Consider the following 72,089-nt stretch of genomic DNA (forward strand, 5'->3'; position numbering starts at 1 on the left):
TAATGTTTCTAGTGAAAATACCGGTAGATTTGCTGGTACTGCCTTATCGCTTTGATATTCCTTTATGACTGTTAATGAGATGATAATTCATAGCCACGCGACCGTATTAGCGTACATACGTCATCGAGTTTACCTCCACTTCCTGAACTGATCGTTACAATAGCCTAACAAACCCCATGCTAATTGCAGCGCGTGCCCCCTTCACCACACCCATGCACCCCTACAGCCACTGACTGACTGGTATACGTCCACTATTTGCACCCCTCCTGGCTCCGGAAGTCGTCTTTAACCTAATGACTTGACTGATTGAACTTGTCAGAGGTCCGTATTTGCACCCCTTATCACCACTTAAGGGTCGCTTACGAAAAATTGAGATGATTGTTAAGTTATTAGGATGGAAAAGGGAACGAAGGACTTCTATATGTAATTCATCATTATCTTTATCTGCATTTTGTGTTCTTCGCAAAATTTATTCATTGGGGAGATAGCGAAGGAAATAATAAAAAGTGATCTGATCTGAGAATAATGCCCATCTTATTATGATGGTGATGATTGTGACAATAATTATAAAGATGATAATAATGAAACATGTAGTAATAACGAAAATGACAATAATTATACCATGGAAAACAATGCCATTATGTTAATGTCCCCTGAAATAGCTATTCATCGTATAATATATCTTTTGTTAATTTTGATTACTAGTATGTGGTTTCGGTATGATATCTACATGGAAATGAATACAAAGAAAAACAATGCTAAGATTGTTAAAAATGATATTTATCTAATTATCATTACCACTCGTACATGATACCTTCCTTTATTTTGACTTTTCCCATATCGAGATATCATGCTTTTTAATCGGTTATAATCATTTAGAACAACTAGGCATTCATAGGCCTTCACAGAATCACTGATGTCTCTGATGATACTTCTAAAGTTTGTTTCACCATTTTTCATACTTCAAATCCATACTGTGTTATATGCGCCTATAAGAACTGGTTACAATAATCATCATTATGATTGTTAATTATTAATAGCTCTCATTCAGAAATAGAGTAATAAAAATGACATTAAGTACAGGAGAAGAGTATTTAATACTGCGCAAATACAGAGATAGGTATTATGAACACTCCCCCCCCAAAAAAAAAAAAAAAAAAAAAAAAAAACTGCCATCCGGTGATCTGGTCATTGCAAACCATTTTCAAAATGTGGCACAAGAGGGCGGCATTTATGCTGTACACCTGTGCTGGAGCAATGTACAACGCGCTAACCTAAATCTCTTGATGTTGTATTGTGACTGCCCTCTCTCTCTCTCTTGATAAACACTAATTAAAGAATAAAAAGTCAAGCGTAGGGAATGATTAAAAAATGAACAAGCAGGCAAAAATATAAACGTATATCAATGAAAGGAATATTGAAAACAATTCCGGCTTAGTTTGACATCGATTTCAAGAGGTAACACATGAATAAGGTGTAACGATAAATGAAATAAAATGACATCAACAATTCCTATCAAAGTAAAGATTACCACCCCTTTTTTGCTCACTGTGTAGTGGGTATGCCCTTCCAAACTAATATAAATTGAAAGAACTTAAAACTTTCTCCCCTCCATTTTGTGAAACCTAGCATAAAGACTTTTTTCTGGTGAAAATTCACCCTTCGGTAAGATACTAATTTTTAAATGCCATTTCTGGCTCTTCAGTATTCTGAAAACCACACTGCCTGTTTTTAAACATGTTATAGAGCAGACTATTGAAAAAGGTGAAATGTCTTACAAAGACTGTAACTAAGTTTTATATCTGCAGATATAGCTGGGCAATTACGTAATAGGTTTGACAGATTTTCGTCACTTATGCCCAGCTTTGATTTCTATATCTCATTATCCCCCCCCCCCGTTTTTCACGCTGTAGGGGCATTGCAAAATAAGAGAAATTGACGTATTTTACTATGGAGCTATAGGCCCGTATTCTGAAGTCGGGTTTAACTTAAACTCAGGTTTAAAGTTGTGGTCTAAGTATGGATAGCAAATTGTTACATAAATCACTAACAGTAGAGATATCATATTTCAGCTCATTTGGCTCTCAAATCATTCATAATTGTCTAGGAAGTGTAAATAGATTATTGTCTTTGCCTTCGATGATTCAGGAAAGAGCACACTAAACATAAGAAACATACAACTTAATAAAAAATGTTGACACTTTTGGCTTCCCATAATTTAAGCACAGAGTTAGACCATGGTCTAAGTTAAACCTGACTTCAGAATACGGACCATTGTGTTTAATGGCTCCATGATTTTACAGTTAATCTTTTCTTCGTATGTTTGGTCCAATTGATTCAAACATTTTTTTTTTCTCTCTCTCCGACGCGAACGCCACCATAGATCACGGAGGGCAAATGGCTTGGGCAAAGTGATCGCTCATTTCACTCACCGCCCTTGCATAATCTCATGTTTATGATAAGATGTCTCACTCAGCGGGCGTATCCATGTTACCCCTTCGAAAAATACAGGAAACGAAAGGTGTGAAGGCGATAAATAGAAGACCTTGTAGTGTGAATGAGAGATGAAGCTTTCCCCTTCCACCTTGATGATGCTGGCGATGATGAGGATGGGGAGAGCAAGGGGAAGAATGAGAGAAAGAGAGAGAGGGGGAGGGAGGGTGGGAGGGACAGGGGGGGGGGGAGGTGTGGCCCCAAATTCTGAAACCATACCCTTAAGAACTGAAGTTGTTATGAAAAAAAGGGGCCTCTTCAAATATGGGTATTGGGAACATTAATTTGTCAGGGGTCTCCAAGAACTGACACCTGAAACGAGGTGGGTGGGAACGGGGGAGAACGGGGTGGTCAATGAAAAAGGGTGAACTTTATAGCCTTGGGAGCTCTGCGCATATCCGTGCTGCTGTAGAGTGCGCGAGGGGGGGGGGGCGCTTACCCATCCATTTACCTAAAACTGCTTAATAAGGTGGACACTTTGGAGTGTCCGAGTTTCCTCGCAGCTTCTTCTCGGCGCTTTAAAATGTTTAAGATGTAAACATATGTCAAATTATGGGACATAATTATGTTGTTGAAGGCTGAAATAAGGGGGAGGGGTCAATAATTTTAATTTAAGACTTTTATATCTTTTGTACTGTCAAGAATTTATTGAAATCACATTTGGTATCTAAATGGCTATACCTTTTTTTTCTAAAGAAAAATTATTGTGGCTATATAGCCCAGGTTTTTAACTTATTTTTATTGTCCACCAACATGATGACTGGGATCTATTTTTAAAGGAACGTCTCATTTCGCGATTTGTTCACACAGACAACAATAGAATTAATTGGAGTTGTGTTTATAATGACAAAACATCCAGACAGATTTCGACGTAAAGGGGAAACGTTGTGAGGACAAAGATCGGTCACTGTACCAATAACATGGCAGGTGATTTTCCATGGGAAATGGACATGTAATTTAGCCTAATATTCTGTCAGAATTAAACTGAATCACCTCTTCTCATGTCCCTCCCTCTCTCGATAAAAAGAAGGTATAAAAAAGCTAGCACTACAATCACTGACAACAACAGAGAACATATTACCTACATACATGTATTAGAGATGTCTACATGTTTTGAAAGTAGACTTAAATTGATACAACACTGCAATTATGCTTTTGTTTAATTGCTTTGTATATTGTTATTCATCAATGTAATTTGTAAATTGACCATTTCAGCAAATGCTGCATGACAAAATGATGTATTTACCAATAAAAAAAATGCTAAAGTAGTGAAATTGAATAAAATTGTAATAATGTCACTAGCATCATGATCATATGGATTTGTCCACGTCTGTTTATTGCTACATTCCATTAAAAATTATTTGTATTTTATAATTATGTTATACGTTGTTTTACCTTGTGTGTTATTTTCTTTTTCCTAAGATGTTTCTCAGATTATATGTCTTGTATTGTATAAGTTCGTATTTTTGTTTCGAACAGAATATTAGAAAAGATCAATGATGTTCCAGTAAATTCAACATAACTCAATTCATATCATATATCATACAGCAACAACAAAAACCTCAACACCTGAGAAATATGACAACTAACCTTAAAGGCATATGCTAACGTTGTAGACATGTAATTTAAAAAATATCACAGGAGAGATGAAGTATGTACATGAATGCCTTTCTGTCAACCTAAAAACTCTAAAACAACAAAAAAATCGAAAGAAATCCTTTCGATATACGTTATAATTGATGGTTTTGTGTAATTTCTATCGTGCCGATAATAATAGAACACATAAGTGTATGGATGAAATTAAGATGGTATTTCCGGTCACTTTATATTTCACTTTTTTGAAGCACTTAATAATGATTTGCCGGACGCGATTTTTTCTGGGCTTCATTTTTGTAACATATCACAGGTGCAGGTGACAAGTGGGACCTCGCAGCTCAGATTTTTTAAAAGTCAGATCAATGTTAGCAAATACCTTTAAGCTCGGTTAAAGCATCGGTAGCTGACATAAACTGCTGATAAACATGATGAATAAGTTCAATAATGCAATATTATACTCAAATCAGAACCATGCAACCGTGAAGTGTTCTTTGAATCCATTTTCCAAACGTTGAAAAGCTTTTTTTGAGGTGTTTCTGCATTTATTAATAATTCGAAAAATGAAATAACAGTAATCATAAGACATAAGTGTATATGAAAATGAAAAAAACATCAAATTTTAAATTGTAACATTTACATAATGACAATAGATAATATATATAATTCACATAAATACAAACAAGTACAAATAATAAAAATGCAAGCGCCAGCAAAAGCAAAATGCTTGAAAGCATAACATTTTGCTACTTTATATCATTATAATCAGAACCCGTGTAAGATGAATCCACAATGCCCCACAAAACGTGAGTGTACTACCCGCCATGCCTGGGAAGATTTCAGATAGGAAATAAACCATCTGATAACAACATCCTAGTTCATTGACTTGATACTGGGGCGGATCCAGGATTTTCGAGGGGGGGGGGGCATTTTTGTACGGAAAAAATGAACAATGTCAGCAGATTGACAAACACAAATACACACACAAAAAGGGTCCCCACTTGCATATGCAAGTTTCAAGGCTATTTTATTGATTTCAAATCCAAACATAAAGGATTACAATAAAAATAAAATGAAAAATTTTACATAAAGACAACAGATATATATGCACGACATATTGCCCAAATAAATATTTGTTAAGGGGAAGATTGATTCTGATGTGGAGTGTTGCCATGGTTGCGGACAAATGCTTATGCAACGTCATTATTGATTGGTAATTACCTTTTATCGCAGTACTGGGTCTCGTCACACAAAGGTTGACGATTAATCGTACGCTTGACTTTTATGATTAATTGTACATTGTAGTCAATGCAATCAATCTTAGAAAAATGTTGTACGATCATTACTAAGCTTTGTGTTACGGGTCCCCGGTCATGGATTAGGCAACAGCAAGGAGGCCGAGTCAACATTTCCAAACGAGAAAAAAAATACGAAAATAGGAAAATGGGAAAAATGCAAGAGAAGAAAAAATACGAATGAGAATCAGGGTTAGTATACATTATTTTTGGATATTTTTTTTTTATGAAAAAAGATATTTACAAATTCGATTTTAATTATAAGAAGAAGACTTTTTTTGCTCGATCGCTTCGCCATCTGACCATTATATTCCAACCCCCTCAGTATGTTTGACAAAAAGAATATGCCACTGACAATTGTTGGACAAGTCCACCACAGCAAAAAGTTGGATTGAATAAAAAGAGGAAAATCCAACAAGCTTAACACTAAAAATTTTATCAAAATTATTTATTTATTTATTCATGTTTTATTTATAACAAATTATAAAATAAGATGGAGGGTAATTCGATTCAGTTATAAAACTGCTTTACAACGAAGCCCTCCCCCTTTACAAACATAAAATAGACCATAAACATTATATACATAAATACAAGTGAAAATTTACATAGAAAGTTATAATCTATAAAATGAACAAAAAAAAAAGGAAGGAATACTAGAAGATACTTTGTAATAATAAATGTTTGGCCAATTGGTAACCTCGTTTAAAAGAATTTATAGAATTGGTGGATTGAAATGAAAATGGGAGTTTATTGAATAGGGAGCTTGCTTTATAAGAGATTGACTTTCTTTTAAATTCAGTTTTGGGGAATGGAATGTCGAGGAGAGAATTTAGTGCATAGCGGGTGCAATATTTAAAGGTGCGATAACTAATAAGCGATTTTAAATAATTAGGGGCTTTTATATTAATTATTTTGAATACTAATAAACAATAATGATATTTTAGTCTTTGTTCAACGGATTGCCAATTTAGGGTTGTAAGAAGTGTACACTGCGGTGCGTTATAATCCTTATTTAATATTAATCTCGCATATCTTTTTTGTAATTTTTGTAGTTTGGATAGATGCAAAACATTAAGAAATTTATTAAATCTTATATCTGGTTAGTATGCAAATGAGGGGACCGATGATATCACCCACTTCTCCTCATTGTCCTGAACAGTTGGAATAACTATATTTTAAAATTCTAAAATTCTAGAACATATAACATGCTGAAAACTCTCTTTAGATTTGTTGCCCCCCTGGTTGGCAACTGGTCTAGAGACTCCTGAAAATCGGAAGCAACGGCTTAATAATGTATTGGTTTAGAATCCACAGACACTGACTCATCAAATATCACATGTCTTTTCTTTTTGTTTTTATCACGTGAAAGACACCTTAATATCACTCGTCGCCCTATCCTGATCCATTGCAAGGGAATTCGCTTGCAGTGGATATTCATGACGTTTGGATTACAGAAATGTTCCAACATTTTAACAAAAATACTTCTGTTCAGCTGCTCTTTGCTTTAAAATTAGTTTCTCTCAAATTATTATTTTTTGTCTTTTTCTTCTTCTCCTTCTTTTTCTTCATTTCTTTCTCTCTTTCTTCTTCTTCTTCTCCTCCTCTTCCTTCTTTTCCTTCATTTCTTTCTTTTTATTCTTCTTCTCCTCCTCCTTCCTTTTCTTCCTTTTTTCCCTTCTTCTTCTTCCTTTTCATCATCTTCTTCTTCTCTCCTTTTACTTGTTTAAGGTGGCAGGGACGATTTTTTCTATTTTATTTTTTAAATCTACACTCTAAAAATGACATATAAAATAACCAATTGCAAGTTTGGATGAGTAATAGCCTTTCCAAATGTTATATACAACCTTGCCCAAAGCTAAATCCTACGGTTTAAGTGTTGGGTTGAACGATCTAAGGTGGTAAAAGCAACATTTAGAAAAAAAAGTAGTCACTCCTCCAACCTTGCAATTGTTGATTTTGTTAAGATTTCTTTTTTAAAGGTCAAGTCCACCCCAGAAAATTGTTGATTTGAATCGATAGAGAAAAATCAAACAAACATAACACTGCAAATTTCATCAAAATCGGATGTAAAATAAGAAAGTTATGACATTTTTAAGTTTCGCTTATTTTTCACAAAACAGTTAAATGCACAACTAAGCGATATGCAAATGAGAGAGTCGATGATGTCCATCACTCACTATTTCTTTTGTTTTTTATTGTTTGAATAATACAATATGTCAATTTTTACAAATTGGACAAAAAGGACCAACTTAACTTAACCTTAAACTGTTAAAATAATGACAATTCCACATGTTCAGGGAGAAATAAAACTTTGTTTTACTTGACAAGGAGGAGAAAATCAGAATATTTCATATTTCATATAATAAAATACAAAAGAAATAGTGAGTGGGTGACGTCATCAGTCTGCCAATTTGCATACCGACCAGGATGTGCATATAACTGTTTTGTGAAATTAAGCGAAACTTTAAAATGTCATAACTTTCTTATTTTGCATCCGATTTTGATGAAATTTTCAGTGTTTTGCTTGTTGGATTTTTCTCTTTATTTATTCAAATCAACTTTTTGTTGGGGTGGACTTGTCCTTTAAGGTGTTGGCCTACGTAAACAATATACGAAGGAATACAACAGAAACCAATGTTCAGGATTTGTTAAGAGAAATGCTAGCTGTGGTAACGATTTCAAAATGAGTAATTCTTACAGAATCCAATTAAATGACCGCCTAAGTGTATGAATGTATCCATAGGAACATATATTAATAATAATATGCAACATTTATATAGCGCTTAATACGTAATATGCGCAGCATACCCCGGCTTTTGCACGGCCACCCTGATCGGGTGCATTGAGCATTCAAGGAATTCCTTCCTACCGGGTATCCATTTACTAAACATGGGTGGAGAGTGGCAGATAAACCCCTTGCCAAAGGACGCATGTGATGCGGTGGGATTTGAACCACTGACTAACTGATTCTGGAAAATTAACAAAGCAAGCATGAAAACTCAGCCCGATATCGGGCCGTTTTTCCAAGCAAAATTAGGGCCTACATGGTCCCATAATAAGTGTTTATCTCAGTACAGTTACAGTTAATAAAACCGTACCAGATCTTGATCTACGTTGATTTAGTGGCACTTAATTACGGATTTACAGACTTTCTCATAAAAAAATCAATGTTTTACTGCAAGTACTTTAATCTAATGTTCTCTACCTCAATAATTACAGTACACATGCATATTTGCTTGCCTGGACTTTGATTTGAAAAGAACGGGTAAGTAAAGACAACAAAGCGAGAATTGATGCAAATTTTTGAACGACCCCTCCAATTTTGAAAATGAAGTTCAATTGGCCGGTGAATGCATAGTGAGACTAAATAGATTTCTTCTGGTCAGCGATTGAGCGTAAATTAGTGTGATTGTTTATTTATTTCTTTTTCTTTTAAGGTTAGCATAATGAGGCATTTAATTATTTCAGAATAATGCAGAGGAGACAGGCGTAAAGAAAATTCGAGAAGGGAAGCATTAATGAAAGAGGGGGAGGGGATGGGGAGAGGGAGGAGGAGGAGAGAGAGAGAAGGGGGGGGAGGAGGAGGAGGAGAAATCATATTTGAAGGGATTGCTGCATTTTAGGATTTTAACCCCCCCCCCCATCATACGCACACACAACCACAAAATAAAAAAACTTATTCAGAGAGAGAGAGAGAGAGAGGGGGGGGGGGGGAGGGGGGGAGAAACATAATTCTGTCTGTCATGGTTTCTTAACACATCATATATAATATTTTTGGGCTCTTTTTTGGAACTCATGTAAAGTCGCAAAATGGTTCCCGGTTGTAAGTTATATATAATTCAAGAAAATGTTTGGAAAAGTTCGATTATTCTCGCCGATTAGGCTCTTATGGAAACCACTGAGAAGGAAAGAAAGACAACGTGAGAAATAAAAAAAAGAAATCGATAGCTTTATATCGATCATGATGATTGTTGAAGTAGAAAAAAATACATGATTACATCTGGATGACTGGTGGCGTCGGACGGCTTTCTCGTGCCTTGTTGCAGATTGGGAGGGGAGGGGGTGGATCAAAAGATAATTTTTTTTTTAAATTTGTGAAAATATTCCATGTTTATAATTGCCTTTTTATGCCAAGTGTAATGAATTTACAATGCTTTCCAGTGCTTTTTACTTTTTGATCAACCCTTCTGATTCGGTCAATACCATCTTGTATACAATTTGTGAAATTATGAAAAAATCTATCTGGAAATCGTCGACAAAGAAAGAAATGTGGGACGGTTTAACGAGGGACATTCAACTGACCCCCTTTCAATTTTTTTTTCTTTTTACCTTAACAACACTTTTATTACCTTTAATGCATTTAATCTTAAAGCGCGGAGGGATAACCGAGATTTTAAACTTTAGAGCGCTAGAGTGTATTGTTAATCAGGACAATAAATGAAAAGATGATATCATGAATAGTGTGATAGTGATGATGATAACAGCAATAGCGTGTAAAGAGAAATTCTATAAAAAAGGTTAGTTCTTCGGGTTTGTTTTTGTCATGGAGAGTGATTAGGGTTTTACCTAAAAGTAAAAGTGGATAAAAAAAACCCCTAAAACGTAGCCCCAGTATTCAAGAAGAAAGAAAAGACCTTTCCTATTTTCTCTCATTTTTTTAAGTAAAAGTTTTGACAAACAAGATATTTAAAGAAATGACTTAATAAGATTTAGATTTACGTCTTACGTTAAGCAGAGAAGGAGATAATGTACAAAACAATGATATCATACAGCACTGGATTCGACTGATAACCATCTTTGGTCCGTCTGTACTTTTGTAGAATATTAGAGTTCTGTGAACCCCGGCAAATTACACCGATGAAGGGTTATCACTTAAGAAACATAAAAGCGAGGCGGTATTGAAATTAATTCATTGATTTGCATACTTGTCTTGCTAAGGTGGGGAGGGTCAGTTGAAATAACGATTTTTGCGTTCGTTTTGGTACGTGCGAGCGACCAGCGTTACGCCGCGTTACCTCGCGGACCTGGCTTGGCATGCTTGGCGTTGATGTGATATTGAGGTGCAATTCAAAGAGAGGAGAAATAGAGTTAGGGGTGCATTATATTCTTCGGGGAAAAGTTTATTGACACGTGAGTAGTAGAATGATGAATATGGAGAAAGGGGAAAGAAGTGAGCGAAAGGATACAAATAAATAGAAATGGGAGGTAAGTATGAGGGAAGGAGAGGAGAGAAGGAGATAGATATATAGATCGATGGATAGATTGATTGATGGATGGATGGATAGATGGATAGATAGATAGATACACTGTAAAAACGCTGTTTAAAATTCTAAGCACGTTGTTTAAGCCCGTCACTGTAACATCTATTGTTTAAACCTTTAAAAAACGTTTTAAACAACTTTTTAAACGTTTTAAACAACTTTTAAAACTTTTTAAACAAGTTGTTTAAAACAAGTTTAAACAATTACAAAGAAAGTTTAAACAATTACACAAAAGTTTAAACAACTTGTTGTTAGAGTGGCTTAAACTACGTGCTATTTTTTGTACTGTGTAGATAGATAGATAGATGCATACACTGTAAAAAAATAGGTAAAATTGTAACCAGCACGAGGGTAAATTATGTGTCCAACCAATTTGGGGCAATATTTTACCCGAGCATATTGTCCAGTAAGGTAAAAAAAAAAATAAGCAGCAATTACTAAGAATGGGCAAAATTTTCATCACACTGAGAATGGGCAAAATTTTCATCACACTGGATGAATAAAAATGCCCAAAAGAAATGCCCCATGTTGGTCAGACACATAATTACCCTCATGGAGCATTTTTACCCAATATTTTTTTATAGTGGAGATAGAGAGAGAAAGATGGAGGGGGGGGGGTACACACTAAGAAATAGGGGTTGAAATTTGAACAGCAGGGATTAGTACAATAAAACAGTATTCCAAGGGTGCTAAGGAGTGCAATTATGCTTATTTCTGCACCTTTAAGGGTGCAATTAGCTATATTAATCAACCTAAATAGGGTGCAGAAATGTACCATGTATTAAAGGATCGAATTTGAACCTCTTTTTATTGTATTATTTAAAGTATTATGCCCCTTAAGGTTCAGATTTGTATTTTTTAGGGTGCAAACGTGCTTCTTGGTGCATTTTTGTACATTTTGCCACTTTAGGGTGCAAAATTACACCCCCAACGATTGGTACAATGTTTCATTTAGGGTTAAACAGATTCTTTATGTGTAAAAATAATGGGGAAGAGTGGAACATAATGTGAAATCCCTTTCACATTTAAAGGTCAAGTTCAACACAGGAAAATGCTGATTTGAATAGATAGAGAAAAATTTCATCAAAATCGGATGTAAAATAAGAAAGTTATGTCATTTTAAAGTTTCGCTTATTTTTCACAAAACAGTGATACGCACAACTAGGTGAGTCAGTCAGTGATTTCCATCACTCACTATTTCTTTTGTTTTTTATTGTTTGAATTACACAATATTTCATTTTTTAAATACAGATTTGACAATAAGGACCAACTTGACTGAACAATATAATATTAAAGAATGCTAATTCCACATGTTCAGGGAGGAATTAATCGTTGTATCACTTGACAATGAGGAGAAATTTAGAATATTTCATATTTCATAGAATGTAATACAAAAGAAATAGTGAGCGGATGACGTCATAGTCTCCTCATTTGCATACCAGCCAGGATGTGCATAATTATACCTATTTTGTGAAATTAGGCGAAACATTAAAATGTCATAACTTTCTTATTTTACATCCGATTATGATGAAATTTTCAGTGTTATGCTTGTTGGATTTTTCTCTTTTTATTCAAATAAACTTTTTGTTGGGGTGGACTTGTCCTGTAAATATGAACATTTCAACTCTGGTGCATCACATTTCGGCCATGAGAGTTTCAACAGTGGTTGACAATGTGAACAGGGTATATGAACATTCGCACTGTTGAGTTGTCTGCATTGTGGAAACATCCTCACACTCCTGAATTGGAGCATTTTAACAATGTGAATAATATTTACAGATAGTCCACTATATGAGAACACTGGGATCACACAGTGAGACACTGTGTATGGTGATGGGAATGAATAAGGAGTTGTGTTTCGGAGCAAGCAAGAAAGGGAAGGCGGGATATAGACAGGAGAATGGATTTAAGGACGTTCCACAGTTAAAATGAAGTCCATGTCATTTTCACCAAATTTTGCAGAGAGTTACTTTGGTATCTATACATTATGAAAATGCAAAAAATAATATAGGTTCATGTGCTTATTTTTTTTCTACGGGTCTTCAAAGACGGCGTATTTGAATGATATGAAATGTTGCACAATCAAGAGAATTATGCCTCTCTTAGACCTCACGAATTCACCAAATGAGTTTAAGTCATCTTTACTCAGTGGATAACGCATCATACTTTCAGAATATGTAACTTAGTAGATACCAAAGTAAGAGAAAGTCTTTTAATTGGTAAAACTATATCTAATTGGAGCCAGCAGCGCCCTCAATTGGCAAAAATGGTGCAAAAACTCGGAAAAAACAAATTTTCAAAGACGTGAATCTATTAAAAAATTAAAAAAAGTATTTTGTAAGCTGCACTTTTTTTCAAAATCCATGTCATTTTCATCAAATTCTGCTAAATTGTAGAGGAATGCATATCGAAGGTGTAGGGAAGTTAAAAATATGGGGTCCATGTGCTCGTTTTTTAACTATGAGTGTCCAAAGTGATGCGAGTTGGCTTGAAAATCGCCTAAAATGCGCCGAAAACGTGCAGAAGTCTAATAATACCGTCTAAAATGCGAATGGTTCCGTAGTTCGCTCCCAAACATTCAAAATCCATGTCATTTTCATCATAATCTCTAAATTTGTAGAGGAATATATTCTAAAGCCGTTAAAATATTTAAAATATAGAGTCCATGTGCTCGTTTTTTAATTATTAGGGTCCAAACTGTTGCGAGTTGGCTTGAAAATCGCCTAAAGTGCGCCGAATTCGCCGAAAACGTGCAAAAGTCTAATAATACCGTCTAAAATGCGAATGGTCCCGTATTTCGCTCCCAAACATTCAAAATCCATGTCATTTTCATCATACTCTCTAAATCTGTAGAGGAATATATTCTAAAGCCGTTAAAATATAAAAAATATAGGGTCCATGTGCTCGTTTTTAAACTATCAGTGTCCAAAATGTTGCGAGTTGGCTTGAAAATATTGAAATCCACCTAAAATGCGCCGAAAACGTGCAAAAGTCTAGTAATAGTACCGTCTAAAATGCGAATAGTTCCGTAGTTTTGCTCCAAAACATTCAAAATCCATGTCATTTTCATCATACTCTCTAGATTTACAGAATAATATATTCTGATGACGTTAAAATATTAAAAACATGGGGTTCATGTGCTCGTTTTTAAGCTATTAGTGTCTAAACTGTTGCGAGTTGGCTTGAAACAGCCCAAAATGCGCCGAAAACGTGCAAAAGTCTAGTAATAGTACCGTCTAAAATGCGAATAGTTCCGTAGTTTTGCTCCAAAACATTCAAAATCCATGTCATTTTCATCATACTCTCTAGATTTACAGAATAATATATTCTGATGACGTTAAAATATTAAAAACATGGGGTTCATGCGCTCGTTTTTAAGCTATTAGTGTCTAAACTGTTGCGAGTTGGCTTGAAACAGCCCAAAATGCGCCGAAAACAAGTAAAAGTCTGATAATACCGTCCAAAATGTCTAAAATACGAATGGTTCCGTAGTTCTGCTCCCAAACATTCAAAATCCATGTCATTTTCATCATACTCTCTAGATTTGTAGAGGAATATATTCTGAAGACGTTTAAATATTAAAAATATGAGGTCCATGTGCTCGTTTTTAAACTATCAGTGTCCAAAATGTTGCGAGTCGGCTTGAAACAGCCCAAAATGCGCCGAAAACAAGTAAAAGTCTGATGATACCGTCCAAAATGTCTTAAATACGAATGGTTTCGTAGTTCTGCTCCCAAACATTCAAAATCCATGTCATTTTCATCATACTCTCTAGATTTGTAGAAGAATATATTCTGAAGAAGTTAAGACATTTAAATTATGGGGTCAATGTGCTCGTTTTCAAATTATCAGTGTCCAAAATGTTGCGAGTTGGCTTGAAACAGCCCAAAATGCGTTGAAAATAAGCAAAAGTCTGTTGATATACCGTCTAAAATGCGAGTAGTTCCGCAGTCTTGCTCCCAAACATTGAAAATCCATGTCATTTTCATCATACTTTGCACAAAGATACTTTAGCACCTGAATATTTCAAATATACAAAAATTAACATGGGTCCATGTTCTTGATTTTTTGCTACAGAGCTTCAAAGTTAACCCAAATGGATGTTCTTAAAAATTGTGCATCCAAAAGTATTTGGCATATTTAGACCTCACGAGATCACAACAATGAGTTTAAAGCTATATTATATCAGTCAAAATCCATGAAGATTTCATTAAATTTTGTAATATGATTAACAATTGTTTCCGTAAGATGGACAATTTATTTATATTGCTGTCAATTGTTTGCTCATTAAAGTCTAACAACACTCTTAGTTCTCAGAAATTGTGGGAAAGATACTCAACGTCAAACATTTCAAATTTCAATAACAAACTTGAGAAGTAAAAGAAATGCTGCACTTTATTCAAAACCCATGTCATTTTTACCAAACTTTGCAAAGTTGTAGAGGAAGGTATACCAAAGAGGTGCAAACATAAAAAAAATATGGGTTCATGTGCTTGTTTTCAAACTATCAGCACTATTATTAGAGCAAATTTGCTTCTTAAAACACCCGAAAACGCGCCAAAAGCTTTGTATCTATGTGAGGAAAAATTCCGAACCACTTTTCCATTTATTCAAACTCGGGGTCATATTCATCATACTTTGCAGCACTACAGAGAAACTATTTTGAAATTGTAGAGGAATAAAAAATAAATGGTCCATGGAATAATTCTAGTTTATTAGCTTCATAAAATAACACATCAGATCTGAAGTTAGTGCAGATAAGGAGAAAACTCAGCTCACATTACCTACAGCTAGCTGGTTAAATCACCAGTTCATCCATTGTGACGTCAGCGCGCAGAGTGTGAAATATGCGCAGATCATGATGCGCACAAACATAACTGTGGAACGTCCTTAAGCAAAGAAAATAAAAGTCAAAATGCCACAACTTACGTCGAATGAATGACAAAATGAACAAAAAAAAAATTCCAAAGTGTTCTTGAAATATCATATTTTATCTTTATATTCATAAATTTGCTATTTGTTTTGCATATTTCATTGAAATTGTTTTTAGTTGGAAACTAACGACATTCATCTCTTTGTAGTCCCACGTGTAGACTTTCATGATATTGACAGGCTTGATAATGCAACACCACCATGAAAATACACATGCGGGACTACACTATTGACATAGTCTAACGTCATTAATACGGTTCTTTCAGAGTCAAGAAAGAGGTGAACATATTCCCTCCTTTTTTTGAATAGTTTTCAACAAAATCAAATCATTTACAATAAAATATGTATATTAGATGGCAAATTCATGTATTTAAATAATCATGCAAAATGTGAAATTTCAGCAACCTTTAGTGAAGGTTATTTTTTACATCATAAAACGACCTTTCAGAGGCAAGAAAGAGGATTCATTTTCTTAATAGTTTCCAACTACATCAAAACAATTTCAAGGAAATAGATAGCGATTTCATGGACTTAATATATGTAAAATGTAATTTTTTTACTTTTGGTGACCCCCCCCCCCGTTAACCGCAAACGCCCTATCATTAATAGCGTTTAAACCATTTTTTTCTAAATAAACGTATTATCCAAGTCCTATTTTCAAAATGTTTTTAAGCATGGGGGATTCATGGATTAATAAAAGCCATATATGTAGCCCCGTTTTTTGTTGTTGTAGGGTGAGTGTAGGCCCTATGGTTGTAATAATAATATCATTAATATAAAATATTACAGATCAGTAATCAAGACAATAGCAATGGAAGAGGGAAATTGTTCCGCAACCTAATTTTTTTTTCTGAAAAATAAAAACTCTCTTAATTTTTTTGTGTTAGAAAAAAAAATCCGACCCGCCGACCCAGAATTAAAAGAATAACAATGATGAAAAGATGTAAAAAAAAAAAAGGAAAAAAAATGAGCACTGGAGGACAAACAAACAATTTTTTTTGAGGGGGGGGGGGGGGCCTATCAGAGAGAAAGTGGAAAGGCAGATCTCATCTCAAAATACACTGTAGAAACTAAACAAAGAAAATAATAATAATACACAATGTGAATAACCCGCCTTTTCGTAAATTCATCAACGTTCTTGTTTGGCCCATGTTTCATCCAGAAATCTATTAATAGCCCCAAATCGAAACGACCAAGGTCAGGGAAGGTACAACAATGTTATCTGTCTCTCCCCGGTCCGTGTTGTTTGGGCTAGCTGTGACCTCGTTGCCGGATGTCATTGTCTCTTTGACGTCATCAGATGTTATTACCAATTTGGGGTCTGGATGATGAGCGATTTCCGTAAAGCCACTTGATACCACCATGCTGCTTTTAAATCTATTTTTAACTATCTACCTATCTACTACATAACGATAAACGATCACCGGGAAAATACTACCCCGCCTCGCGTGGAACGGATGTTTTTGGCTGAAAAGTTAGAGTATACGATTTAGAGGGGTGGTCAAAGCCATCGAGTTTATGTTGCTACAAATACGACCCCCCCCCCCCTCTTTCCTTCAGGTGCTGTGTAATATTTCCCCTCTCTTCGCTCACTCTCAATCTCTGCCCCCTTCCCATCTCCTCATCTCCCACCCCAAACTTCATCTCTCTCCCCCCCCTCTCTCCCCCTCTCTCTCTCCCCTCCCCCTCTTTCTCTCTCTGTCACCACTGGTCTTTCTCCCTTAAATACATCTTGACTAGCTATCGGCCAACTATCTCTCACACTCCTCCCTGACTAAACTGTTCATATTATATAAAACAACGCTTTCTTGACTCCCACGGTACTACAACCGTATCCTTTCGTATCGCCCAGCAAATTATTTACCATTTGCCTTTTCTTATTCCTCATTTTCTGTCTCTTTGCAATCTCCACCAGCCTTTTTTTTTTTTTTTTTTACATTTCCCGTTTTTCGTTCTTCCCCTACATGTCTTTTTCATGTGGCGCCACAATGATTTGTTATTATTATTACTTTAAATATTTTGTTAAGGGGCGCAAGGGTGGACAATAAACAACATGCTCACTTTTTAAGAGTGAAATATGGTGTTTTAGAGCACTTACAACTTGCATAATGCTTGTGACAGCGTATACCTACTATATATTATGTTTGTACTTATAGCTCTATTTAAAAAAATTCTTTCTCAGATTTCGGGAGAGGGGGGGGGGCCTAACCTGGGGGTGAAGGTTCAACTGAGGCGGGGGGGGGGTGTCCTCCATGCCCCTTCGACTTACCACCACTGTCAATATCTTGCGTTTCTTTATTACCTCACCTCTATCCCAACTCCGCTTACCCATCCATTATATCTTTAACCTCTTGTCGAGGGAGGCCCTGGCAGCTTCCCTTGAATGGTTTCTCGCTTATCATCCCGAGCGAAGCGATCGAGGGACAGCAGCGAGGTAGGGTTGGGTATAATATCAGCCGCCAAAGCCTCGACAATAGTCTATTTTTTCTTCACCCTAGTTCCACCTCATGTAGGGATTACTCCTCTCATATCGTGCCTATCTACCACCACCACTCCTGCCTGTCTCTCTAATGGGTCGCGTGCGGCTAAGCCGTCGACTTGTAAACACGTCTGGCCTACCATTGATAACAATCAAGCGAAGAAATCTGATCTTGACCTATCTCAAGGGAAAGGGAGTCATAAAAAAAAATTCTGAACTAGTCTACATTCGGACCTATTTTCGTACACTCTAAGAAAAAAAAGGTATCTCCAATATTGGGTAAAATGGGAACATACATGTTAGTTGGGTAAAAAGAAATCAAACAGTTTGTAAATTTTACGCAATATTGCGTTGAAATTCACCCTTAAAACGTGCATTTTGCCTAATATGGGGTAAACAAAATATCCAGCAAACATGCACGTTCCCTTTCTGCCAAATATTGGGTAAATTTTCATTCATTTTTTTTTTGAGTGCATGACCTATTCCAGTGGCGGATCCATGGGGGGGGGGGGGGGCACATCCGGTCCGTGCCCCCATTTTAAGAGGGATAGCCACTATTTTCAATGTAATTATGACCTTATTTTTCAAAAGAGAAAACCACCTTATTTGCTTGTCAAATTTTACGTAGGACAAAGTTATCTTCACTTTTTAGTTAAAACTTTTTTATTTTTGCATGTAAAATTTTTCCTAGGGATAATCTGTCCCCCTTTTTTGGTGGAAAATCCCGGATCCGCCCCTGGTCTAGGCTATCACCTACTTTCCGGTATTACAGATGTGTTTGCCTGAAATTGTCGGTTAGATGATAATGATATGATCAAAAATTGATTATGCACGTCAAGCAAATAATCCAGAGAAAAGTGACTTTATTCATGAAAATTCAACTTTCACATAGACCTTTGTCTAACTCTATGCTAACATTATGAGGGAAACTAAAGAAATTGCAGTTTGGTTTACATTGCATGCTCCTCGTTTTCGCTGTGTTGTTTTGCTAATTGTACGTTGCAAAATGCAAGTTTGTAAACGGAAACATCGTAAATATTTCATATTTCACTTTGATTAATTGTCATTGTCATAATCTTCTGCATTCACTATTATAATCAGATGTATTTTGTTATATGTTTTGTGAAATAAGGGAATAAATTCAAATCAAAAAGTGTGACGAAAAATGAATGTTATAAAATTGATGTTTTGAAACGGATTTTGATCATGTAATCTTGTATAAATCTGGTTGCTCTCCACAGCTTACCAGCAGGGATTATCCCGATCTGGCGAATTTTCAAAATTTGTACGCAATGATCTCCCCTATTCGCAAAATCCACTGGCCCTAAGCAATTAAAGCTGACCACGCCCCTGTTGTTTAATCTACGCACGCGTACCCCTGACTCCCAGTGAGAGGTCGTGACCCCGCCCCGTGTGAGATTAATGTGACGCATGTGGGTTCAACGATCTCATGGGGGAGGGGTTAATCTGATGGCAACCTGTGGCGTTAGATCAAGTTCATTGACGAGAAGTTGAGTGAAGCGTTTGTGTGCTTAATGTACATCGTCTGAGTGAAAATGCGTTAGATTGGGGAATTACGACTGGAAGCGAGAGGAAGAGTGAAGAAGAGACACCACGAGAAGAAGGAGAAAACGAAGAAGAATAGAGAAAAAAAGAAAAAGGAGAAGAAGAATAAGAACTTAGATGAAAAAGTAGAAAAAGAAAAGGAGGAAGAAAAACAAGAAGGAAGAGAAGACAAATAAGATGAAGAAGTAGAAGAAGAAGAAAAAAGACGAAGAAGATGAAGAAGAAAAAGAGGAGGAAGAAGAAGAAGATGAAGAAGAACTTAGGAATAAAAAGAAGAAGAAGAAGTAGGAGGAGAAGGAGAAGAAAAAGAAGAAGGAAGAGGAGAAAGAGAAGAAAAAGAAGATGATGATGAAGAAGACGAGGAGGAAGAAGGGGGCAGAGGGGAAGTAGTATGAAGTATTTTTTTTCGTTTTGTTTTTGTTTACGTTCGTAAATATGTCTAGATTTCATTTTTATACAACAGTAACAAGTTATGGTTTCAACTAGCCAAAATTATGGAATTGTTCTGAAAATTAAATCAAAATAATGTGAAACCCTAATTATTATGCATGTCTACCGCCACGTGCCATCATGTTGTCCCATTTAAATGGGTACTCCAGGCTGAAATTAAAATGATTTGAACAGATAAAGAATAATCAGACAAACAAAACATTGCAAATTTGATCAAAATCGGACAAGAAATAACAAATTATGTCGTTGGAATATTTGCATTATTTCGGTGAAACAGTTCTACCATGTCTACATGGATATTCAATCACCAAATTGGTAATGTCATATGCCCCCTTGTACTTTTGTATTTTGTTAAATGGAATAATGTTTATTCAATTCTTTTCCTCCAATAATTACAAATACTAAATTGATAATTGATAAAATGCATACGATGTTCATTGCCCCAACTTATTCTATTAGTGAGACACATAATACACACGATGTAATAAAAGAAATAAATAATTATGATTTCATGTGAAAACATAAGAAAAGTGAAAGTGGGGACATGACATCGTCACTCCACGTGCATATTTCCTGTCACCTTATAATTATTATTTTTCGCCATTACTCATCATCTTATTTTTATTCCTATTATTTCAACATATTGTATTTTCTTACACCTACACATGCAAATGAGTCCCCAATTGTTCATTGTTTGAGATGTATTTTCTTAGGGGATCGACGCTGCGGCTCTACAAGCAATGATTTTTTAGTGGATACCCTCATTTCCATACAAGATTTTGTTAAAACTACGCTACAAATGTTTTGTAATTTTTGTAATGATGCATGTTTGATATGTATGCACTAGCGTTTTTTTTTTTTTTTTTTTTTTTTTTTTTTTGCTTTTCAATTTTTTTTTTCTGGTACAATAACCTTTATTTTTGATTGAAGACCTTTTTTTTTTTTTTTTTTTTTGCTTGTCAATTTTTTTTCTGGAACAATAACCTTTATTTTTTATTGAAGACCTTTTTTTTTTTTTTTTTGCTTGTCACTTTTTTTGGCGGCCGATTTTGCCCCCCCTGTGGAAAATCCTAGGTACGCCACTGTATGTATGTGTTTATAATGTTAATGAGGGAAATGAAAATATCTTGAATTTCATAAAATATCGCTAAAATTTAGAACTCGATCGTAACTTTTTTATTTGATTATCAGACTTTAATGAAATTTTAAGTATTTGCTAGACGAATTTACTCTTATTTCTATAAATGCAATTATTATTAATCAGCCTGGAGTACCCCTCTGAACAATGAATTACACTTTCCACACCTGTAAAGAAGTGAATGTTTATTAACATGGTATATGTTTTGAGACTTTTTCATCAATCCATGCAATTATTTTTCATGCAAAGTTCATCATAATTCATAACAAAGCGCCGAGCCTAGATCATGTAGATAGAAAGTTCATTTGCCCAAAATCAACGATAATGCATTGTTTTTCTAGAGCGGCTATACTGCTTCAATGTTACAAAGTACAGAACAGTGTCGAACGACTGGTAACCATGCACGAAAAGTCTTTAGGCGCAGACCTTTGGTTTTCGCAAATCGCATTAGATTGTGCATAATACTGAGTCTGACTATTTAGACTAGATTCATTATAATGTAGTGTGGCTGCCTCTACCTCTCATTATTTTGACACGAACATAGTTTGACGGCTAGTCTTCACTCTAGACATGATATAATTGTTTTAACTGTCAGATAATGAGTCTGAGCATGCAGGCCAAATCTCGAATGCTTGTCCTGGCCGATTGACAAAAGATGGCGTCCTTCCCCAATGCTCACATTTTTAATTTTAGTTTTCATTTATTCATTTATTTTTGTCCGCCCGGAATCGAACCTCTGCCTTTGGATATGAATGCCCATATCTTACCAACAGGACCAAGGAGAAGAGCTCAAGGGCTCCAGGGAAACTTGTTAAAGGGCCACTGCCATACTTAGTTTTGAATAAGCATCTGACGAGTGAGTTTAGAGAGCGAGAAATCTATTGGTACGCTATTTAAACCAAATCATGCCAATAGGAACCTGAATCAATCATTGTATTGTAAAAAAATAAAATAGATGAAATAATACTATTATCAAACTCCTCCAATAATTTTTGAATTAAAAAAATGTATAGGCCCTAATATGCAAAGCAAATATATGTTTTAAAAATCACTGCCGTAAATTACAGCGAGTGAACATTATGAAATTGTCATTTTTTCCAGATTTCTGTTTTATATCATGGGGAGCAGAGCGCCCCGCTATTTTTTTTGGAAAGTTTTTTTTTCACTTCTGCCCTCCCCCCCCCCCCAACGAGACATCGGTCGATGAAATTAGGGCCAACTGATCAATTAAAATGACCAAGATATAAATCCTAATCGTAATGCTTTTTTTTTCTGGGGGGGGGGGATCTGAATTACTCATGTGTGCCATATAAGGAGGCTTGACACTGTCGTTGCTATGGTTGAGCGTCGTCTGCTAGAAATCAGTGGTGAGTCAGGTGTGGTCGGCATCTTGTGCATCATGCTTATACAGTATGACACTTCAAGCGCAGATTCAATGCTTATTGTTATCATGCCAAAATACATAGGGTTTTCTACTGCCAATATCAGATCAAATTTATTTGGTCTGAGAGTATGAAATGATTTAAGGAGGGGCCAGAATTCCATTTTGCAATGTTTAGAGAACTGGGAAGGAAAGATAAGCAACAACTTAAGATAATATACAAACTAATCTCAGGCAGATGTTCACACAGCACAGATTGCTCACAGGAATACTATTCGCTTCATTGAAAGATACGCGGGGGGGGGGGTGGGGGTCATGGTACATATTCCCATCCCCCTTGTGAGCTATGCTGGGTGGGTGGGTGGGGGTATATCCATACCACGCCTCAAACCCCATGTGAGCTAAATGAGGGTGAGAGGCGATAATAAGCACAATAAATGCTTATATTATTTGATTGATCCAAAAATGTCTTTTATTTACCTTTTTGGGCTAATATAACTATATTTTATCACTTCGAACAAAAGTAAACATGGTAACAAGAACATTTAACGCTAAACAATGAAAATAATGAGAATTTACATTTAATGAGGGGGGGGGGGGCGTCTCATGAATTGTTTCGTTTCTTTTAACACGTTTAGTCAGATTAGGTAATGAATGCATGGTATCAATCTCTTTAGGGGAACCTACACACTTAAAAATAGGTAGTCAAAATTTGACTAGTTTGGGTGGTCATTTCAAAATAACCCTGGATGTAGTCAAATTTGACTGCATATGGGGTCAACCTTTCACTGTTTACTTTGCCTTTTGGCTTTTTGACTGCGCCGGAAGTTAAAAATGACTAGGTGTATGAAGTGGAAAAATAACTTGCCTAAAGAGTCATCATCAAAATGACTGCAATGCAAGTTGAACGGCGGAGGGATATATTACTGTGTGCAGTGTTCAATAATCAATAGTTATTTTGCTAATACTTGTAATGTTGTAATAGCAAACAAATTTAATCAGTGTGAAAGAAACAACATTTTAAAACTTTCCATGTATTTCACTTCATTTGCGTTGTGATATATATTATTTTTATCAAAGAACTATTTTACTTCAGGTCGAATCACTCAATGTATGGTGAGTATGATTTCGAATTTCCCGCCGCGTCTCTCGATATCTCGATCTCTCAAGTTGCGAATATTTTACTGCAGTCTGCATGCGACCGCTTAGTTGGTGTTGATGATGGAGAGGCTCCTAAATAAGTGGGGATTAGGTGGTTTAGTTGCTGTGTTTGAAGGTAAGAAATTTGTCTTGAGTGTCAAACATATTTGTGTCTTTACTATGTAAACTTACATGATTGTAGTATTTCGTTAAGCTTAAGTAATTTCACAAAATAACACGTTGACATTGGCATTGCCATTGCAGTGCATGGCATCATGTAACCCAGAGAGCTCCCGCCCGCGCAGCGGGCGGGAGCCCAGAATCTAAGACTTAGACAAGTAACACTTAACATAACAGACATTAATGCTAAGTCAATCGTATTTCAACACTGATTATTCTGAAGTAAAGCGTTCCTGAATAAAAGAAACTGCTGAGAATTATACTTATTCATATGAAGATTAAATAGAGGGGACGGACTAGGCCTAAACTTCAACTTTCAAGCTTGAAGTTTGGGCCTAGTCCGTCCCCGCTATTTTCATACCCCATGACTACATCGACAATCTCGCTAGCCGGCTAGCACCGGCGATATCAAAGGCCGGATCCCGCTCTGACCATATCCCTACATTGACCTAAATTTGAATAGGCCTAAAATCGACAGTTTGTCGTTACTAAAAAACAGGAGGTCGGAAACAAGTCCACATCTACCCCTGATAATTGTCTAATCACAATAAAACTGAAATAAAGGTTTACTTTGGACCTACATGAAGCATTCCGATGAATGTCTAGATCTACGACAAACTATATAGACCCCTAGATATAGTATTTTTTGAGAAACTCAATGATCACACTTATTTGGAAGTCAGGCAAAAGAAATATTGAAATTTAGGTTTACAATAGTGCGTAATACAGGATGAGCCCCGAACCCCGGCAAACACATTACAATTTGCAAGTGAGATCAAAACATGAAAATGAGCGTAACTTACTTTTATTCCTATGGAATGTCATTAGAATAGTATTGATGTTCCCTGCAAGATTTTCCGCTCCAATGAAGTTCACTCAGAAACCATGATTTCGAACATCAATTCTATAAACAGATAATTAGTCTAGCTATTTCGTTTTAGAAACTTCAAATTCGCAGAGTCCAAAAGAACGACACTTCGCACAGATATCGTAGGGAATTGTGGGACGGAAAAAATGTTTAATGCATGAGTACATGAATAAAACATTAGCGTTTAATCCAATCATACAAGTGCATTATGCGTATTTTGACGTCATTCTCATGAATAAAACATTGACCCTCCAAAATCATCCTTCAAATTGTCCGCCGGCAGCCATGTTGGCTATGTACAAAACCTATGGGAAATAAAAAAGCGCGGAAAGAGTTCCCTCTCTAGTATACGTAAGATCGTATCTCTGTGCCTACAACACACAGTACAATGTCCCATGCAATGTCTATGTGCTTGTGTGCTTTACGCATACACACAACCCAGTGTGTAAGCACTGCGCGCATATCATATGCAAATAGGTAGACAGGCCAGTCTATTCTCAAGCAGGGTAGAGTAAGTTACTTACAAAGATAATCAAAGAGTTGCCTAAATTTTAGCAATATCAGTTTTAGGAAGAAAACAAACTGAATAATCATGCCTTTAGAATCTATTATAATGCAATGAAAATGATATTTAGCCACTGTATCTTCTGTTTGACATATTTCCCCATTATGTTGATACCCCTATTCCGAAATTGATGAACCTATATGGTATGATAAGTTTATTGAACTTTATTGAACCCTGTATGTCTAGACTATTCCATTTTCAGTTAGGTATGTGGTGCATCATAAATGACTTGGAAGTACTAACAATTGTTTTTCTCACAAGTAAAATGTATTCTTATAATAGGAGTGGGCTATAAATGGGTGATTTTTGGTTTTACTGTGGTAACAGTTTTTTTGTGTTCCTTTTACCTTATCTCAACATGAAATGACAATATTTTTTGTCTCGGGTCCGAGAAAAAAGTGTGCCGGGCCAAAATCCAAAATGGCCGCCAAAGCCCCCCAAAATCACAGTTTTGGCCACAACTTGTTTATTTGGTCGTCATTTTCTCTGGTTTTGGTGTCTATTCATATGTTTTTGGGGGCAGGCAATTTGTTTTTCCTATAATTAGTACTTTTAAACCATTATTTGTAGAGTTAAAAGGTAATTATACCTAAATTTTCCAATTTTTGTAGCCTTTTTTCAGCCAAAAAGTGGGTTTTATCATCCTGGGTTTCTGGGATATTAGATGGTACGAGGTCAACAATAGCAAGCAGCTTCATGTAGCTATATTGCTTTTATTCCTCCACTTTGGGTTTTACGGATATTTGTGAAATATATCAAATAAAAGAAAATGTCATTTATCCATAGGGGCTATACGGTGTACAATGCACTGTACATACTACACTGCATATATCCATGCATTGACCACCATGACATATGACACGGCCTGTATATAAACTAGTGTCATAGAATGAGCTTTAAAGGTTTAGAATTAGATTGTGAATTTGACTCCTTGTCAGCTGATGTACATGGTGAAACCAGCAACGTAAATTACCGTCACTTACATGTAAATATCACATACATGTATATATACGTACATCACATTTTTAGCCATATCTTCTTCATTTGGAGGCTTTTTTTAACCTGGTTCTGGTGTCTAACTGGCCTATGTTTATGGGGTCAGGTAACTACTAGTATCATGGTAATGCTGATCAACAGCCAATCAGAATAAAGGATTGCATGCAAGTTACCATTAAGTTAAGTTAACATAATGGTAAATTTTTATGCAACGGGCCCCAGAATAGCTACAGTGTAAATTACCTCTCTCCGCCCCCTGAATTAGCATATTGGACAAAACATGTCCTCAATTTCTGAGACAAAACATATCTTCAATTTCTGAGGCATCTAATTCTAAACCTGAGAGCTCATTTCTATGACACTATAGTTTATACAAGCCTTGTTATCTGTCATGGTGGCCAATGCATTTATGCAGTGCAGTATGTATGTACAGTATATTGTACATATGTATACTGTATAGCCCCAATGGATAATTGACATTTTCTAATTTAATAAGATATATTTCACAAATATCCGTAAAACCCAAAGTGGAGGAATAAAAGCAATATAGCTATATGAAGCTGCTTGCTATTGTTGACCTCGTACCATCTAATATCCCAGAACCCCAGGATGATAAAACCTACTTTTTGGCTGAAAAAAGGCTACAAAAATGGGAAAATTTAGGTATAATTACCTTTTAACTCTACAAATAATGGTTTAAAAGTACTAATTATAGGAAGAACAAATTGCCTGTCCCCCAAAACATATGAATAGACACCAAAACCAGAGAAATTGACCACCAAATGAAAAAGTTGTGGCCAAAACTGTGATTATGGGGAGTTTTGGCGGCCATTTTGGATTTTGGCCCGGCACACTTTTTTCTCGGACCCGAGACAAAAAATATTGTCATTTCATGTTGAGATACATTACAAGGAATTAAAAAAAACTGTTGTCATATTGAAATTACAAAAAAAGTATTTTTGACCCATGTATAGCCCACTCCTACTTATAACTGCAGGAATTTATTTTTTCATAAAGATGTTATTTCTTAAGATTTATGTCTATCATTCATCCCATGTAAAGCTCCTACAGGTTGCATAGGGCCAATGTCTTATTACTCTGAAATCATATATCCCCATAAGTAAGTGCTGTGTTCCACACTAAGTATAGATTAGACTCTCAAGTTGCCAATGGGAAGAGTGGTCATTGAAATCCTCTCTGACAGGCCCTCTGTCGCGAATGAGTTAAATCGTAAGCACAGCTTACATCGCAAAATTGGATGTTCAGTTGAATTTTTGGACAGTTGAAAATTAACGCAAAAAATTGCATTTTGAAAATGAATAGAGTTTTGTGTCTGATATGAAGACAAATATTGGATTTTGGACCCTGAAATTTTTTGTTTGATGTTAAGCCGGCATGTACAATTTTGTACGCCAATGTTAGAAAAGACGCGCAAGCGTCGTTTTAAATCGTAAGCACAGCTTACATCGCAAAATTGGACGTTCGGTCAGATTTTTGGACAGTTGAAAATTAACGCAAAAAATTGCATTTTGAAAATGAATAGAGTTTTGACAAATAGACAAATATTGGATTTGGGACCCTGAAATTTTTAGAATTAGATGTTTAGAATTGCAAAATTGGACGTTCATTTAAATTTTTGAGAGGACTGCCTTTCAATAAAAAAAAATACTAATCAATAATAAAAACCCAATATTTTGAGCAAAATAGGAGTCATGCTGAATAATAGGCCTACAAAATCAGATTGATGTAAACATTTTGTATTTCGTTATTCATTGCACTATACATAATTACATGTACATATCAACTCGTTAACAAAAACTTTTGATAACAAAAAGTATTTTTGTCAAATCTCAAGAAAATGCCTCACATGGTATAAATTTAAACAGTTCTGACAAGAAGTAAATTCTAATTCCCATGTACTTTAACGAGTAACAAATAACTTTTTTCTGGCCTAACTGAAAAAAAATACTGGTATAATAAAAATAACTGTTCAAATATTTGTTTTTTTCTTTACCAAATTCTAGGACATAAGTGCTATTCTGGAAAAGGCTGCTGGTGGCCAGTCCATTCTCGGTGAACTTGAAGAAGGTGGACCACAGAGTGCCTCTAACAGACAAAGAATGGTGAGAATAGTTGTATCCCACCTCATGGAGAAATATGGAAACAAGTAAGAAAATACTCAAAAATTTCCAAACAACTAACAAAATCAATAGACCAGGGTTGGAGCTTAGACCAGTCAAAAGCTATTTTTCACAAAAGTGGTGAAATGCAGGTTTGCTGCCAGCTTATGCATGCCCTGTCTGGGGATATATGAGGGATGGATATAAGTTCTCAACCTTCAGATAGAAGGAGAAAAGATAAATTGATGATTTTCATATCCCTGATATGATTCAACAACTCTTAAAATTGGGGGGGGGGAAGTTTCATTATAAAAATTAACTGAAATATTTGCTTTGTTACAAAACTTTGACTGTTTCAGGTTTCTGAAGATAACTTTTCAATAGAAAATGAAAAGACAGTTACAATCAATATTCATCTCCAAACTTGTTCAGATGCATGAGGGTCATGGTGCAGTGACATCACTGGAAGATGATTGCCCTTGCTGTGCTGCTAAAAAGTATGCAGCATAGTTTAAAGGCAGCAGGGAGCATCTGGAAGATGAATGAGTGCAAAATCTATTTATTAATAAAAGACAAATTTGTTCTTATATTATCTTATAGGTATCTGTAGTAGATCATTATTTTTTTCCTTTCTTCTTGGATCTTTATAATAATAGACCATCTGCTGAACAGAAGGTGGGCATGGCAATATCCATGATTCAACAATTTCCAGCACTGAAAGATGTTGAAGGACCTGGTTATGTAAGTATAAGTTTAATCACGTTAAAAGAACATCATTTGAAGCAGAAAATTGTGTTGTTATCAACAAGTTGTTTTTGTCCCATTGTACCATATGGCTTTCCCCATGAACAATAACTTTGAACAGAAGAGAAAATACCGGACTCATCTAACGCTTATTGGTGGCATTTCGGTTTCTCTCGTGCCATATTCTTTCTGTTGTTCGATAACAACAATATGCGTTGTCAACTATTTTGCACCATCATAAGTGTTTAAATACTGAATTGAACAAAACTTTTACACTTAAATGTTACACTTTTTTAGGTTGTACTGTAAAGTAGGTGCTGTATATTCACTCATTGCTGTTACATGTATTTCTTTGTATAAATTCCGCACATAGGAAGCATGGTATACATCAGCAGTAGAGGGTGAACATGCAAAGGGCTTCATCGAAGAAAGGTTGAAAAATGTGAGAAAGAGAATGCCAAAGCAAGGGTGGACATCTTTGGAACCTTCAAGTTCAAGTGAGGAGAACCAGAAAGAACCATCAACCAAGGAAAAAATTGAAGAACTAAAATCTAAAGGTATGTTAATGTGCCTAGTTTAAGTTTTGTTGCATGCTTTGTGAACATTGAATGTTTAATTATTACTGGCTCATCTTCAAGTTCAAGTTGGGTTTGGTAGGCTTACTTGATTACAATCTTCAGAATTATCAGATGATTTATAATGTTCCACATTCCACAGGGACCAGTCTTTGGTCTACCAATTTTCACCTCATGATGCTCAGCAGATTGCTTGTGATCAAGTTAGCTCAATCGGTAGGGCATTGTACTCCAGATCTTAAGGTTGTGTGTTCAAGTCCCAGCGCAGCCATGATTTGTATGTTTGATTGAAATTCCCTTGGCCACGGAACTAATTGCTTATTGTCTCAGCTACCGGTATAATATTCGGGGACTCCGAGAGCTGGTCACAGTTGCAATATTGTTCTTCTAGATGTAGGCTGAATAGGGTTCTGTGCCCAATAGCAGCTGCATCCCTGGATGATGCTAAATGGAGTGTCTTTTGGGTGAAAGTGATCAATGCCATTTCTCTCAAAGTGTGTTGAGGCTGTGAGTTTACGCTTTAAATTTGTAGAGCGCACTTTAAAATCATCTGCATGTTTTTTTTTTTTTTGTTGTTGCTTGTAACAGTTAATCAACTTGCATCAAAGGCATGTTCCAACCTCTTACAAGAAACCTATAACTAGTTTAGATAAATTTTTACAGGAAGCTTAGTCTGATTCCTGCAGTGCATCTGGTCAGGAACTTACATCCCAGGGGGGGTCTGTCCTCATTGAAAGGGGGGTATCATGCATGACCAAGGACTTGCCAAAAGCATCCTAAACAAGTATTTACAAATGCAAAAATATACACCCTAAATAAGTATGATTATCGGTAATTTGCTACCCTAAGTAAGTAATCCCCAAAGCAAGTAATAACTATTTTCAAACCAAGCAAATAGTGATATATGTTTTGCTTTCCGTGCATGAGGTCGGGCTAATTCAAGTGTTTGCGGGCATGTGCAAAGTGTTTTTGGCTGGGATTCGGGAATATTCCATCATTGTGATAAACTGTAGTGTTAAATGAACATGCAATTAGCCCTAAGTACACAGGTAAGGTGATTTTTTTTTTAAGACACTGAATGCGTAACTCATCGGTTTAAAAAAAGTGACCCTTTTCCTTGATTGTTGGTGATTTTGAGACCCCATTTAAGTTACGCACGTAACGTGCATGATTGTAAAAAACACCCTTTTTACGTGAATTCTTGGTCAAGCATGATACCCCCCCTTTCAATGAGGACAGACCCCCCCCCCCCCCCGGGACTTACATCAGTGCACTAGATCTTAGGATTGATTGCCGTCAAATTTTAGAGCCTTAAACAGGTGTCACCGGCATGGTGGCCTAGTGGTTAGAGCGTCCGCCTCATGATCGGGGGGTTGTGGGTTTGAACCCCAGCCGGGCCATACCAAAGGCTTTAAAAATGGTACCTACTGCTTTCTTGTCAGGCACTCGACATTAGAAGAATGGAGTAGGGAAGTTAAACACATGGCTACCAGTGGACTAACCCCCTGCTGTAGTTTCTCTACTTTCCAGTAGACATGTGGCCTAGGTTTATTGAAATGGAGATAGGCGCCGCTCTATGGGCCGAAAGGCTTGAGAAGGACTTTAACTTTTTGTAAAAGGTAGTTTAGGGTTTGCTGTAGGTAGCCTACTATTGATTTTGTTTTTTATCACCTTGTCTTTTTTCAGAAAAAGATATGGAGCCGGAGAACTTGGAAGAAATGAAGCAATGGCTTCAACATAATAATAGCCCTATCCCTAAAGTGGTGGAATTCATGAAGAAGACTGCACTGAAAAGACAAGAAGAAATTCACTCAGAGAAGAAATCTACCGTGCATGACATCGAGTTGCAATGGCCTCGACTCTTTGATGTCCCTAACATGGTATGGGGTAACTTTTGTTTTCTTGGTTTATGTCAAAAGTACAGTAAAGCATTAATTCTTGAGGTGTGCTTCTCAAAAACCCAAATAAAATTCCTCATTGATCTTTTTTGCCTGCCAGGACCAGTAACAAAAGTCTACCAAATTCTGCCTGTTTTTATTTGGTACTACTGATAATAATATACTTCCCTACATGTATCTTTTGCCAGGTGTCATTAACATAATCAAGGCCTAGCTCCTTGGTTGCTGGATATTCATTTTGCAATTAGACATTACACATGTGCCCACCCCAAAATTACCATACTGAATCAAGGTTTTACAATCCTTCTTTATGCATTTTAATTTGCATCACAGATAGATGGTGATTTCAGAGCAGTTCATGGGGATGTGTCTGACAGATTAATCATGAAATGGACTCAAGAACTGGCAAAAAAACTACTGCAGTATGGAGAAAAGCAAAGTCCACAAGTGCAAGCCGGTACATATTTTCCCCGGGGGGAGGGGCACTCAATATGAAAGTGACGTACGAGTAAGATCACACATCTCGAACATAGGGGTCTTTCGGTGATGCGTTCAAATGAAAAATAGGGGGTCTTTCAGTGACAGTCTAAAATCTGGGTTTTTCGGTGACACACCAAGCTAAAAAATGGGCTCTTTTTTAGTGTGATTAAATGACATTTTTCTGAAAATCAAAAATTTGGGCAATTTTTGGGTCAGAGAGTGCAAAATTCATGGGTCTTTGGGTGACAGAAAAAAATTGGGTCATCAAATGGAAAAAACGGGGGTCTTTGGGTGACAGCAGTCCAAAAAAGGGGGTCTTTTTGATCGCACATGGTGCGAACTTCAATATTGAGTGCCCCCACCACCACCACCCCCACCCAGGGTATTTTCTGTAATATTTTGCTTTTCAATAATTTTGTATACTGTTGTAAAAAAGATGCGATTCAGTGTTAAAATATTTACCATGGAATTGCTCTATTTTAATTGAAGTTTGTTTTCCTTTCAGATATAGATGATCAAAGTGCACAGGATGCAGGTCTGACAGCACTGCCCTTGATACTGCCTACAGGAAAACTGTCAAACGCAAAGAAATCCAGGGCTACGGTGAAAGAAGCAATGGAGTCCTTCATTGATTTTCAGCCGGTAAGTATGGAGTAAATTTTAGTGCCTACTAAATGAAATGTTTGGGTATAGAGGTGGGATGCAGATGGGATATATCCAATTGGAGGATGTTTTTGTATATCTTCTTGCACATAAAATGAAAGAAATGCCTCAAGTACTCCATTTGGTTGAAAGTGATATGTAAAGAATGGGACACGTTCATCAAGACAACAACAGTTTGGCTGATGTGATGCTCACACAGTTTGTATTGCATAGATCTGTTTTACTTAATTGTTATCATCGGAGATGCCAGACTTCAGGAAATTTTTTTCAGCATCTCCAGTACAAAACAAGATTAAAAATTCATATTTTCAAGAAATTTTATTAGCGTTTCAGGAAAATGTGACTAAAGTCACTGGCATCTCTGTATCATTTTGATTATGGTTCGATTAACTGCAGAATTTGCATGCTTGTCGCACTACAACATTTGTAGCACATCCCACATGCAGCCCAAACTTTCCATGTTTGCTAATTGAAGTTCAGCTGACAGGTCCCTAATAGAACTCGACTCTCACTCGATACACTTAGATCTGTGATAGATCTTTAGAACTGTGATATAAAGAAAGGTTAAGTTTATATGACAACTTCTATCATGATCATGGTCAAGTTACAGTAGTTACCCTCACTATATAGATTTGACAGACTGACCCATGATGTCAAACGCCAGGCAGTATAGTCAAATATTGTTCCTCGACCAGCAAAGTGTGTGCACACAATGTACATCAGGACCATGCTAAAGCTATATCTATCTACAACCCACTTACCAGTAAGAATTAAGTACGCAGACAGAAAATATCTAGATTTATTTTTTAAATGTAAATTAATCAGTAGATTTATTTTCTCTTTTTACAGATAGGGACAAACCTCCCTCAATACTTGGATGGACTCATGTCAAAGAGGCGGCAACCATTTGTCCTGGCCCTTGGCCCACAGAAAGCGCCAGCACAATATTTTGCTGTGGTTGAGGGCCGTGCCCTTAAGCAAGACAGCCTTCTGAAGGCTGTTGATGTGTGTTTCAAGTTGTTTTATGTACTTGACCTGGAGTATCCATCTGCGTGCTATACTACATGGGAGTTTATTCAAAAAGTTCTGTACCAGGTAAATGCCAAAGACAGGAACACCTCCTCCTGTGTGAGGTCATTAAGGACATATGTCCTTCATACTTAATTTTCAACCATTTAATGGTCAATGTCAGTTCAGCAGAACTCAAAATTCTGATATGTCTCCTAATGTGGATATGTCTGTATGCCATGTATGAAATTCAATACTAAAATGGATTTTACAAGTTCAGGTATCGAGGTACGTCAATTCCTCAAGGCAGCAGCTCCACGTGCGTACTTAAGCAGCATCTTCAATTGCTTGCGTGTGTACGCATGTGCCTTTAGGGTTCCTTTGTGACATCAGATAAATGCGTATCAATTTCACTGCCTATCCTTTTCAAATCTATTTTAGTAATTCGTATACAGGGGGGTACAAAGGGTATCCAAATTCCAATACCACATTTTGATTTTAAATTTTGCAAGCAACAAAACAAACAAAATTGCAAAGTGGCAAGTATGCCAACATTTTCATTTTGTCTGCTAAATACCTCTGCGTTTTAAATTGTATCTCTGCAAATTAATGCTAGTGGCTTTAGAAGATGGGTTTGTGACAAAAAGCTCAAACTTGTCATTTTTGTGGCAAATTATGGTTTTTCGATCAGTTAAATTTATAGACTAGGTTTAAGCCAAAATGTTTGCACAGATTAAATTTATGGTACATAAGTTAATATATAGCAGACACATTAAGCAAGTTTTGACATAATTACCACTGTGTGATATTGTTTTCTTGACATCAATATTCTGGTAGCAGAATTCAAAGACCTTAGCCCTCATTCATTATACTATGCCATTCATTATACTATGCCATAACCAAGGCGCATATCCAAATTGTGATTCGTATTTTGAGTTCCGCGAGTTGATGTTATTTATACCACTGGATGTACTGAACTACATAGGCCCTTCAAACTAGAATTTAATGAAAATGAAAATAATATGCTGAACTGCATACTTATCAATGTTTAGCTTGGGATCATTGTACTAACCTTGGTGTGATTGTGAGAGGAGAGGGTGGCCACTCATGTGTATACTTTCAAAAATGACCCCAAGCTAGGATTCACCAAAAGTGGTCAAATTTACCACAAACAAGGATTTTAATTGACAAAAAACACCCCAAACAAGGGGTAAAATACCATGTGATCACAAGGTGTGATTGCGCCAGTGAAATGACTAGAATCTATGAATAAGTGATGTAATGTGTGGTAATTGAGTTGTATTGCCTTTTTACAATTGAAGTGTTAGAAATAGCAAGTTTTACTTTTACTGATGGAATTATAATACACGGCAAGTTTAAATTTAACTGATATTACTGCAAATAGCAAGTTTGAATTTAACTGATACATTATTAGAATTTGATTAATTTCAACTTTGAATTTAACTGATAGAATGACAACTATTAACTGATTAAAAAAATGATGTAACTGATAGAATTGTAAATTATAGCAAGTTTCAGTTTAAGAATTGGTGTGACCCTTGGTACATTGCTGTTTGCTGACAAAGCATTTTTCAGATGTTGGACTTGCAGCTACTGCTCCCGAGTTGCAATAGAGTTACATAGAATGTGTAGAAGTATTTCTTTGAAATAGTTACAAATAGAATTTTATAGAGGGAATTTTCCAAAAGGTCCTTCCTGTTCAAAACCCAATGTAAATACATTAATATGACTTTAAAATGGTACATGTGTAAAACCCATTGAAATGAGCCCGATACATAGTGTTTATGGATCGATCAACAATACAGCTTGATTGGTGGCGAACACAAGTGAAGAAATTCATGTTTTAATTCGTACTTTTTCGATATGAACTGAAATTGAATTTGTTTTAAATTAATTAAGCAAATTGACTTCCATGTTATCCTGTAACTTATTCAGTATTAATGTACATCAGTGTAAAAAAATTGGGTAAACAGGAATGCAGATGATATGCAGCTTTTCTTGGGACAATTCATGTAATAACATCTAGGTGTCAGATGTGGTGTATCATATGCGTGTGTAAATGCCATCATTCCATGTGAATCTGATGCAGACACTTTGTAGATGGCATACAGATCTTCAATAGAGAAGATTCATCTTGACAAAACCAATATCAATTACTGACCTGACAGTTTCGGCCATCCTGGTCGAAAGCCATCTTCTCTAGAGGGCGTTCCGGCGAGAATTGGATCATAACTGTCAGGTCAGTAATTGATAATTGGTTTTGTCAAGATGAATCTTCTCTATTTATGATGTCAATGCAGTCAAACCAGATGAATTTATTCAAGAAAAAAGCATACAGATCAGATATTTGGCCTACTACCACATCATTGATCAATCAAGGTCAATTATTTGAAAAGCAAATTATAAAATCTGTAATGTCTTAATAATGTTAGAAAATGCTTCAGTGCTTTTCAATTTGACAGTGTACTTTTTAGGATCAAATTTTAAATGTTACCACTCTTGTATTGCTATTTAGTGTTTTGGAAGCATCTAATATATTCTTTATAAATAAATTATTTGTTTATGCACAATAATCTTATAGTTTTTGTGTCTAATTAATGTGTTAAGCTTACAAGTAGTCGGATACAACTAAACACTGAAGTCAAAATCTGACTACATTGAAGTTGAAATTGACTACATTGAAGTGAAAGGATGGAGGAATGAAATGACCCTACTGTCTATTGCATTTGACCCCTTTTCATTTAAATGTAGTCAAATTTTGACCTTTTTGTAGTAATTTTTTACTTCATTTGGGTCATTTGTTGACTACCATTGTAGTCAAAATCATTTGACTACATCTAGTGGGTCATAAATGACCCCAATGGGTTCGGTGTATAGTTGACCCTGAGAATGGGGTCAAAAATGACTGTTATAGGGTCATTTTTTACTACCTATTTTTAAGTGTGTACTCCTTCTTCTAGAACCGAAATACTTAACATTTCTTGCTTTGACCCTCGGTGTAAGGGAGCATGTAATGCAAGCCAGCATACGCAGTTATCACAGGTTTTCAGTTGACCAACGGGTGATGGCGGTGTTTAAACTGTTTCGGAACACACCATTAATTGCCCCACAGAAAATGTGTGTTAAGTAAGACTTGAAGAAAAGTGTCTTGTGCGGGTATAATCATACATATATAGAGCATAGAATTCTTTTTTTGGTGATAAATTCCCGACAATACGATGATAGAGATTTTGTCTATATAGGTATCATGTGGGGGCGCAATGGTCTAGTGGTTATGACTCTCGTCTTTCAATCAGAGGGACGTGGGTTCGGATCCCAGCCATGGAGTGTTTTCCTTCAGCAAGAAATTTACCCACATTGTGCTGCACTCAACCGAGGTGAGGTGAAAGGGTACTCGGCAGATTATTTCTTTTAATGCACTAAGCATGCTAAGCGCTGAAAGACAGCTCGAGCTAAAGCCGGGGTGGTAATGTCAATAATAACAACAACAATGCTCCTCTGGATAGATTATTTTCTAGATAGATGTCGCGATATAAATGCCTATTATCATTATTATCATTATTTTTATCATGGAATTTACGAATTTATTGATTATTAATGATAATTAGGGCCTTCTCCCTTGGCATATTGACATATATGCCGCATATTAAAGGCTTTAAAAATAGTCACGTTCACCTTCAAAAGTGGATCCGCCACTGACATGTACCTTTTTATACACATTTTCAAATTTTATTCAATTTCATGTGTGCTTCTCTGTATGTAAAGCTTGGTGGATTTGGAAGGGGTGGCTCCAAACCATCAACCGGTGCCTTTATTAAAAAAACATTGTTATTCTAGTGCACAAGTTATTTCAAATATTACTGACAGATAAAAGGAGGCCTAAACATGATAAAAGAATCGCCGAATAATCAGCATATTTTTAGTGAGTTGTTGCTTGATATCTTTAATTAAATGCACTTATTTAAAACATGCTTGCCAATTCGAGAATTCGTTAAACAGCTGCCGCGCCACGCATTATATGATTTTGAATGCACATTTCCTAATTTCCATGCACCTACTTAAAGGGTTGGTCCAGGCCCGGGGGGGGGGGGGCACTCAGTATATAATGCATAGTGGGTATGTGCCGCGGAGGGGACCCCCATTTTTACACTCAAATTTCCGTTCCAAGGCATAGCATTTTTGTCTTATTGAGAAAAAGAACAAAGAAAGCCGCTCCAAGGCATAGCATTTCCTTCTTATCGAGAAAAAAGAAGAAAGAAATCAGCTCCAAAGCTTCGCATATATATTTTTCGTTACGCCGTTCCGGTCGCATTGATCTGCTACAATTTTGGTGAAAAGCGGCCGTAGAGCGCGTTTCGACCATCGCCTAAGCGCGAGCGCACCCGGCGGAGGCCGCGCTAGCTGCGTCATGCACGATTGCCCGTTCCATAGGGATGCATACGCACTCACAGAGATACGGAGATCCGTTCCGAGGACCCCCGTTTTCACAAACATTTGTAGTTCCGAAGCCCGTTCCGAGGACCCTCCTTTTTACAATAAGCCCGCTCCAAGGCCCCCGTTTTTTGCCTCGCCCGCGGCACACCCCTACCACTTTTTTGGTCGAGTGCCCCCCCCCGGGGGTCCAGGCCAGGTTCAATTTATATCCACTAGATAGACAAAAACCTACTCTTTCCTATACTATAGTTTTTCAAAGAAATAAGAGGCACAGTTATTTTTTATTGAATTTTCAATTTTGCCAAAATCATTTTTTGGCACGAGTCTGTACGATCCTAGAATGCAATGCGCAGCTTTTTCTGTGACGTAGCATCTCCACTTTGGCTTCGCTGGCTGCTGCTACGAGCGCGAGCGAGCTAGGCTAGCTATCGCTGCATAATTATGCGCTGCACGTATGCGTATAGATCATGTACATACGTACATCTGCGCCGCGTACGTACGTGCATCTTCGGTTTAGCTAGTTTTCGACTTGCACTGATCACGGCCACCGTCGGCCCTATAATTCACAATTTGTTTGTTTCTTGCCGTTTATTTCATAATGTGAACAATTAATAAGTCGGGTCCTCCGGGATATGTATTCCAACCAAGGTGGAATGCGGAAGAGTTGGAGAACCGTCGAAGAATAGAAGAAGAAGAGATGGAGGAAGATCCGATCGAACCACAGCTCCAGCCAGCGGCCGATCGAGTGGGGAGAAATGACTGGTGTCGGTGCGGGAACTGCCCGGTGATGCCGACGGCCAGAGAGAGCATTTGCTGTCGGGAGATTGGCCCTGCATGCGACCTGCAAGAAGATGGGTGCATCATCCAGATCCTGATTTCATCAGTGTTTGCCTCACGCCAGCTGCCGGGAGGGTGTTTTCTGTCGCAAGAAGGGACATAAGGGGACACCGGGCAAGGGTTCGAGGCCAAGCACCACCAGCACTAAACAACAAGTAAGTAAAATTTACTAGGCCTTATTCTTGTTGTTGTTCGTGGATGGTCGTTTCCAATTCCACACCTAAATGATCTCCTCGGTATTCCAAAATACATCTCTAACTATAGCAATACATCTTTATTCTTGCATGCAGTCTCACTCTCAGAAACAGAGTCAGACGTAGACTCTCAATGTATTGAGAACCATTTCCCAACTATGCCGATTTTAAAGGACAACAAAATATTCATATCCCTTGCATACCAGACAATCAGTGTTGCAATTTTTTGTCCTGATTGCGACCATTATTGCATAAAATTTAGCAAGCTTATAATAGACGCCATCCACCTTCCCGTTCTTTATATTTTTAAATCCTCAGCAACCCGGTCGTGTTATTGAGTTCTTTTCTTTTTTTCTCGTCCCTTTTCTCTATATTCTGATTTTCCAATTAAGATTTTGATTCTACCTTTATTTCCTGTTTCTTTCTGCCTCTTTCTCCCATTTTTGCCCGTGCCATTGAGTCATATCTTTTGATTTTATATTCCTCTCTTGCAAATCATGCCAATTTATTAGTATTTTAGGATTTGTACTTCCTCACATGTTCTTTCATTCCTTTTCCCGCTAACCTTCTATTTTCCCTATTTATGTTTCTTTCCCTTTCTTTTCACTTTTCACTTTTTCCCTTTCCCATTCCTCTTTGTCTTTCTTTCTTTTCCTTTATCTCTTTTTCCCTTTTTTTTATTTTCCCGTTGAAATCCGCCAGGGGGGCAGCTTGCCCCCCGCTTGTTACCACTGTTCCTTTGTTCTCTCTTACTTCACTTTTTAAATTTTTATTCCTTCTCGTTCTCTTTCTTTCCTTCTTTCTTTCTTTCTTTCTTTCTTGATCTTTCCTTCATTTTTTTTCTTTCTCACTTTGTCATTGATAATCGTTCTATTTCTTTCTCCTTTTCTTTATTTTATTCATTCTTTTTTGTTCCTTCCATTATTTTTATTTGTGCTTCATTCTGACCCTTTTCTGTCTTTTTAAAGCCCCTTTCACAATTGACGTTCGACCATTTGCGACGTTTTGGTCGTGCGACAGGCTAAAACAGGCATCAATCGCTAGTCATCTCATAAGACCGCACAGAGGCTTTCACAAATGCAACAGCTGTCTGTCGTACAACATAACAGACATTACATACAAGGTTTGTGTATATTTGTGAATTGTGATAGAGATTTATTTCAGTGACTTTTTTATTTATTCGTTCTTTTCTTTGGTTTCCTGTTTTACAAGACTCATACTGACATTTACGTTTGATTGCAGATGTTTGTATAATGACCAAAACATGTTAATATGAATTATGGTCGTATAGCTACACCTGAATGAGGTAATGTATTTAACTATGTACACTTCTGTTCCCTTTTTGTTTTACTTTGCGTTGATTTGGCCTTTTTGGGGTTCTGCAACTTCATATAAATATTCTATAATGCAAACACCGACGATATGAGTAACATGGTGAAATGAAAAGGACAAGTCCAGTCAAACAAAAAATTGATTAAGTTAAAAGAGAAAAATCAAACAAGCATAACACTGAAAATTTCATCAAAATCTGATCTAAAATTAAACAAAAGTTCTGACAGTTTCATATTTTCGCTTCATTTCACAAAACAGCTGTATGCCTTTTCTGGTCGGTATGCAAATAAAGGGACTGATGACATCACCCACTCTCTATTGCTTTTGTATTTCATTATATCAGATAAGGAATCTTTTCATTTTCTCTTCATTACAAGGTAAAATAAATTGTTATTCCCCCTTAACATGTGGAATTACCATTGTTTTAACATTTTGTGGTTCAATCAACAGACTTGCTATGGATAATCTCGATGTCGACATCACCCCAGATAACATTGACCGATCACAAAGAATAGGAGCCTGCGGAAGAGCGCGTATCTACGAGACAAAATCGGATCTAAAATCAACCTACATCAACATCCACTAGAATCTAACTACGTAGTTATTGATCATGGGTGGGCGAGGCACAATCTGCATGTTGCCGTGTGAAAAAAAATTGTTCCTACGCAGGTAATTCCTTTTATGACTACGAAAATATAGTATGCATTTACATTTATTTTTGCAATTGCAACAGCATTTGCAATATGCACACTGGCAGTAGGATGGTGGCTGGCAGTGTTTTTGACATTCTGGACGATTCTGTAGTGTTGACAATTTGTCCATGTTTATTTTTTCAAGTGTGAGAAACTGTAGGAGATCAGCCCGTAAACATTTGCTTTATTTATTTATTAAGTCTTCTTTATACAGGGTAGCCCTTTCAATATCGAGTATTGTTCTGCCAAGGGGCCCTGTCTATACAGATAAAAACATTAAAAATATACACAATAAATTACAAAGTAAAACCTTACATAATACATGATAATAATAAACAAAACAAAATAGTATCATACTTCGGATATTAATCACATTCACGCATAAACATCCACACACACGTGCACACACCCTCACGCACACACACGCCTACTTAAAGATAAATATATTACATTAAAAGAACAACAGAAAACAACAAAAAAGATCAAGCTGGTTTGAGAGTAAAAAGCCTACAATGCCTCTTAAATACATGAGCTGAGGTTATTGCACGGATATCAGACTGCAAGTTGTTCCAAGTTAACGAACCATTATTATGTAGCGAGCGTTTAAGATAATCAGTTCTTGGTTTGGTAAAAAAGAGTGGGGACTGAGCAGCATATCGTGTATAAATATAATTTTTTTTTTGAATTATGATATTTTTTAAAAGTAGGGCGGTTTGATATTTAATTCTTTGTTTAACTGTTTGCCAGGAAAGTTCAGATAACATGGATAAGTGAGGGTTATAAAAATCTGCATTAAGTATTAACCTTGCAAACCGGTTTTGTAATCGGTGGACTGCTGTTACATAACATATTGCACTCTGCCCCCATATTACATTACAATAATCAATGTGCGGTTAAACAAGGTTATTATACATCATTAATAAAACTCGCTTGGGCAAGAGGTACCGAATCCGTCGTATAAAACCAATAATTCTTGACAACTTATTGCACACATTATTGATATGACAACTCCAACGCAGGTAAGGGTCTATTATCAAACCAAGATATTTAAATTCATTAACCTGTTCAATTGCATCATTTTTCACATAAGTATTTATCATTTTATTTTTTACTTTTGATCTAGTCCCAATTAACATACCTTTGGTTTTCTTTACATTTATGGTTTATATATTATTGTCAATCCATTGAAGTAATTTGTTTATTGCACATTGGAGGTAGTACTGAAACATCTCTATTTTGACAAAATAAAGCAGTATCGTCGGCATATACACACAATTTAAAATCATTACCAAAATTGATATTGCAAGCATCATTTATGAATATTGAAAATAATAAAGGAGAAACCATACTACCCTGGGGCACACCTTTCAATAAAGCCCTAAAATCTGACAAAATATTATTAAATTTAACACACTGTTCACGTCCATGCAAGTAATTTTAAAACCAAATTGCCTCTGTTCCTTTAACGCCGTAGTTCGACAACTTAGAAAATAAAAGTTTGTGTAAAACTGAGTCAAAGGCACTCTTTAAATCAATAAAAACAACCCCAGTCACCAGACCATCTTCAATATTGCGTAATAAATATTCATTAACATCAACCAAAACAGTACTTGTTGAATGAAGTGGACGGAATCCCGACTGTAAGGGGCTGCTGAGTAGAGAGTTGTCTGTGAAATAATTATAAAGTTGAGAGTGTATTGCCTTTTCAAGGATTTTCATTATGTGAGGGAGAACGGAAATGGGTCTGTAGTTAACGAACTCTTGTTTACTGCCGCTTTTAAAAATAGGAGTTACACGTGCCCTTTTCCAATCTTTCGGAATACAACCTGTACATAAAGACGTATTGAAAATGTGAGCGATTACGTCACAAATAAAGTGAGCACTCTCTTTCAAAAGAAGTGGGTGTAAAGAATCTAAACCTGGTGCTTTAAACTTATTTAGCTCCTTAAATCCGTAGTCAACCGTGATGGGCTCGAACTTGAAAGATTCGGAGGTGAATTGATCAGCATCTGCATGTACGTCTATATTCTGATTATTACAGCAAGTTGATGTGAAGTGATTATTGAATAAATTTGCAATTTTTAGAGGATAGCTTTCTAGTTTGTCATTAATAACATCGCGCATCCCAAGTTGATTAGTTTCAGTAGTAGGGGTGAATTCCTTTAGAGTTTTCCATGTATTTCTAGAGTTTGATTTGTTGCTTTCAAATTTATTCAAATAATAGTCCCTTTTCATTTTTTTATTCCAGTAATTAACTTTGTTTCTAATAGTTTGGTATTGTTTCCATATTAAAAGATTACCTTTATCGATGAGATCATGTTTACCATCGAATCTTTCTATCTAATAATCTCGTTCTCTCGAAAGACACAAATATTCATCAGGAATCCATGGAGAACGTTTGTGTCGCTGACTGACGGATATGAGTTGTGCATGTTTATCACATAAACGTAAGAACATATTTTTAAATACATTCCATTTTTCATCGATATCGCCATTTGCGAAGACATTAGACCAGTCTATTAGTGCACCTTCCTCCCTAAAATCATCACGATTGAAATTTCGAAAAGATCGAAATAGTTTAATTCTTGAGTTTTTGGTACCTTTTTCGATTTGGTATCAACATAGATAAGAGAATGATCACTTAGTCCAATTGATACTACTTCGCAATGAAAATTGTTCTCAATTGGAACTAAAATCAAATCAATGCAAGTACAAATGTTTTTCAGTTTTGTTGACAATGAGTTCTCGGTGAGCTTATTACAATTAAAATCTCCAAGGATAACAACATTCGATGTATGTTGCAGAGCTTTTTCAAATTGAATTTCTGATTTATCAAAGAAATCATTTGGAGAGTTTGGAGGACGGTAAACAATATCGATCAAATAAGGTTGTGATTGTTTACACTTTACTTCGATTTCCAGATCTACAAGTTCTAAATCGTATCTGCGACTGCAAGTTAAAGTTGAAGTGATATAACAAGCCACACCACCACCAGTTGAATTTCTTTCAAGATTAAATCCGTTTAAGTGGATTTCAGAATCAAGAATAAAATGATCTAACCAAGTTTCCGTCAGGCCTATAACATCAAAAGGGTTGTCAAAAATGAAATCTTTTACGTGATCAAATTTGCCCCTAATACTGCGAATATTTAGGTGAGAGATCGTGATACCTTTCCTGTTAAAATTTATTTTAGTAGATAAAGTATTGTGAGCTTTTTCATTTACATTGTTCACGTCATCGTTAATATTGAAGGTAAGTAATTCACTTGTGACATGTGAGTTATCATAAAAAGGAAGTTCTTTAAATAAACAGATGTCACAAATCCAATCAGAGTCTGATCGGAAGAAAGGTAAGTCAACACGGGAACACTTTAGATTAATCCATTTAAGACATTTGATGCACAGTATTTATTTTCATTGTTATTAACTGTCTTTCATGTCTTTAGGCATTTTATACATGGAAATCTCTTACCCATTATAACAATCAGCTAGGTCCTTTTTCTTACTAATGAAGTTTAAAGGGTTTCAATGTCACGTTTGCTTCGGATGACCACTTTCCGGTCATCCTTGGTAAGAGCTGTGATCTTTCCATCTGAGGTCCATGTTTTTTCACGTTTTCGTGTTTCCTTGCTTGGAAGAGGAGATTTGATCTCTTGGCGGTAAGATCTTAAGTTTTGATCGTGATCGATACACTTGATCTCTGGCATTGTATCTTGAAAATTTGACAATGATGACTCTTGGACCTTCTGTTGGATTCCGCGATGCTAGTCGATGAGAGCGGTCGATGTCACTGGATTGAGCACAACATCCAGCTTCTCCTTAACGATGTTTAAGATGACATCATCAGTATTCTCATTTGCTGATTCCTTGACTCCATGAAAACATAGACAACTTCTTCGACTGTATTGCACATGGTTATCAAGGGCTTCGTTGATGTCACCACTACTTCTCTGTAACTTCTGGATCTGTCGGTCTAATTCTTGAAGTTGAGATGTTTTGGATTCGAGGTCCAGCTGGAAAGCGGAATGTAGATCACCTGCTAGCTTCTCATACACACTTTTGTAGACAGCGTCCACTATCTCCTGGATAACGACCGGTGAACGCAAAGCTTTCTGTAATTGCTTTCTTGACGTACCCCTTTCATGTAGGTTTTCATTATCTTATTGGTGTTTTAAGAGCCGAGCATTTGGGCAGTGAGGTACATTATGCACGCCCTGGTCGTCCATCACGTGCACAGCGACTAACCTCTTGCCAGTTTGCCAATGGATTTGGGCTTACTCCCCAGTGAATAGCCTTATCCACATCCTTAATGTCGACACCCATGCCGAATGCCACTGTACTTATGAGAAATCTCAGACTTGATTCTTTGAATGATTTGAGGATCGTCTCCTGTTGGTATGTAGTTAATTTGCCATGATATATGCCAACTCTTGCATTGCGGACAGCCGGCTGATCCATATCGGAGTACATGAATATTCCCAACTTTGCACGTATGTATAGGTACAGGTCTCCGCAGGTATTAAAACTTCTGTAAAAAAAGAAAGAAAGAAAGAAAATGATACACAAAAAATGTATTATTATACATTAAGGGTTTTTTGTATTGAGTAACATGAAACAGTGTTTATCGCAACACTACCCCCGCCTTCATAAAAAAAGAAGGAAAATTGGTAATTTGAAAGACAGATGGAAGGAAATTTATGTCAAACATGAGAACCTCGGTAGCACCACAAAACCTACCTAAAAATCACTCTGTGTAATTTACGATTGGAGATGATAATTTTGGTCAGAATGGTCAAATTTCATATTTTATTGTTTTCTCATATAGTAAGAGCCTAAGCTTCTCCCAAATATTCTATTAACCCTAAAAGGACGGGGGGGGGGGGGGGGGGCGCCATGATGGCCTTCCCTTAACGCAAAAAGATAGCGCCGCAAAATTTTACGACTTTTTGTCTCGCCCAACAGAGATGAAGGCGAGACTGTCCGTCCGTCCGTCCGTCGCAAACATAACGACTCATAACTCCGCAACCGTAATTCACTTTTCAACCAAACTTAGATGGTAGATGTACTTCGGGGACCTGTATGTTTTGCTGCAGTCTGAGGTCTCATGGTAAGGTCAAAGGTCATTTTCAGGTCAACGTTAAAGTTTACATGCGAGACTCTCTTATGACACATAATTTGCAACCATGTCACTTTCAACCAAACTTAGATGGTAGATGTACTTCGAGACATGCATGTTATGCTGCAGACGGAGGTCACATGGTAAGGTCAAAGGTCATTTTGAGGTCAACATTAAAGTTTACATGCGAGACTCTCTTATGACACATAATTTGCAACCATAAGTCACTTTCAACCAAACTTAGATGGTAGATGTACTTCGAGACATGCATGTTATGCTGCAGACGGAGGTCACATGGTAAGGTCAAAGGTCATTTTGAGGTCAACATTAAAGTTTACATGCAAGACTCTTACGGCAAATGTTTTTCCATCCCAGTTATTTCACACTGAACTTTTGATACAATTCTCTTGCGTGCCCTTGCAAATCGCGATATTTCTGGTCATTTTCACAAGTGGGCGAGACACAACGTCGCTTATGCCTTGTTTCCTTCAGGTCTCTCAACTTTTGAGACCAAATTCGCTACATAGGGGTAAAGCATCGTATATCGTATATTCTTATATCGTAACGTACCGACAGTAAATAATCGTCTATGGACATGCATCTTTCTTCTCCTTTATTTCCTCAATCAGTGGCACAAAGTCTTCATAAAACGATGTCGAATTCCTCATTTCCAGATAGATGTTAGGCCTGTTGATAATGAAATTGAGTGTAAACATAGTGTTAGAAATATTTTAAAACTTTGTTTTTGAGGTTACGATCTTATGATGCTATTACTTAACGCTTCTCCAAATATTAATCATAATGCAACATTGATAGCGCATTAAGAAATTGATGTTCATATGTCATATATGGATCAGTTTTATGTTAACTTTGCTTAAAATTATCAACATGTCAGTCTGTGTGATTCATCTTCCATCATTTTCTTTTGTAATCTTTTCCCTTTTCACCTTTTCTCTGTATCTGTTAAATTACCATCACAACTTTGAAAGTTTATGGATCTGATTTATGAAACTTGGACAGAGTATCTCATGCGAGTTTCAGGTCACATGACCAAAGTGAAAGGTCATTTAAGGTCATTGAACTTTTCCCATTTTATAGGTAATTATTGTCTGTCATAACCTTCAAAGTTTATAAATATAGTGTATGAAATGTGGATATAGGGATAATCAAGTATCAAAGACAAGTTTTAGGTCAAATGTCAATGAACGTATTATTGTATCATTATATAAATTGTGTTTTTTGTGAATAATTATTTTATAGTAGTTTTGAAAAAGTCAGCACTGCTGCTATCTTGAATCGCGTGATGCAGGTGAGACTGCCAGAGGCGTTCGACTTGTTTTGTAGTATGATGTTTATGTAATGCCTCTGTACCTCTGTAAACTCGTCGCAATTCGGCTTTGTCGCAATGATGTTTTATCAACGAACCAGTTATCTATCAATCTATCTATTTAAAGCACCTACACATAATTTAACAAAGAGCTTCCTAATTGTGAAATCGACCAAAAAAGAGAGACATTTTATAGATTCCGGGTATTGAAATAATAAGGATGGATATATAATGCCTTTAGTAATAGCACATTGTTTCCTTTCTCGATATACAATCAGCATAAAAGCAAGAAATATTTTTACCATATCCCGGCCATGATGTTGATACCTGTCTGGTAGTTCTGCAACTGTTGACCTGTTTTCCGTGTCGATTCCGACGATTTCGACAATCTCTTTTTGCATCTCTCGTGTGCACGCCAACAAAGCGGCGAGATCTCTCACCTTTTTGAATTCAGGACGGAAGTCATTGGTGCTCCTGTATATAGGACACATAGGGTTAAAAATTATAACTAATTAGAAAAAATGAATTATTGCTGCGGATAAAGCAAATAATGGCATATACTGTAGTGCAATGGTGATTAGAATAGTACTGTCATGACAAACTGAATTGTCAAGTAAAATTGATTATTTTTGTACCATAGGAAAGAGAAAACATTCCTTTTATATATTGGTAATTTCTTTTTATAAAATATTTTGATGACTAAGTGAATTTCAGGCCTGAAAAGATGCCTCCAACAGAATTTTCTTCCTCTGTTTTCTCTTGCAAGTTCTGCAATTTTTGTCTCGCCTGCATAGCAGAGCGAGACTATAATAGGCGCCGCTTTTCTTACGGCGACGTCAACATCAAGACAGTCCTAATCTAAGGTTAAGTTTTGGAAATTACATCATAACTTAAAAAGTATATGGACCTAGTTCATGAAACTTGGGCATAAGGTTAATCAAGTATTACTGAACATCCTGCTTGTGTTCCAGGTCACATGATTTTATTTTATTTCATTCATTTTCCGTTCACAAAGCACAGCATGACTTAGGTCAAAGGTCATTTAGGGTCAATGAACTTGGACCGTGTTGGGGGAATCAACATCAAAATCTTAACCTCAGGTTAATTTTTTTGAAATTTCATCATAACTTACAAAGTATATATGAGCCTAACACATGAAACTTGTACATAAGGGTAATGAAGTATTACTAAATATACTGGCGGAGTTTCGGGACACATGAACAAGGTCAAAAGTCATTCAAGGTCAATGAACTTTGGTCATGTTGGGGGTATTTGATTGATTTGATTTGATTTGATTTATTCAGACAGAAAAACAAAATATTTACATGTCTCGGGTTGCAAAACAAGGTTTAGGAAAACCCATACAAGTTGGCATCCTAGTTAATAAAACGAAGTACAAATGTTTTTCAGTTTTGTTGACAATGAGTTCTCGGTGAGCATATTACAATTAAAATCTCCAAGGATAACAACATTCGATGTATGTTGCAGAGCTTTTTCAAATTGAATTTCTGATTTATCAAAGAAATCATTTGGAGAGTTTGGAGGACGGTAAACAATAGCGATCAAATAAGGTTGTGATTGTTTACACTTTACTTCGACCCATAGTATTTCCAGATCTACAAGTTCTAAATCGTATCTGCGACTGTAAGTTAAATTTGAAGTGATATAACAAGCCACACCACCACCAGTTGAATTTCTTTCAAGATTAAATCCGTTTAAGTGGATTTCAGAATCAAGAATAGAATGATCTAACCAAGTTTCCGTCAGGCCTATAACATCAAAAGCGTTGTCAAAAATGAAATCTTTTACGTGATCAAATTTGCCCCTAATACTGCGAATATTTAGGTGAGAGATCGTGATACCTTTCCTGTTAAAATTTATTTTAGTAGATAAAGTATTGTGAGCTTTTTCATTTACATTGTTCACGTCATCGTTAATATTGAAGGTAAGTAATTCACTTGTGACATGTGAGTTATCATAAAAAGGAAGTTCTTTAAATAAACAGATGTCACAAATCCAATCAGAGTCTGATCGGAAGAAAGGTAAGTCAACAGAGGAACACTTTAGATTAATCCATTTAAGACATTTGATGCACAGTAAGGCATTTTCATTGTTATTAACTGTCTTTCATGTCTTTAGGCATTTTATACATGGAAATCTCTTACCCATTATAACAATCAGCTAGGTCCTTTTTCTTACTAATGAAGTTTAAAGGGTTTCAAAGTCACGTTTGCTTCGGATGACCACTTTCCGGTCATCCTTGGTAAGAGCTGTGATCTTTCCATCTGAGGTCCATGTTTTTTCACGTTTTCGTGTTTCCTTGCTTGGAAGAGGAGATTTGATCTCTTGGCGGTAAGATCTTTGTGGATGTATATCCTCGTGTTTCGAAGTTTTGATCGTGATCGATACACTTGATCTCTGGCATTGTATCTTGAGAATTTGACAATGATGACTCTTGGACCTTCTGTTGGACTCCGCGATGCTAGTCGATGAGAGCGGTCGATGTCACTGGATTGAGCACAACATCCAGCTTCTCCCTAACGATGTTTAAGATGACAGCATCAGTATTCTCATTTGCTGATTCCTTGACTCCAGGAAAACATAGACAACTTCTTCGACTGTATTGCTCCTGGTTATCAAGGGCTTCGTTGATGTCACCACTACTTCTCTGTAACTTCTGGATCTGTCGGTCTAATTCTTGAAGTTTAGATGTTATTAATTCGAGGTCCAGCTGAAAAGCGGAATGTAGATCACCTGCTAGCTTCTCATACACACTTTTGTAGACAGCGTCCACTATCTCCTGGATAACGACCGGTGAACGCAAAGCTTTCTGTAATTGCTTTCTTGACGTACCCCTTTTATGTAGGTTTTCATTATCTTATTGGTGTTTTTAGAGCCGAGCGATTGGGCAGTGAGGTACATACTTGAACACCCTGGACGTCCATCACGTGCACAGCGACCAACCTCTTGCCAGTATGCCAATGGATTTGGGCTTACTCCCCAGTGAATAGCCTTATCCACATCCTTAATGTCGACACCCATGCCGAATGCCACTGTACTTATGAGAAATCTCAGACTTGATTCTTTGAACGATTTGAGGATCGTCTCCTGTTGGTATGTAGTTAATTTGCCATGATATATGCCAACTCTTGCATTGCTGACAGCCGTTTGATCCACATCGGAGCACATGAATATTCCCAACTTTGCACGTATGTATAGTTACAGGTCTCCGCAGGTATTAAAACTTCTGAAAAAAAAAGAAAGAAAGAAAGAAAATGATACACAATAAATGTATTATTAAAGCGTTTGTTTGTATTGAGGAACATGAAACAGTGTTTATCGCAACACTACCCCGCCTTCATTAAAAAAAAAGAAGGAAAATTGGTAATTTGAAAGACAGATGGAAGGAAATTTATGTCAAACATGAGAACCTCAGTAGCACCACAAAACCTACCTAAAAATCACTCTGTGTAATTTACGATTGGAGATGATAATTTTGGTCAGAATGGTCAAATTTAATATTTTATTGTTTTCTCATATAGTAAGAGCCTAAGCTTCTCCCAAATATTCTATTAACCCTAAAAGGACGGGAGGGGGGGGGGGGGGCGCCATGATGGCCTTCCCTTAACGCAAAAGATAGCGCCGCAAAATTTTATGACTTTTTGTCTCGCCCAACAGAGATGAAGGCGAGACTGTCCGTCCGTCCGTCCGTCGCAAACATAACGACTCATAACTCCGCAACCGTAATTCACTTTTCAACCAAACTTAGATGGTAGATGTGCTTCGGGGTCCTGTATATTTTGCTGCAGTCTGAGGTCTCATGGTAAGGTCAAAGGTCATTTTCAGGTCAACGTTAAAGTTTACATGCGAGACTCTCTTCTGACACATAATTTGCAGCCATAAGTCACTTTCAACCAAACTTAGATGGTAGATGTACTTCGGGACATGCATGTTATGCTGCAGACGGAGGTCACATGGTAAGGTCAAAGGGCATTTTGAGGTCAACATTAAAGTTTACAAGCAAGACTCTTACGGCAAATGTTTTTCCATCCCAGTTATTTCACACTGAACTTTTGATACAATTCTCTTGCGTGCCCTTGCAAATCGCGATATTTCTGGTCATTTTCACAAGTGGGCGAGACACAACGTCGCTTATGCCTTGTTTCCTTCAGGTCTCTTCAGGACTTTTGAGACCAAATTCGCTACATAGGGGTATAGCATCGTATATCGTATATTCTTATATCGTAACGTACCGACAGTAAATAATCGTCTTTGGACATGCATCTCTCTTCTCTTTTATTTCCTCAATCAGTGGCACAAAGTCTTCATAAAACGATGTCGAATTCCTCATTTCCAGATAGATGTTAGGCCTGTTGATAATGAAATTGAGTGTAAACATAGTGTTAAAAATATTTTTAAACTTTGTTTTTGAGGTTACGATCTTATGATGCTATTACTTAATGCTTCTCCAAATATTAATCATAATGCAACATTGATAGCGCATTAAGAAATTGATGTTCATATGTCATATATGGATCAGTTTTATGTTAACTGTGCTTAAAATTATCAACATGTCAGTCTGTGTGATTCATCTTCCATCATTTTTCTTTTGTAATCTTTTCCCTTTTCACCTTTTCTCTGTATCTGTTGAATTATCATCACAACTTTGAAAGTTTATGGATCTGATTTTATATGAAACTTGGACAGAGTATCTCATGCGAGTGTCAGGTCACATGACCAAAGTCAAAGGTCATTTAAGGTCATTGAACTTTGCCAATTTTAGAGGTAATTATTGTCTGTCATAACTTTCAAAGTTTATAAATATAGTGTATGAAATGTGGATATAGGGATAATCAAGTATCACAGACAAGTTTTAGGTCAAATATCAATGAACGTAGTATTGTATCATTATATAAATGGTGTTTTTTCGTGAATAATTATTTTATAGTAGTTTTCCTTTCTCGATATACATTCAGCATAAAAGCAAGAAATATTTTAAACATATTCCGGCCATGATGTTGATACCTTTCTGGTAGTTCTGCAACTGTTGACATGTTCTCCGTGTCGATTCCGACGATTTCGACGATCTCTTTTTGCATCTCTCGTGTGCACGTTGCCGTGCACACAAGCGTATTGCACGCCAGCAAAGCGGCGAGATCTCTCACCTTTTTTAATTCAGGACGGAAGTCATTGGTGCTCCTGTATATAGGACACACAGGGTTAAAAATTATAACTAATTAGAAAAAATGAATTATTGCTGCGGATAAAGCAAATAATGGCATATACTGTAGTGCAATGGTGATTAAAATAGTACCGTCATGACAAACTGAATTGTCAAGTAAAATTGATTATTTTTGTACCATAGGAAAGAGTAAACATTCCTCTTTTATATTGGTAATTTCTTTTTAATAAAATATTTTGATGACTAAGTGAATTTCAGGTCTGAGAAGATGCCTCCAACATAATTTTCTTCCTCTGTTTTCTCTTGCAAATTCTGCAGACTAGGCGCCGCTTTTCTTACGGCGACGTCAACATCAAATCCTAATCTAAGGTTAAGTTTTGGAAATTACATCATAACTTAGAAAGTATATGGACCTAGTTCATGAAACGTGGGCATAAGGTTAATCAAGTATTACTGAACACCCTGCTTGTGTTCCAGGTCACATGATTTTATTTTATTTTATTCATTTTCCGTTCACAAAGCACAGCATGACTTAGGTCAAAGGTCATTTAGGGTCAATGAACTTGGATCATGTTGGGGGAATCAACATCAAAATCTTAACCTCAGGTTAATTTTTTTGAAATTTCATCATAACTTACAAAGTATATGAGCCTAATACATGAAACTTGTACATAAGGGTAATGAAGTATTACTAAATATTTTGGCGGAGTTTCGGGACACATGAACAAGGTCAAAGGTCATTCAAGGTCAATGAACTTTGGTCATGTTGGGGGTATTTGATTGATTTGATTTGATTTTATTTATTCAGACAGAAAAACAAAATATTTACATGTCTCGGGTTGCAAAACAAGGTTTCGGAAAACCCATACAAGTTGGCATCGTAGTTAATAAAACGAAGTACAAATCATATCGATGACATTAACCAAGTAATACATAATATAAAGGCAGATAAAAGATTATAGTTTAAGTACAACATCAGGGATCCAACAGATAATTCAATATACTAAGATTGCTTGAAATAATAACTCAAAGGACAAATTGGAGATGTTTCAACAGGGACGATTTAAATGTATTGAGAGATGGGCTATTAAGTACTATTTCAGGGAGTTGATTCCACTCATTGATTGTTTGAGGATAAAATGATTTCATATAATCGTCTGTTCTGGCATATGGAACATTCATCTTAAAAGTATTATCATTTCTTCCTATTCTATTCGCTTGGGTGCACCTATTCATTTCTCCTACGTTAACAATCTTATTTACAATTTTATAGTATAAAACAAGTCTATGGTATTTTCGTCTTTTTCTAATGAATTCAGTTTAACCTTTTTTAACAATACGTTATAGCTCGTAAACCAATCTTTACACATCACCTTACGTAGCGCTTTTGAATAACTTCAATCATGTCTTTGTTTGCGGCTCGATAATGATTCCATGCAGGGACCTGGGAACGATTATTTCAGTGGGGTTGCTGAAATCTCTCCTCAAAGGTGGAGGGGGCAGGAGGGGACACAATTGAGTTTTCCATAATTACACACACACACACACCTCTAAGGCCCCACACACACACCCACCAACCCCCTACACACACACACACACATATATATACATATATATAACAGTCACTTCTTAGCTTTCTTTTTATAAAAGAACATATATATATAACTAGAGCGCGAAGCGCGAGCAATTTTTTTTTTTGGGAGAATTTCATGTATTTTGTCCTGAAAAATTTAACATTTTGAGCAATGTTTGTGGTCCTGAACAAGATGAGTATGTAACAAATAATAACTGCGAACATGATCAGTGCGAGCAGATATATTTTATATACGCTCTGGTCTGATCGAAAGGGAGGTGTTATAAGGACTGTTTGCAGTTACCCATTAAGACGATACATATATCAGCATTCAAATAATGCGAGCGTTTGATGCACAGTAAGGTATTTTCATTGTTATTAACTGTCTTTCATGTCTTTAGGCATTTTATACATGGAAATTTCTTACCCATTATAACAATCAGCTAGGTCCTTTTTCTTACTAATGAAGTTTAAAGGGTTTCAATGTAACGTTTGCTTCGGATGACCACTTTCCGGTCATCCTTGGTAAGAGCTGTGATCTTTCCATCTGAGGTCCATGTTTTTTCACGTTTTCGTGTTTCCTTGCTTGGAAGAGGAGATTTGATCTCTTGGCGGTAAGATCTTCGTGGATGTATATCCTCGCGTTTCGAAGTTTTGATCGTGATCGATACACTTGATCTCTGGCATTGAATCTTGAAAATTTGACAATGATGACTCTTGGACCTTCTGTTGGATTCCGCGATGCTAGTCGATGAGAGCGGTCGATGTCACTGGATTGAGCACAACATCCAGCTTCTTAACGATGTTTAAGATGACAGCATCAGTATTCTCATTTGCCGATTCCTTGACTCCATGAAAACATAGACAACTTCTTCGACTGTATTGCTCCTGGTTATCAAGGGCTTCGTTGATGTCACCAATACTTCTCTGTAACTTCTGGATCTGTCTGTTTAATTCTTGAAGTTTAGATGTTTTGGATTCGAGGTCCAGCTGGAAAGCGGAATGTAGATCACCTGCTAGCTTCTCATACACCTTTTGTAGACAGCGTCCACTATCTCCAGGATAACGACCGGTGAACGCAAAGCTTTCTGTAATTGCTTTCTTGACGTACCCCCTTTAGGTAGGTTTTCATTATCTTATTGGTGTTTTTAGAGCCGAGCATTTGGGCAGTGATGTACATTATTGCACGCCCTGGTCGTCCATCACGTGCACATCGACCAACCTCTTGCCAGTATGCCAATGGATTTGGGCTTACTCCCCAGTGAAGAGCCCTATCCACATCCTTAATGTCGACACCCATGCCGAATGCCACTGTACTTATAAGAAATCTCAGACTTGATTCTTTGAATGATTTGAGGATCGTCTCCTGTTGGTATGTAGTTATTGATGATATATGCCAACTCTTGCATTGCTGACAGCCGTCTGATCCATATCGGAGTACATGAATATTCCCAACTTTGCACGTATGTATAGGTACAGGTCTCCGCAGGTATTAAAACTTCTGTACAAAAGAAAGAAAGAAAGAAAATGATACACAATAAATGTATTATTAAAGCGTTTGTTTGTATTGAGGAACATGAAACAGTGTTTATCGCAACACTACCCCCGCCTTCATAAAAAAAGAAGGAAAATTGGTAATTTGAAAGACAGATGGAAGGAAATTTATGTCAAACATGATAAACCTCAGTAGCACCACAAAACCTACCTAAAAATCACTCTGTGTAATTTACGATTGGAGATGATAATTTTGGTCAGAATGGTCAAATTTAATATATTATTGTTTTCTCATAGAGTAAGAGCCTAAGCTTCTCCCAAATATTATATTAACCCTAAAAGGACGGGGGGGGGGGGGCGCCATGATGGCCTTCCCTTAACCCAAAAAGATAGCGCCGCAAAATTTTACGACTTTTTGTCTCGCCCAACAGAGATGAAGGCGAGACTTTAGGATCGAAATGTCGTCCGTCCGTCGCAAACATGACGACTCATAACTCCGCAACCGTAATTCACTTTTCAACCAAACTTAGATGGTAGATGTGCTTCGGGGTCCTGTATATTTTGCTGCAGTCTGAGGTCTCATGGTAAGGTCAAAGGTCATTTTCAGGTCAACGTTAAAGTTTACATGCGAGACTCTCTTCTGACACATAATTTGCAGCCATAAGTCACTTTCAACCAAACTTAGATGGTAGATGTACTTCGGGACATGCATGTTATGCTGCAGACGGAGGTCACATGGTAAGGTCAAAGGTCATTTTGAGGTCAACATTAAAGTTTACATGCAAGACTCTTACGGCAAATGTTTTTCCATCCCAGTTATTTCACACTGAACTTTTGATACAATTCTCTTGCGTGCCCTTGCAAATCGCGATATTTCTGGTCATTTTCACAAGTGGGCGAGACACAACGTCGCTTATGCCTTGTTTCCTTCAGGTCTCTTCAGGACTTTTGAGACCAAATTCGCTACATAGGGGTATAGCATCGTATATCGTATATTCTTATATCGTAACGTACCGACAGTAAATAATCGTCTTTGGACATGCATCTCTCTTCTCTTTTATTTCCTCAATCAGTGGCACAAAGTCTTCATAAAACGATGTCGAATTCCTCATTTCCAGATAGATGTTAGGCCTGTTGATAATGAAATTGAGTGTAAACATAGTGTTAGAAATATTTTTAAACTTTGTTTTGAGGTTACGATCTTATGATGCTATTACTTAATGCTTCTCCAAATATTAATCATAATGCAACATTGATAGCGCATTAAGAAATTGATGTTCATATGTCATATATGGATCAGTTTTATGTTAACTGTGCTTAAAATTATCAACATGTCAGTCTGTGTGATTCATCTTCCATCATTTTTCTTTTGTAATCTTTTCCCTTTTCACCTTTTCTCTGTATCTGTTGAATTATCATCACAACTTTGAAAGTTTATGGATCTGATTTTATATGAAACTTGGACAGAGTATCTCATGCGAGTGTTAGGTCACATGACCAAAGTCAAAGGTCATTTAAGGTCATTGAACTTTGCCAATTTTAGAGGTAATTATTGTCTGTCATAACTTTCAAAGTTTATAAATATAGTGTATGAAATGTGGATATAGGGATAATCAAGTATCACAGACAAGTTTTAGGTCAAATGTCAATGAACGTAGTATTGTATCATTATATAAATGGTGTTTTTTTGTGAATAATTATTTTATAGTAGTTTTCCTTTCTCGATATACATTCAGCATAAAAGCAAGAAATATTTTAAACATATTCCGGCCATGATGTTGATACCTTTCTGGTAGTTCTGCAACTGTTGACATGTTCTCCGTGTCGATTCCGACGATTTCGACAATCTCTTTTTGCATCTCTCGTGTGCACGTTGCCGTGCACACAAGCGTATTGCACGCCAGCAAAGCGGCGAGATCTCTCACCTTTTTTAATTCAGGACGGAAGTCATTGGTGCTCCTGTATATAGGACACACAGGGTTAAAAATTATAACTAATTAGAAAAAATGAATTATTGCTGCGGATAAAGCAAATAATGGCATATACTGTAGTGCAATGGTGATTAAAATAGTACCGTCATGACAAACTGAATTGTCAAGTAAAATTGATTATTTTTGTACCATAGGAAAGAGTAAACATTCCTCTTTTATATTGGTAATTTCTTTTTAATAAAATATTTTGATGACTAAGTGAATTTCAGGCCTGAGAAGATGCCTCCAACATAATTTTCTTCCTCTGTTTTCTCTTGCAAATTCTGCAATTTTTGTCTCGCCTGCATAGCAGAGCGAGACTAGGCGCCGCTTTTCTTACGGCGACGTCAACATCAAGTCCTAATCTAAGGTTAAGTTTTTGAAATGACATCATAACTTAGAAAGTATATGGACCTAGTTCATGAAACTTTTATTCATTTTCCCGTTCACAAAGCACAACAAAGCACAGCATGACTAAGGTCAAAGGTCATTCAGGGTCAATGAACTTGGACCATGTTGGGGGAACCAACATCAAAATCTTAACCTCAGATAAATCTTTTTAAATTTCATAACTTACAAAGTATAAGAGCCTAATACATGAAACTTGAACATAAGGGTAATGAAGTATTACTAAATATTCTGTCGGAGTTTCGGGACACATGACCAAGGTCAAAGGTCATTCAGGGTCAATGAACTTTGGTCATGTTGGGGGTATTTGATCGATTTGATTTGATTTATTCAGACAGAAAAACAACATATTTACATGTCTCGGGTTGCAAAACAAGGTTAAGGAAAACCCATACAATTTGGCATCCCAGATATATAAAACGAAGTACAAAACATATCGATGACATTAACCAAGTAATACTTAATATAAAGGCAGATAAAAGATTATATTTAAAGTACAACATAAGGGATACAAAAAAAAAAATCTTCAAAATACTAAGATTGCTTGAAATAATAACTCAAATGTCTAATTGGAGATGTTTTAACAGGGACGATTTAAATGTATTGAGAGATGGGCTATTAACTACTGTTTCAGGGAGTTGATTCCACTCATTGATTGTTCGAGGATAAAATAATTTCATATAATAGTCTGTTCTGGCATATGGAACATTCATCTTAAAAGTATTATCATTTCTTCCTATTCTATTCGCTTGTGTGCACCTATTTATTTCTCCTACATTAACAATCTTATTTACAATTTTATAGTATAAAACAAGTCTATGGTATTTTCGTTTTTTTTTCTAATGAATTCAGTTTAACCTTTTTTAACAATACGTTATAGCTCGTAAACCAATCTTTGCACATCATCTTTACTTAGCGTTTTTTAATACGTTCAATCATGTCTTTGTGTGCGGCTCGATAAGGATCCCATGCCGTATAACAATACTCTAAACGTGAACGAATTAGTTTTTCAAAAAGACATTTCAAAATAGATTTTTGGCAATTAACAAAATTCCTTCTGATGATTCCCATAATCCTGTTACATTTTGTATATCAATCCATGCAATGGTCGTTCCAGTTTAACGAATCGTTTATTACAAGACCTAAATATTTTTCACATTTTACATTTGATAATTCATGTCCATTAATAGAATACATTATGTTATATCGTGATGTTTTTGTGACATATTCATAATTTTAAACTTAGATACATTAAAATCGAGCTTCCACGCTTCAGACCATTTGCTTCAAACTTCTAAATCGTGTTGTAACATCTTACAATCATTTATGTTAAAGATTGGGAGGTATAATATACAATCGTCCGCATATAATCGAATAGTTGATGAAATATTATTAGGCATATCATTTATAAAGCATAAAAACAATACCGGACCTAAGATTGTTCCTTGGGGAACATTTGATTTAATTTTGTACCATGGAGAACATTCGCCATTTATAACTACTCTTTGATATCGATTCTCTAAAAATTCATGATCCATTCTAAATTGTGAGAAGTAACACCGTACATTTCAAGTTTTGTTATTAAAAGATCGTGAGGCACACTGTCAAACGCCTTTGCAAAATCAAAAAAAGCAATATGGACGCTTGAACCAGACTCCATATTATAACTCCAATCATTAATTGCTTCTATAAGTTGTGTTTCACAGCTTCTCTTTAGACGGAAACCATGTTGATTGTCACATAATACATTATTTTCGTTAAAGTGTTCAATAAGATGTTTACAAATAATACGTTCTAAGACTTTGCATGTAACTGATGTAAGGGATATCGGGCGATAATTACCAGGGTCCTGTTACCCTTTTTATACAGTGGGTATTTATTAGCCCTTTGCCAATCATCTGGCAATACACCTGATGACAAAGACATGTTAAAGAGCTTGCAAAGAGCAGGTGCCAATTGTTCTGCACCTTCTTTCAACAAGCGTGGTGCTAATTCATCGGGTCCTTGCGCTTTTGATACATCTAAATTCTTTAACAGCTTTAAAACTTCTGATTCGGTACACTGAACATCATCCATAATAGGAACGTTACTCTTTAATTTAAGTTGGGGTTGACTTAAACGATTACTGAATATTTGATTAAATTGTTCATTAAAAACGTCAGCTTTTTGTTGGTCTTCTGTTATAATTGTGCGATTTACATTAAAAAAATCTATCGTACCACGATCACATTTTCTAGAATTAATAAAGTTCCAAAACGTTTAGGACTATGTTTTAGATTACTACATATATCATTTCGCAAATAATTTACATAATTTACTTTCACTTTCTTCTTTACTTCCTTTCTCAAAAATCTATATTTTTCCCAATGGGCTTTCTTATTTGTCCTTTTGGCTTTCTTGAAGGATATATTTCTTTTTCTCATTAATTTCCTTAAGTCTTTATCTACCCATGGAACAGTAGATCTTCTTTTTAAATTACCATGAGGTACATTTGCATCACATATCTTTTTTTACAGTGGATTTGATAAACTGCCAATATTCCTTTACATCTCTGTTTTCTCAGAAAATAGTATGCTTGTCAAATCTTTTCTGAAATAATCAAAATTAGCTATAGAATAGAAATATGTATGTTTCTTTTTTAATTCGCCTTTCCTCATACAACAAATATAAACAATTATAGCCTCATGGTCACTTATACCAGGAATGACATCAACATTAGACACATCTGATGGATAAGACGTAAATAATAAATCAAGTATGTTACAAGTCTTATCCGTAATCCTTGTCGGTTGGTTCACATGCTGATAAAGAACATTATTTTCAATTATTGATATAAAACATTTTATTAACTCAGAGTTTTCGGATGTAACATTATATCCGTTAACCCACTTCAAACTTGGCAAATTAAAGTCTCTTGTTAAAATAACATTGCATATTTTCTTACCATTATGTGTTATTAAATACACAGATTTATCAAGTTCATATACAATTTCTATTTTACTGTTTGGGGGTCTATAATAAACGCCGACAAAAATAGATTTTGTATCATTAAATAATATTTCGCACCAGATAGTTTCACAATTAGTCTCGAGGTCTTCTCTTATGGATTATCGACAAACTATCTTTGTACGCGATGAGAATCCCTCCACCGTGTCTATTTCTATCTTTTCGTATCACCTTAAAATTTTGGGGAAATATCTCAGAGGATGAAATTTCCGAGCATAAATGAGTTTTAGTGATACAAAAAACATTAGGTTTAACATGTTCAATAATTGTTCTTATTTCATCGATTTTGTTTGAAACACTCCTTGCATTTAACAATATACATTTCAAATTATTTTGATTATTATTATCATCTTGTTCAAAACGTAGAGTACTTGTTAAAGAATTTGGTTCGTCAAGGTGCACAGGTGAGTGTCCATCATTGGCACTCTTTTCTTGGCCAATTTTTTAATAAGTGCAATACTTTTCTTTATGTCCCAGCTGATAATATCGGCGACATTGGAGCTAGATTCCGTGTCGACATGTGTGAGCCCTATGATTCGGTTCGCCGCAGTATTCGCAACATCTTCCGTACATGGTGGGCGTGCCGCGGACTACTGATGAGTAGGCTCTGTTTCCATGGGGACCGAAGCGCGTCGCGGGAGGAGTCAATCGTTGTCTTGGTGTGAAGTTGTACATTGATGGTTGAAATGAAGGGCGGGGTGGCTGGGTGTTCTGGAAAACCGGGGGTGGAAGAGGATGCGATGGCGCGTAGGTGTACTGATGAGGTTGTGGTGGATATGGAGAATTCGTGATCGATGGGCGTATGGGAGGGAAGGCGTACTGGTAGAGCTCTGATGTGGCAGATTGCGAGTATACAGGAGCTGGGGGTGTCCGAGGAAAAGATTGAGATTGTAGCCCTGGGGGTTGAGATGATGATGGTCCCTTACGTGGCCTTGGAGGATGAATTGGTAGGTTGGATGTCCCTGGGTGTGACGGCTGCGAATTTGGGTGGGAGTTTGAGGATGGAGGTCGTTGGGATGATGACGTGAGACTGTTAGATGATGGCCCAGATGATGGATGATGAGATGTTGGTGACGATGACTTCTCCTTTGACTGTGGGTTGTCAAGCATAGCGACGATGGCGTGCTTAACCTGCTTCATATCTATTGTCAGTCGCTCGATGCGCTGATTGATGCATTTGCATTTCATACAAATGTGCTCCGTGACGTCACACTTCAAGTTACATAACATGCAGTTTCGTGAGAGATTACGATCTTCAGTTGGAATGCTTTCATCATTGTTAATGCTGGCAATAGAACTATTGACGTCATCGTTAGAAATTGATGCAGTTGAGTGAGTCGGACGTTCATGTTCGTAAGTGATGACAAAATGGCGACATATTTCAATGTTCAATTTTGGATAAATTTGTATTAGTTCGCCCTGGTAAAAGTCTGTAGACAAAAGTCCCTCGGGTACAGATTTATGGCAATCAAAAATTAGGCTGAGAGAAAATGAAATACTATGACGTGTAACACCTTTAGTTGAATTAGTTGAATTACCATCGTAACTTTGAAAGTTTATGGATATAGTTTATGAAAGCATCACTGATATGTCTTAGGTCACATGATCAGGGTCAAATGTCCTTGAGGGTCAATGAACTAGTTTTGTATCACAATATGAATGGTGTTTTTGTGAAGAATTATTTTATAGTAGTTTTCAAAGTCAGCACTGCTGCTATCGCGTAATGCATACAGATGACTCTGCCAGTGTTGAAAAAATCAAATGAAAATAATAAAACATAGTGGTGAAGGTTTGAGGAAAAACCATTAAAGATTGAGAAAGTCATTACAACTTTAAAAATAAAACCGCCGGGTAGGGGAGAGGGTGAATCAACCTCCCTTCCCCCACATTTTCCGCGACCATTCCGCTGTACGAAATTGTTCGACCGCGCCGCTTGCTGACATGTCTTGCGCATCTTTTGAAACCAAATTTACGATGCCCGGGTATATATACGGTCAGAGGCATCAATCATTGGGGGCAGGGGGGGGGGGCGATCGCCCCACCAATGAAAATATTGGGGGGGGGGGGCAAACATCGTTTTGCCCCTCCCCAAAAGTTCTGCATGTGCAAAAATAAAATGAAGAGTTTGGTTGCAAAACGGGTTAGGTCCACTTTGGACCATTCCGAGAAAAATCACGTTTTTTTTCTCACTTATTGCAATACTCTTATGAAAAACTAAATTGTCACGATGTACTATCCTATCATGTGAACATATAATTGGATGTAAAAGAAATCGACCTGTTTTCCATTTTTTCTATATATTTTTTGACAAATTGTGGACCTAACCCCTTTTGCAAGCAAACCAAAATAAATCCAATCTCTTTTGAATAAAAAAAGGATTTTTCTTTGCCAGTTTTATTCACGTTTTAATGTGAATTTCAAATTTTCTTTGGTATCATCTGAGCGACTAAATTTCTGTAGGTTTTGAGACAGAAAACAATTAAATTCATGAAAAAGGGACCTAACCCCTTTTGACAGATGAGCTCTTCAGAAGAGTTTGGTTGCAAAAGGGGTTAGGTCTTCTCCAAGGTAATCAATTTTTTTTATTCTCCCATATTGTAATATTCTTATGCGAAACTAAATTCAAATTACCATGTAGATAGGCAGTGGGCCTCGTCAATTGCCAACAGAAAGCCGGCATCTTTATGATTTTTTGATCGCCAACTGTTTCTCCACGTCTCTATTGCTTCGGGAGGAAGTAAGATCACATCATACTCTGCTTTATTTAGATCTGAAATGAAAATTAAGATCACTTAATGTATATAATCTTAAAATATTGTTATCATATTACATGTTCCCACATGCCGCACTTTTCTCCTTGTGAAAGTAACGAGTACATAATGATTTAGTATTATTATGACCGTATTCTTACACACTTTCAATTTATTTACATATACCTTGTTGTGATGTAGCATCCTCATGCTTAAAGGGATGGTCCGGGCTAAAAATATGTATAGCTAAATAAATGAAGTAAAATTAACAGAGCAAAACGATGAAAGTTTCATCAAAATCGGATAACATATAACGAAGTTATTGAATATTAAAGTTCAAAAATATTTTTAGAAAACAGTTATATGAATATCGTCATAAATATTCATTAGGTGGGCTTATGATGTCAGATCCCCACTCTTTTTTTCTTATGTTATGAAATCATAAATGTTTCATGTTTTCAAGTATGTGTAAATTATGTATCTCTGTTATGATGAAATAAGTTGCGGCAATAAATAACTAATGCACTTCTGTTTCTGTTTATGGTAACTCCCGTAGGGACTCGGCAGGGCAGCATTTTGCTGGTAAACGCCAAGCTAGTACGTTAACCAATGACTTAATTATTGCAACACACTTTAGTTTTGTTAATTTATATTCAACATTTGTTACGAAATTTCATAGATCTGTCTGTATTATATTGAATATGTATTGTTACTTTGATTATATTTTGAAAAGTTTGTTAAACGGAAATAAATAAATCTAAATCCAAAATCTATCTCCAGCCTGGACCATCCTTTTACTCTAAAATGACTAGGCTATTTGAGATGTATTGAGGACGCGGGAAGAGGGGGGGGGGGGGGGGGGGGCGGGGGGCATGATGGTCCCCTTCTGATTTTGGCGGCCGTTCGCGCGATCGTGCTGAAATTTGGCACGCAAATTCCTTACCACATAAACTACAACCTAATATGCAATACATTTCTGCAAATAATTATTTGGTATTATGAATAAAATATGCAAATTCGTCAAAAACAATATTTGAATATTTAACACCCGATTCCACTTCAAGTATTCTTCTTTTTTCGAGATGTCATCTTTGTAATGTAATTTAAAGGTGTTCACACTGAAAAATTGATTGAAAATTAATCACCCTTTTATGAATTACATCTCCCATAGACTTTGTACACAATGTCAAAATGAGCCATTTCGGCATGACATTGTCCAGTTGTCTGGTGAAAAATCATGTGGTCTTAAAAGTTGCGTGAGACTTCAAAGAAAAAAGTCCTAAAAATTTAGCGGCGGTATTTTATTTTGCATTTCGGAAATATCGCGCGAAACCGAATCAGCTGCGAATCCACCTGAATACTCGTAATCGGGTGGTTTTGGAAGTATTCTGTTCTTTCTCCGCGAATGTGAGGAAATTTAGAAGAGATTTGGAAACATTTGTTGAGGAATTCGGCTCGTTTTTTAATTGGTAAAAACCAGCCGAATACCCTCCAATCATCCCGAATGTGACTACACATTTCATTCGGGCCACATTTGGGATGCATTCGTTTGACATTTGGTTGGATTCGGGAGGCAATCGGAGTATTCTGGGCAGATTCTGACCTACTCCTATCGTATCATTCGGGGAGTAACGGTCTGATCGTTCCGATTCGGGTAAACAATCAAGTCATCATTCGGCTTTATTCGGAAAAGGTCGAAATTGGTTTGGGTCAATTCTTGGCGATTCTGCGCTCAATCGGGACCTCTTCCGGACCCAATCGTCTCTATTCGGGGAGCTCCCCGAATCAGAGACGATTATAATATAGGTTCCGAATTCACTGAATCCATCCGAATAGGTCCGGAGTATACCCCGAATGTCTCCAAGAATCCAACCGAATTCCATCCGAATACATCTCGAATGTGGCACGAATTGTTTTTTTGGCCATATTCGGGAGTATTTGGTAGGGTATTCGGCTGGTTTTTAACATTTCAAAACGAGCCGAATCCCTCCCATTTTTTTCGCATTCGCGGAGGGAGAACAGAATAACGCCGAACCCTCCCAAATACGTGTATTCGGATGGATTCGCTGCTGATTCGGTTCCGGTGTAACCCTTTCGTATTAAAAATTTATAGGAATGTAAGGATAGTATTGTGAAAAGACTGACCAAACTTGTAGTAATCGCTAACAGAAAGGCATTGATAAGTTTTTAGTTTTTAACATATTGATAAGTTATGGTCAATTTCCCTAATTCTAAAGTTCTGAGCCTGCACAAAAAATGTTGGCAAGTATTTGAAGTTGACTGAGACAGCGATTCTTGTCTGAAAGTCAGATATACATGTACATGATTGTATTTTTTGGTATGTACAAAAAATGTCAAATTTAATTTTGACTAGCAGCTATTACCCGTGGCAGCACAGGGGGAAGGAGTCATTTTTCTTTATCAAGGCGTGTGTGTGTGTGTGTTTGGGGGGGGGGGTTGACATTCTTGTATGTACAGTTAGACTGCCTAGAGGCAATTTCTGTGATATAGAAATGTTATCATTATATACATGTATTGGGTCAGAAATAAATATGTAAGTACATTGCTCATGCACCTTACAATGAACAATAGACTGCGGTTGTTTGTACTTTTTAAATTAAAGGTTGCTCAATCATAATAAGTACAGTAGGATGTCGAAAAGAAATGAGAGTGAGAGGAAGGGGGGGGGGTGGTGATAAAATGAGTGAGACAGAAACAGTGGTAGAAAAATGAGTCAGACAATGGGAAAAGAGAGGGAAGGAAACATGAAAGAGACCCACACGGGGTAAATGAATGAGATAGAGAGGGAGACAGCCTAGAAAGTGGGGAAATGAATGAAAGTGGAAAAAACGAGACAGTGGGGAAAATGAATGTGAGAGACAATGGGAAAATCAAAGAGAGATGAAGGAAGAGAGCGAGAGAATATAAAAGAGCGAGAGAGAGGGATGAGAAAAGGTTTTTCGATCAAAAAGATAAGATTTGTATGGCTTCCATGGGCTTTTTAAATGTTTTAAGTAGCCAATAGGCCTAGGCTATACATTTCTAGATCTAGAGTTTTTTTTTGTAACGTTAAAGGTCAAGTCCACCAGAAAAATAAAATTTGAAGAAATAGAGAAAAATCAAACTAGCATAACGCTAAAAATTTCATCAAACAGATATAAAATAAAGTTATCACACTTTAAAGTTTCGCTTATTTGTCACAAAACCGTGATATGCACAACTCATTGACATGCAAATGAGACAGACGATGATGTCCCTCACTCACTATTTCTTTTTTTTTTTTTAGAATTATACAATACCTATTTTTTACAGATTTGACAATGAGGACCAATTTGACTGAACAATATTATTAAATAGTATTAAACAATGCTAATTCCAGATGTTTAGGGAGAAATTAATCGTTGTTTCACTTGACAATGAGGATAAAATTAGAATATTTCATTTAATAAAATACGAAAGAAATAGTGAGTGGATGGCATCATCAGTCTCCTCATTTGCATACTGTTACGTTTGCTGGTCCGGACAAGCTCTTACTGTTACCTGTCCTGGACAAACTCCTACGTAAACCTCCTGAATCCTGTTCTCCATTCAGACACTCATGAACTAGAAAACAAGCCACGCCGTGTCAAATCGTTTAAAACACAGTTTATTTACAAATATACACATGACGATTCCGACTCACAGGTCCGTTGTTCACATAGAGATATATATTTTCACTAGTCTGTCCTCCAGACTTAAACCTATTATTATCTCGTCACACATACCCACCAGGATTTGCATAGGACTGTTGTGTGAAATCAAACGAAACTTTTTAATGTCATAACTTTCTTATTTTACATCCGATTTTGATGCTTCGTGGATTTTTCTCTTTAATTAAAATCGACTTCTGGATTGGTGGACTTGTCCTTTAAATTCTCTCGGCTTAGAGTATCACTCTAGGCTAGATCTATAATGAAATTTAGATCTGTCAACTGTTAGAACTATTCTGAATTTGAACTCCCTCCCCCATACATAAAAAAGTTTTGTACGGTGCTCTGTACTACATCAGCAAAACAAATTTATCATACGTTAGAATTACAGAATGGGGCTTCACTGCATAATCATTCACAATAAAATAAATAGGTTTGTCAGAACCCGGGGGCCAGTCAAATATATTGCTGTACACACGCGTGACCAAGGAGTTTCAAAACACCCCCTAAACGAGGTTTTCTCTGTGTGCAAAATAACCCCCTAGACAAGTTTTTCGCGGGCTTTATTAACACATTTTGGCCCCTAAACAAGTTGTCGCCAAAATATGACCTCGGGGAAAAAGTTTGGTGGAAAAAATACCCTGACCACGTTTGGCTAGTCTTAAAAAAAGCTTTGGTGAAAAAACATACCCTTAAAGGTCAAGTCCACCCCAGGAAAATGCTGATTTGAATAAATATAGAAAAATAAAAATTCTAGCATCGTGCTGAAAATTTCATCAAAATCGGATGTAAATTAAGAAAGTTATGACATTTTAAAGTTTCGCTTATTTTTTACAAAACAGTGATATGCACGAGGTGAGTCAGTCGATGATGTACCCACTCACTATTTCTTTTCATTGTTTGAATTATACAATATTTCATTTTTTACAGATTTGACAATAAGGACCAACTTGACTGAACCATATAGTATTAAACAATCCTAATTCCACATGTTCAGGGAGGAATTAATTGTTGTATCACTTGACAATGAGGAGAAAATTAGAATATTTTATATTTCATATACGTAAAATACAAAAGAAATAGTGAGTGGATGACGTCATAGTCTCCTCATTTGCATACCAGCCAGGATGTGCATATAACTGTGTTGTGAAATTAAGTGAAACTTTAAAATGTCACAGCTTATATATTTTACATCCGATTTTGATAAAATTTTCAGTGCTATGCTTGTTTGATTTTTATCTTTTTATTCAAATAAACTTTTTGTTAGGGTGGACTTGTCCTTTAATACGTTTGACCCCGCGATTGACCATTGACCAGTCTTTCAAAACCACCCTTTTTCTTGAAAACCGGTGTTTTTGATACCCTTAACGTGTCCACGCGCGGACCGCTTCCAAAACTGAAAAAAGAAAACACCCCTTTAAACTAGTATTTCTGGTCACGCGTTTGTACAACAATATATTTGACCCCCCGGGTGTCAGAAAGCCGTTCTCATGCTCACTGGTAACCACCGAGGACATCGGCTGATTACAGTACGTTGTTAACGTTTGTTTCTGAAGCATATGCTGCATGCAGCCAGCGCAGTTACGCACGACCGTACCATACTATACAAATATACAATGACACTCCGAGGATCTGGCTAAAACTATTTGCATTGAAGGAACATCACGTGGTACTTTTCTCCCGAGGGAGAATAGTACTATGTGATTTTCCTGTGTGCGAATAGTTTTAGCCTGTTCCGAGAATGGGTCATTGTATATTTGTTTTATATCCCTTTCACTCATACCATTTACAGCGAAACGATATTTGATAAGTCGATATAGAACAATCGTTGAGAAGTTGAGAAAATAATAGGTCTTGCCGTATAGATCGTCTGTTCAGCGAGCGTACCTGGTTAGTGCAGCTCGCCGAAAGTTTGCCGTGGCATGCAGTGGAGAGCGTCGTGTGGCTGAGCAGCGCTCTGCTCGCATCGCGCTGCCCAGCTCGCGAATCGCGAGGTAGGGGGGGGGGGGTTAAAAAACCTTATAGTTCACTTTTTCCCTAGGGAAAAAATGGACTATGCGTGACGTCAGCAAAGAAAATGAACTATTTCACGGCAAACGTTTTTCGTAGTAAAACTATTCTTTTTATCCTTGTGTACACTCTCAATACAACAATCTTAAGTAAGGGATATAATACAGTATACCCTAGCTGGCGACGGTCGGAATTTTTTATTTCGCTGACCCGAGGGAGGTAAAAGGGACTGGGAACTTCGAAGCTATACTCGGGGCTCCGAAAATTAGGAATGCAAAATAGTTACGAATTGTAAAAAAGTACCACAAACAATCCCCTCATGACAATCTGCGAACAGTTACATTAAATGTATACACATACATGGTCATGGACGTACACTGCCATGCGCTGCGGTGGTGCAACGTACGACGCGCGCTGTTGATGTATTTGGCCGACCCCAGCCGGCCAGCATACCCACTCCGTCTCCGTCGACTGGCTTTGATTGTGCAACTACAAGACTTGATGATTTTTTTTATTTCGTCAACAAAAACAACGACAATAATGATTATTTATATTTACCTTATCACGATCTGTCCTCTCTCTTCTTTTGTCACTAACGTTAGATTTTCTTCGATGGGGGGTTCCTATGAACGAAGATCGTAGGGATAGTATCAGGCTCCAGCAATTTTTTTCGGGGAGTGTACCCCATTATCTTCGCACGGATGTCTTCCAGGAAACAATCCTGTTCAAAGTGGTCCTCACAAACGACTCTACTCGCGTTATATATGTAGGTTTTGATGTCAAACTTGACGGAAAGAGTTCCATATGCACCCCCCACCAAAAATAACAAAAGATTGTTGAGACTACCGGTTCGTTCACTTCAGATTTTTCTATCATTTTTTACTGTTACTTACCTTAGTTGGGACTTGAACTCACCTCGTTTGATATGCAGTCAAGACCTTTCCCGCTATGCTAGCGAGAAGCGCTGATACCGGGATGGGTATTTTTTACGATTATCAGCCGATAGTTTGACTAGTCTTGACTCGCAGACCCTTTACTGACTAAAACCGATGTCTATGGACAATTACACGCACAAGATCTCGCTCGAAATTTGACGGAATAAAGCCATATTTTGGTATGTATTTCCACTTCCCCATCATATATGTTCGATATTAGGGCTAGATATATTATTCTGAACCTTCTCCATGTTTTATTTTCAATTTTAGTGGGGGGTGCATATGAAACTCTTACCAACTTGTCAGTCCCAATATTGTGAAGCCACTGGGCACATCTCTCTCGATCTCGGATCGGATTTGGGATAGAAAACGCACTTTGGCCGAACCGAGCAGCCGTATGCCTGACACATAGGCATATTGTAGCTGTGTGATGTCGCGCGCTGGGGCCCGTTTCTCAACACCGTCATAAGTCTAACTTCTTGACTAACTCGGAGATAGTGAGCTACTTGTCCGCTAACCGTTTCACGAAGCTCTCTTTACCAAGATCGGGTACAACAACCTCACTAAATATTTATGACCCTTCCGAACCTGTCATAACTACGTCTTAATGACGTAGTGGCATCACATGGGTAGACTATGACAAGCAAAAGTGCCTAGATATTTGAAAATAATAATCTTACGTAATCAATCATACAGGTTGAAATTACATCACAAAACAAGTGGGATAATGCATTCAATGATAATTCTAATAAAAAGAAACTAAAAACTGTTGGTAAAACGCCACAAAACCATTCAGTTTGAAATAGTGAAATGACTAAATAAATAAATATTCTACCACGTCCGGCCATCCATAACTGGACTCGTATTTTTCGTTTTCAGACCCCTATTAACATTTGGATAAATTCTATCTCTAATTTATGTATAGAATTTGTCAAATCGTATGTTTCAGTTTCAAAGATTTATTTTTGTTTTTGTTAAACTATATTTTGATGATGTTTGGAATCGTAGAAGGGCGTATAATTGTCATCATTTTACAAAGAAAACCGTTATGGTTTACTTTCGCAAACTATTAAAATTCGATGTCCCGGGGGTACTCATCTCAACGTCCACATGTGATTTTCTAGTCATGAAATGATTTATTCATAATTTAATTTTCTCAGCGATTGAATGCTCCAATCTTCATGGTCTAAGTATGTATGATGCATAATTTACACGTGCTATTATTTTGAAAAGATGTATTTCCCAATTCATCACAATATTTGCAATTTTGTCATAATTTTTCTTTTTGAAAATTA

The 72,089-nt window shown here is 36.6% G+C and overlaps 2 protein-coding genes and 1 long non-coding RNA gene across 5 annotated transcripts in view; 2 read left to right on the plus strand and 1 right to left on the minus strand.

Moving 5' to 3' along the window:
- Nucleotides 1–178, minus strand: part of LOC135155270 (prostatic spermine-binding protein-like) — a 2,049-nt gene extending 1,871 nt beyond the window's left edge. Inside the window, exon 1 of the mRNA XM_064104203.1 lies at nucleotides 174–178. Within this exon, the coding sequence (XP_063960273.1) occupies nucleotides 174–178 (5 nt within the window). The remainder of the gene's footprint in view (nucleotides 1–173) is intronic.
- Nucleotides 179–23,757: 23,579 nt separating this feature from the next.
- On the plus strand, nucleotides 23,758–36,424 carry LOC135155148 (uncharacterized). 3 transcript variants are annotated; one of them, XM_064103917.1, is made up of 8 exons: nucleotides 23,758–23,864; nucleotides 28,362–28,504; nucleotides 29,114–29,198; nucleotides 29,575–29,758; nucleotides 31,463–31,656; nucleotides 32,008–32,131; nucleotides 32,660–32,796; nucleotides 33,667–36,424. In XM_064103917.1, the coding sequence occupies exons 2-8, from the start codon at nucleotides 28,458–28,460 to the stop codon at nucleotides 33,979–33,981; spliced, it is 1,086 nt and encodes a 361-aa protein (XP_063959987.1). In that variant the 5' UTR covers nucleotides 23,758–23,864; nucleotides 28,362–28,457; the 3' UTR covers nucleotides 33,982–36,424. The 3 variants fall into 3 exon arrangements, with proteins under 3 accessions (XP_063959987.1, XP_063959988.1, XP_063959989.1); XM_064103918.1 differs by having other exon boundaries at nucleotides 32,666–32,796; XM_064103919.1 differs by having other exon boundaries at nucleotides 28,362–28,460.
- A 2,360-nt stretch (nucleotides 36,425–38,784) lies between these two features.
- LOC135155150 (uncharacterized) lies at nucleotides 38,785–45,866 on the plus strand. Its single transcript, XR_010294490.1, has 3 exons — nucleotides 38,785–39,272; nucleotides 40,280–40,434; nucleotides 41,094–45,866. It is a non-coding gene; the product is annotated as an uncharacterized LOC135155150 (long non-coding RNA).
- The last annotated feature ends 26,223 nt before the right edge of the window (nucleotides 45,867–72,089 follow it).

Source organism: Lytechinus pictus, chromosome 8, assembly GCF_037042905.1.
Source record: "Lytechinus pictus isolate F3 Inbred chromosome 8, Lp3.0, whole genome shotgun sequence".
Taxonomy (NCBI): Eukaryota; Metazoa; Echinodermata; class Echinoidea; order Temnopleuroida; family Toxopneustidae; genus Lytechinus; species Lytechinus pictus.

Coding starts and splice junctions, on each gene's coding strand:
- LOC135155148 (XM_064103917.1), top strand. CDS start 28,458: ATGGTGAGAATAGTTGTATCCCACCTCATGGAGAAATATGGAAACAA. Junction 32,132..32,659: donor AAGTCCACAAGTGCAAGCCG/GTACATATTTTC, acceptor TTTTCCTTTCAG/ATATAGATGATCAAAGTGCA. Junction 32,797..33,666: donor CCTTCATTGATTTTCAGCCG/GTAAGTATGGAG, acceptor CTCTTTTTACAG/ATAGGGACAAACCTCCCTCA.